Source organism: Mirounga leonina, unplaced genomic scaffold, assembly GCF_011800145.1.
Source record: "Mirounga leonina isolate KUSES-001 unplaced genomic scaffold, KU_Mleo_1.0 Mir_173, whole genome shotgun sequence".
In the NCBI taxonomy this organism is placed as follows: Eukaryota; Metazoa; Chordata; class Mammalia; order Carnivora; family Phocidae; genus Mirounga; species Mirounga leonina.
Window position 1 is genome coordinate 74,464,658 of NW_023270447.1, and position 70,501 is coordinate 74,535,158.

At 51.6% G+C, this 70,501-nt stretch overlaps 1 protein-coding gene and 1 pseudogene across 3 annotated transcripts; one reads left to right on the forward strand and one right to left on the reverse strand.

Moving 5' to 3' along the window:
- Positions 1-10,377: 10,377 nt before the first annotated feature.
- RPS6KA1 (ribosomal protein S6 kinase A1) lies at positions 10,378-48,867 on the reverse strand. Of its 3 annotated transcripts, XM_035019404.1 has the most exons (22): positions 48,747-48,867; positions 42,210-42,254; positions 33,381-33,497; positions 33,035-33,116; positions 31,241-31,321; positions 30,985-31,064; positions 29,589-29,695; positions 28,660-28,697; positions 28,157-28,299; positions 27,679-27,749; positions 27,298-27,386; positions 26,227-26,291; positions 25,894-25,996; positions 24,321-24,451; positions 23,064-23,189; positions 22,748-22,837; positions 22,199-22,357; positions 13,398-13,559; positions 13,096-13,172; positions 12,751-12,868; positions 11,689-11,826; positions 10,378-11,357 (listed from the first exon to the last, which is right to left on the reverse strand). In XM_035019404.1, exons 1-22 carry the CDS (start codon positions 48,807-48,809, stop codon positions 11,235-11,237), a joined length of 2,208 nt encoding a protein of 735 aa, XP_034875295.1. In that variant the 5' UTR covers positions 48,810-48,867; the 3' UTR covers positions 10,378-11,234. The 3 variants fall into 3 exon arrangements, with proteins under 3 accessions (XP_034875295.1, XP_034875296.1, XP_034875294.1); XM_035019405.1 differs by lacking the exons at positions 42,210-42,254; positions 48,747-48,867 and adding an exon at positions 36,253-36,792; XM_035019403.1 differs by lacking the exons at positions 42,210-42,254; positions 48,747-48,867 and adding an exon at positions 34,314-34,664.
- Positions 48,868-69,018: 20,151 nt separating this feature from the next.
- On the forward strand, positions 69,019-70,183 carry LOC118019835 (annotated as a pseudogene).
- The last annotated feature ends 318 nt before the right edge of the window (positions 70,184-70,501 follow it).

Sequence of the window (70,501 nt, forward strand, 5' to 3'; positions counted from 1 at the left end):
AGTGCTTTCCCGCTAAGACTGAGAACAAGACAAAATATTTTTAAATTTAATATTGTGCCAAAGATTCTAGTCAATGCAATAAGCAAGAAAAAGAAATGAAACGCATACAAATCAGAAAGGAATAGATAAAACTATCTTTATTTGCAGAGGACAAGTTGTCTATGTGGAAAATCTTAAGGAATCAACAAAAACAGCTATTAGAACAAATAAGTAAGTTAAGCAAAATAGCAGAGTATGGTCAATATATAAAAACCAATTGGGGGTGCCTGGGTGGTTCAGTCAGTTAAGCGTCTGCCTTTTGGCTCAGGTCATGATCCTGGGGTCCTGGGATCAAACCCCACGTCTGGCTCCCTGCTCAGCGGGAAGCCTGCTTCTCCCTCTCCCTCCACCACTCCCCCTGCTTGTACTCTTTCTCTCAATCTCTCTCTCTCAAATAAATAATAAAAATCTTTTTAAAAAATCAATTGTATTCTTATATATGAGCAACACATGATTGGAAATTGAAATTTAAGAAGGAATGCCATTGACAACATTATTCAAAATATTAAATTCTTTTTTTTTTTTTAAATATTAAATTCTTAAGAATAAAGTCAACAAGAGATATGCAAGACCTGAACACTGACGTCTACAAAATTAAATAAAACCTCAACAGATGGGAGTGCCCGGCTGGCTCAGTCAGTGGAGCGTGTGACTCTTGATCTGGGGTTGTGAGTTCCAGTCCCACATTGAGTGTAGAGTACTTAAAAATAAAATCTTAAAATAAACAAATAAAAATAAAACCTCAAGAGATGAAGATACACTGTGTTCATGAATTGGAAGACTCAATATTGTTAAAATGTTAATTCTCCTCAAATTAAGTTACAGACCTAATGCAATTCCAATAAAAACCTTACAGATCTTTAAAATTCCCAGATTAACCATCACCTGGGTTTAAAATTATGGAAGTAGGAAAGCAGTAAAGATTAGGAGCAAGGAATTCCAGCTTAGTCCTGAATTCAATCCCAAATTCTGTTCCTTCCTAGGTATGGGCCCTTGAGTAAATTATTCAATTTCCCATTGCTTAGGTTTCCTCATCTCTTGAGTGGAGATGATAATTTACCTCATAGTGGTCACTCTGATGACTTGTCACAGTGCTTGGTGCCAAGGGCTCAGTGGTTGCTAGTATAATTTTCATTACAACTATGGGTTTTCCTTAAAAGAAAACATTTGTGACAATTAGATAGGAAAAACAAAACAAAACCAAACCTCCTTGGATAGGAAAATATCAAACAAAATTAGAATTTGAGAAATAAATTGTATTTTATCAAAATTTAAAACTTCTCTTCAAATAAAATGTCAAGTCTCAGATTGGAATATTCACAATACATGTATCTGACAAAGATATTTTACCAGAATATACAAATCCTTTACAATCTATAACTTAATTTTTTTTTTTAAGATTGTATTTATTTGACAGCGAGAGAGACAGCGAGAGAGGGAACACAAGCAGCGGGAGTGGGAGAGGGAGAAGCAGGCTTCCCACGGAGCAGGAAGCCCGATGCGGGGGCTCGATCCCAGGACCCTGGGATCATGACCTGAGCCGAAGGCAGACGCTTAACGACTGAGCCACCCAGGTGCCCTGTATAACTTAATTTTTAAAATAGGACAAAAGGTGGGGTGCCTGGGTGGCTCAGTCGGTTAAGTGTCTGCCTTCACCTTGGGTCATGATCTCAGGGTCCTGGGATCGAGCCCCATGTCGGGCTCCTGGCTCGGTGGGGAGTCTGCTTCTCCCTCTCCTGCTGCCTCTCCCCCTGCTCGTGCTCTCTCTCTCCCTCTCTCTCTGTATCTCTGTGTCTCAAATGTACAAATAAAATCTTAAAAAAATAAAAAATAAAATAGGGCAAAAGTTTTGAACAGACGAAAGAATATTAGGAATAACTAGGAAGCACATGAAAAGATATTCAACATCATTAGTCATTAGAGAAATGCAAATTAAAACCACAAAAGGAAACCTCTTCCCACCCACTAGAATGACTAAAGCTAAAAAGACTAATAATACCAAAGATTGGCAAGGGTATGAAGCAACTGGAACTTTTTTTAAAAAATATTTTATTTATTTATTTGACAGAGAGAGAGAGAGTACAAGCAGGCAGAGTGGCAGGCAGAGGGAGAGGGAGAAGCAGGCTGCCTGCTGAGCAGAGCCTGATGTGGGGCTCGTGGGGCTGGATCCCAGGACCCTGGGACAATGACCTGAACAAAAGGCAGACGCTTAACTGACTGAGCCACCCAGGCATCACGAACTTTCATACATTGCTGGTCAGGGTATAAAATGTATTTTGGAAAATAGTCATTTTTATACAGTTAAACGTACATCTAACCTGGGATGTAGCAATACCACTTCTATATATTTACCCAAGACAAATAAAAACATATGTCCAGACAAAGATCCTACATGAATATTGCTTTTAGTCAAAAGCTGGGGGGAAAAGAAATGGCCATCAACAGATGAATGGATTCGACAAATTATGATATATACACTCAGTGGAATACGACTCAGCAGCAAAAGGGCATGAACCACTGATATATGCAACCACACGGATGAATCTTCAGATTATGTTGGACAAAAGAAGTCAGACACAGAAGAGCACACACTGTTACGATTCCATTTATACCAGTCCTAGAACAGGCAACACTAATTTGTGGTGACAAAAATCAGCATTGTGGCTGTCTGACATCAGGGGAGATTGAGAAAGGAACACAAGGGAATTCTCTGGGTTATGAAACAGTTCTATATCTTGAGAGTGTTATGAGTTTCACCAGTGTATGCATTTGTCAGAAGTCATTCAACTGTACCAAGTGTATGCATTTTTATTGTATGTAAATCAAACCTCAATATGGTTGATAGAAATACACGTGTGGAATTCCCTCTTGGCCTGTCAGCCTGAGTTGGAGTTTAGGAAGGGAAACAGTCCTCGCCCTCTCTGAGTCAGCTCACAAAAGGGCTAGTCACAGTCAATGGCCTGCCACCCACAGGCGGCTCATCAGCACCACCGGGGAGGATGTGTGCCCATTGCCTAAATCTGGCTCCTTCATGGTGACTCCAGGGCCTTCTTATGGAAGCTGATCCCACTCGTCTTGGGACCAGAGGGAACTTTGGCAAGCCGCAGACCTGAGAGGGTCCCTGAACTGAGACACACAGTGGTCGGCTTCGCAGTCAGAGATTTGGGGTTCCAATCCTAACAGTAGGCTTCCTTTAGAAGTATGTGACCTTGGCTAAATGACCTAACCTCTCTGATGCACAGTGCTCCAGAAAAGCGAGGAGGATTTTATCTTTGTATCTTCAGTGCCTGAACATACATGTCTTCTGAATGAACTATGCCCAGAGCTGGGACAGAAAGTCTGTCCTGCACACTTTGAAAGTAAAAGTGCTAGTTATCTGCTCTCCTGGAGACAATAGTTCTTAACATTTTAGGGGATCACAAACCCCTTTCAAAATCTGCTGACAACCTTGTACCCTCTCCTCCAGAAAAATACACATATATATACTGTTTTACATATACATATAATTTCCATATTCCTGGGAAGCCTATGGACCCCGAGTTAAGCTCCTCTGGTTCTGGAGGGTCTCACCTAGCTCTGAAGGTTCTATCAAAGCATTCTCGCAATTTAGCTACCCTTTTTCTCTGCACCTAATCTCTGCCAGAGCCTCTGTTCTTATAACCCTTTGAGGATGGTTTGCAGATGAGGAAAATGAGGCTCAGAGGCCAGTCGACTTGCCCAAGATCACATAGCTAGTCATGGCTGGGGTTGAGTTTTGACTCCAATCTCGTGCCTTCTGATTCCAACCCCTACTCATTCCTCTAAGCAAGAATTTAGCCCCTTCAGGCGCTCTCTGAAGTCCATGTAAAGGGTCTGATAACTCTAAAGTTCTGTCATGACGGCAGGAATGACTTTGACCAAATCCAGCCCTGGTCAGAAGATTTTGAGGTGGGTGAGTGACTCTAGGCCCATTGCGTACAGCCCTCACATCCAGTTCAAAGATGTGTCACATGCCCCTCAATTTCAATTTGGCCCACAGTCTGGGCAGTGGGTGTGGAACAAAAGAAGGGAAGAGAAACAGAGGAAATTATTTATAATAAGTTTCAGACTGAGTCATAAACATGAAGTATAACTCAGAGGCTCTAGGGTAGAAGGGGCAAAGAAAGAGAAGGTCCTTAAGAGAGGGCTCTGCCTGCGGGGCAAAGATGCTCAGATGCATGGACCTCTCTCCAGGCCTTGGATGTGACTCCCTCTACTTAAAAGGGGGTTGGGGAGAGGGAGAGTGAGGGAATTGAGAGTTTGGAGTCTGTGCTCTGGGAGGAGGGAATGGGTAGTCAAAACAGGCTAAGTGGGTTAAGTACTTCATATGTGTCAGGCCCTGGGCTATATGCCTCTGACGCATTACCTCGTTTCACCTTCACCAAGGAGTAGACACCACTATTAACCCCCATTTTAAAAAAGAGAAAATCAAAGCAGAGAAGTTAAATGACATGTACAACCCTGTGCTGGGCCTGGCGACTGCTTAGGATTCTCTCTCTCCCCTCCCCCACCACCCCACCAACCCCTCCCCTCTCTGCTTGAGTGTGCACGAACACGTGCTCTCTCTCTCTAGCAATTAAAAAAAAAAAAGTTTTAAATGACTTGCCCAAGGTCACACAGACAAGTGGTCAAAATTGGATTCTAACCCAGGACTGCTTGTATGTCAAGAAAACAGTTAAAACCAGGATAGCCTAACCTCAGAGTCTGCACTTAACCACAACTCTAGACAGCTTCCTACATCCTGGGTGCTGTTTGCTTGTAACTGAAAAGCTCTGTAGACACTTCACACACACACACCCTCTCTTTTAATGTTCACAATAGCCCTGTTTGACGGTTGAGGGAAACTCAGAGCAGTGCAATGACTTGCCCAAGGTCACACAACAGGTCGGTGTTGGGGCTGGAGTGTGATCACAGGTCTGACTCCACGTCTAGTGCTATTCCCACTACGAACCCACTGCTGCCTTCACAGATGAGCTGGGCAGGAGTCAAGGCAGGAGGGAACAGGTAGGGGGCCCCCTGCATGGGCCTGGGGGCGGAGGCGGGGGGAGGGCCACGAGGCAGCACGGCCTTAGCACCAACCCTTTGCCTGCCGTGGCAGCCACCTTCCCTGCGGGGGAGGGGAGAGCTCCTTTAGATTTCTCCCTACTACTGTTGAGTCATTTCCCCCTTGGGTCCCTTGGAGTTAGTGGGAACCCCCCAAGAAATAGAGGCTGCTCAGAAGACCTCAAAGTGGAGGAACTTTCCAGCTGCGCGGGGACCGCTTTGTGATGTGGTGGAATCTCCGTCATTGGCGGTATTTGAGCAGAACCAGATAACCATCTATGGGCGATTCCTGCAGTGGGTGGAGATTGGCTCTAAGTCTTTTAGAGCCCTTTTGACTGTGAGATTTTTGTGTGTCACTGTGGGGTGAAGTCCAGCCTGTGCATACTATGCGCTTTGGGGCCAAATAGACCTGGGTTCAAAATATGACTCAAGTCACCAACTTGCTGGGGGACTGTGGGCAGGTTTTTTCTCTAAGCCTCATAAGATGGAAATTATAATACCTACACCATGAGGTTGCTTTGAGTACAGGTTTCCTCCAATGTCTGAAAACACGGAGTTCCTACGAAAACTTCTATAAGCCGAAATGACATAAAAAGAAGAAGCAATTAACATTAATTTATATGGAAATTTTTTTTAGCTTTCCCAAGACCCCCAAAATTACCTCTCTTAAGCTTTTCTGATACTTTAGAACCCATCTTGCTAATGGATGCACAGAATAAACGGACATAGAGCACAGATGCTCCGAGACACAGTGCAAAGAGAGTAGCCGGCTCAGTTGGTAAAGCATGCGACTCTTGATCTTGGGGTCCTGAGTTCAAGCCCTGGTTGGGTGTAGAGCTTACTTTAAAAAAAAAAAAAAGGAAAGGAAAGAAAGAAAAGCTGTGGCAGCTTGATGCTGAATGGGGCTCCCCAGGGAGGAGTTTGGCGGGGCTGCTTGGGGTGAGCGCTGCCTCTGTAAGAGCTCACCGCAAGACAGACGCTGAATACTCTTTATTTTCCTTTTTTGCCTTTTTCGCGTAAGTGAAAATCCTCTTTAGATTTCTTTCGGTTAGCAGAAACAGATACTAATGTAGGTCTTTCGTAAAAGCGAAATGGCTTATTGCGTACTTTTGAAAAACGGAGGATAACTGCCTTAGGGATGATGTGTGTATTGTGCTCCGTGTAAAGAAGGAACTTGCCAAATCAGGCCTGCTATTATGGCCATTAAATGAATGGCCAAGTCACAGACTGGCAGGTCCTTTGGTGGCCTTTTATTATAGGGTTGGGTGAGAGAAATCCAAGTGTTAACCAAAGTACCAAATGTTTGGATATCTAACATATGTAGGAAACCAGCCTTTTTTCTGAGGTTGCCTGTCTTAGAAACGATCATGGAAAACATGGTACATAGTGGGTAAAATGCAAGAAATGCTCAGGGACTTTGATGCCTGTGCCATCAATTGAGAATCTGAGTCTCTGATTCGGAGGGGACGTGTAAGACCATTTAAACAGTCCCGGACTGGGGACTTAGAATCTCTTCTAAGATCCGGACAAGGCTCATTAGTTCTGTGTGAGTGCAGCCCAGGTGATGGGGAACTCACTACCTTATGAGACTGTGCATAGGAAACTCCCCGCATTTCCCAGCATATTCTCTGTTGTTTGCCAGCTGGGAAATGTAACTGCCTAACAACTACATCCTCTAATGGAGACCAGACCCCAGTATTATAGAAACGTTTATGACCACACGAGACAGATCTGTGGAACATTTAAGTAGATTTGGGGTATTCTCGGAAGCAGAGAGATGGGACAGCACACTCGTTGAGTGAGTTTCAGAATCACACAGATGTCGTTTTGAGTTCTGCTCTGCCACTCACCCATGTCCTTGGGTAAATCAACCTCCAAGCCTCAGTTTTCTCATGTATGACGTGGAATTAATCATTTCTCCTTCACATGAGGATCAAATGAAGTAAAGCAAGGAAAACACTTGGTGCCCAGCACTTCCACATAGTATTCCTTTATTTATTTATTTTTTAGAGAGGGAGAGAGGGGAGGAGGGGCAGAGAGAGAGAATCTGAGCTCGGAGCCCAAAGTGGGGCTCCATCCCATGACCCATGAGATCGAGACCTGAGTTTAAACCAAGGGTCGGATGCCCAACCAACTCAGCCACACAGGCACCCCGGGAGAGAGAGGATCTTAAGCAGGCTGTGCACTCACACAACCCTGAGATCATGACCTGAGCCGATATCCGAGAGTTGGGATAAGCCACCCAGGCGCCCCTAGTATTTGTTTAACGGATGGGAGCCAATATCTCATGGGAAGGGGTGTCCTACAGGGTAGGAGCTCAGGGATTTTTATTGAGCATTAAAGGGAAAAGTGACTCTAGAATTTAGGGACACATGAATTGACAATTTGTTTCCCCAAGCCAGGTTATTTCTATCAGTGGGTTTTACCCAGGGAGTCAGCACTCAAGAGAAGGAAGTTCTTAGCTGAGATGCTGGCAGCTGGGAACTGTTTCTGGAGTCCATTGAGTTCTTGGGGAGTTGTCTTGACTTTGTGAAAATTAGAACAAGCTTAATGGTACAAGCTGCTCTTTTAACTTCCTAAACATGTTCATATTCACTTGCTTATTGATCTTCAGGTACGCTGTGAGATGGACATGAAATAATGATCCCATTTAGCAAGTAGGGAAACCAAGGCTCAGAGAGGTAAAGTATTTTATGCTTTAGAGTTTAGCTGCTGAGAAAACACCTATGGACTCCCACCCTACCCATCACCAATTCCTGGTTCTTGAATCTTCCCTTTGGTGCCTGGGACAAGACATTAACTGCTCTGGGCAGAGCAACTCTGAGGATGTAGTTTCTATGCTTCCTCTAGTACCACCCACCATCAAGTCCACTGTTCCTGCTTTCTCTTGTGCTGACCCATTCAACAAATGCTAGCTAAGGACTAAAATATTGTGTGCCAGGCCTGGTGCTAGGTGCTTGGGGTACAAAATGAACAAAACATAGTCCATATCCTCAAGTTCAGTCTGGTGTGGGGGAGGGGAGGAAGACATCATCAGCTGTTTCCAAACACTGTGATGTACAAAGAAATGGAACATGAGGATATCTGGGGATCCCAAAGGAAGACTGCCAAAGTCTGTGTGGGGTATGCTGGTTGGCTTCTTGGAAGTGTCATTCAAATTTTCCTAAAGAATGAGTAAAAGTCAACCAGAACACATAGCAGCAGAATCCAAGGGAGGCAGAAGCATGGCAGTTCAGGTTTTGTGAGCAGTATGAGGATAGGTTATGAGAGCTGATGCTTAGCAAGGGCCAGATCACACAGGATACTGTCAGCCTGAGCTCTATCTTGTGTACTGTGAGGAGCCACTCCAGGGCAGATGCTGGGTCAGATTTGTAATTCTAAATGGAGGATGTTGGGAACACAAAAGACTGGAGGGAATTAGTAGGCTGTGGCAAAGAACAAAAATATGAGGACAGGGAGGATGGAGAGGAGGGGATAAATCCCCCAAATATTTTAGGAGACAGAATTGATGGGGCCAGGATGCAGATGGGATGCAGGAAGTGGGGGAAGGGGTCAGGGATGATGCTCAGGATTCCAGCTGGGGTGAAGAGGTCCAGGATGGACAACCTTGGGCAGTGGGCAGGGCAGGACATATTGGTTTCACTGCACAGATGGAGAAATTGAGTCTCAGGGGAGTGGAACATACCCAGGTCAGGGGCTCAGCACTGTGTGTCTCAGTGGGTGTTCAGTGCCACCTTGAAGTGCTAGCATGCTCCGGGGCTCAGTGGCAGTCCCTTTTCTTCTCTGCTCTGTCCCTACAACAGCACTTCTCAAAGTTCAGTGTGCACAAAAACCGTATGCCGATCTTTTTCAAAGGTAGAATCTGACTGAGTAGGTCTGGGGATGGGGCTGAGATTCCGTATCTCTACCAAGTTCCCAGATGCTGCTGCTGCTGGTCTGTGGGCCACACTTGGAAAAGCCCAGCCTCTTGGCTCTATAAACTGCCTCCCAGCTAGTGACTCCAAGATTTATACTTCCAATCCAGACCTCTCTCCAGAACCCCAACTTCTGGTTACAACTCTTAGTTGACACCTCTACTTGGGTATTTAAAAGGTATCTCCCACAGAATTCTCAAACCTGTTCCTCCACATTTCCCTCCGTGTTCAACTGCTCAAGTCAAAAATCTGGAAGATATGTAAGAATCTCCTTTCTCTCTTAGTCTCTCTATCCAAACGGCCAATAAATGCTGTCTACTTTACTTATAAAGCATATCCTGCCTGTTCACTCCCTCCCCATGCCCTCTCCCGCTTTCCTAGTCCAGGCCACCCCATCTCTCATCTGAGCCACTGCAGAGCCACTGATCTGTCACTCTGCTTCCTGCCTCCCCCGTCCCCCCATTAACTCTCTACACATGAGTCAGAGCCATCTTTTAAAAATGTAAATCAAATCATGTCACTCCTCTGCTTAAATTCTTCTAGGAGCTTACATTTTACTTGGAATTAAACCCTAATCCCTTTCCCTGGGCCACAAAGCCCAGCATGACCAGCCCCACCTTCCTTTCCAACCTCATCTCATGCAAACCCCCTGGCTCTGATATCACAACCACTTTGGCTTCTCTTTGGTCCCTCCCTGAGCATGCCCAGGCTGTTTCCTCCTTGGAAACAGTGTTTCCATGCCCACCTCCTTTGCTGCCCACTCTGCCCCACCTCCTAGTCTTGGAGAGCCCCTTATCATTCAATCTCAGCTTCTGGGTCACCTCCCCAAAGAGGCCTTCCTGATCATGCCATCTCCTATCCCAATTTAATTCTGCGAATGTCTTATCCATAGCTGACCTCAGTTTGTTAATTGTCCATTTCCCCTATTAGGAGGAAAGACCCATGGAAACAATGACCTTGTTTTCTACTTGCTTCCCCAGTATCTGGAGCAGGGCCAAGGTGGGTGCTCAGAAAATACTTAGTGTGGACAAAATGTCATTCCCCTCTCTGAGCCTCTGTTTCCCCATCCATAAACAGAGTTGATAATAGACTAGCATTAAACGAGATATACAGGCCCAGGCACAGTGCCTGGCACTTGGTCACTGGGGGCTAATAATACCATGACTCTTATTAATACCATAATGGAATCCCCTGGCAGGAATGTGCAGGAAGGGCCGGTGGGACTCCCACATGCTCCCCAAATGACCTGAGCTCCAAGCAGCTGGGCTCATTGGCCCTGATCCATTTCTTGTTGCTGCCAAAGTCCTCAACACCCAGTAGCAGAGAGGGGAAATTCAGGGATGAAAAGCGGAGGCGAGCGTGCTTCAGCTCAACTGCAAATTTATTAGAAAGGCCGTGGACAGATGAACCCTGAGTAACCAGCTGAGGAAGAAATGAAAAAGAGCCCCTGCCTCTCTCGGCCCACCCCACAGGCCTCTTGCGAACTCTGTCCTGGAGCAGACTCCAACACAAGTCCGCCCAAAAGTGCTTCCTGGATCCTCCTCCTGCGGCTGCCCCATCTCCCTGCGGGGAACCCCCTGGCGGAGCCGGTGTAGATGCTGGTGCCTGAGCTGGGGGCCACGGGGTCCTGGTCCTCTCTTCCAGCAGGAAGAGGTTTAGAGCGACCCCGCCACCCCCCAGCAGAACAGAACGGAAAAGGAGCTGACTGCGAATAGAGCAAGTTCTGCTAAACAGCCGAGGGCTCTGGAAGGTGGTGCCGGACTGCCTTGGAGGTATGTGCAGATGGCTGCAGATGGCTGCAGATGGCCCGTCGTGGGGTGCCCCGGGGTAGGATACCAAAGCTCTAAGGATTCTCAGCCGCAGAGAGCCTTGGTGTGACTCAGTGCCCCTCCTGGGGCTGCACTGGCTATTTCTGCTCCCAGAAAGGCAAATGGATCTTGTAAAAAATCCATGGCGGTTTTTGCCATTTTTTTCCTTAAAAAAAGATGAGTTTGTACAGTGAATTGATTTCAACCAGCAGAGCATGGTTGAGAAAAGTCCATCCTGGGGAAGGAGAAGGCACTTCTCACACCCTCAGTGGGGGTGATCTGGGCTGGCTGCTTCCTGGGCCCCTTGGGGCTCCGCTCCCGCTGGCCCCGTGACTCAGGCCTGCTCCGTCTGGGAAGTATATGCGGCCTCCATCAAGCCAGCACCGCCCTGCGGCCTGGACGCTCTGCCTTCTCACAGGGTGGTGGACGGCAGCTTCCTCACTCGCCGCTGGGCCAGGATCGATGACTCGATGGGCTTCAGCTGAGGGGTGGGCTTGGAGCTGTTGAGTGCAGAGTAGGTAGCTGCCATGGCCCCCTGGGAGAGAAGCGGGGAGGTCAGATCACAACGGCGGGCGGTGCGGGGACACGCACACCCCAGCCGCTCTCAGTGTTCCACACCCGCCCGGCCCCCTGTTAATCCAGCCTTGGCGGTCCTTCATGGTCAGTAGTCCTGCCTCCTCCATCAGACTGGAGGCTTCACAGGTCAGAGCCTGGGTCCCCCAGAGGACCGTGGACACCCTTGCATATTAGATGGGAGCTCCCTGAGGACAGATAGATACGGCATCTGCAGTCTATGCTGCCCAAGTTCTTGCCCTTGGAACCCTGGCCTGGGCCACCAGAGGCCCAGCAGCCCAGAGTGGCCATACCTTCACAAGTTGCAGGTCCTGGTGGGACAGCTGGCTCTGAGGGAGCTTGTCTTTCTGGGTGATCCATGGGTGCTGCAGGACCTGCTTGGCTGTGAGGCGCTGGTGAGGGTCCACATGCAGCATCTTGGACACCAGGTCCTGCGGGCGCGGCGGACAAGACGGTTGGTGGAGTTGGCAGCGGAGCCCACAGCTGTGCCCCACTGATGAGAAGTGGGCGAGCGGCCACCTCCTGCCATCTCCCGCCGTCTCCAGCCTGAACCCTCCCAGTCGCCCCTGTAATCCATCCTCCACATCGCTCCAAGGCCTCCCCAAGCACATGCCCTTCTTTGGGACTTCTTCCTGGAATGTCCTTTCCTTTCTCTTTCACCTTCTAGAAGCCATGCAGGAAGGTGGGGAGAACCTAAGATTGAGATCAGGCAGACTCAGGTTCAAAACTGGCCTCTTCTGCTGATCAAGTGAGTATCCTGGGCAAATTACTTCAACACTCCGAGCCTCAGTTTCCCCTCTGACAAAGAGGGAGAACAACAATATCTGCCTCATAAGGCTGATATGAGGTACTATTTATTAAGGGCTCGACCCGCTGTGTGGCACAGAGGCTCCCATAACTGGAAGCTTGCTAATACTGAGAGCTCAAATGCTCCCTCCTCTGAGAAGGCCTCTCTGCTTGACGTGGTCGGTAGCTCGGCTCCATGCCTCCAGCGCCTGCACCCCTGGAGGAGGACTTGCCTTTCTCTGCTGCCTGGCACCCCTTTCCTTGTATGCAAGCCCCTATCTCTCCCCACACCCAGTTCCCTCAAGGCAAGGGCTGTGATTATGCAGCCTCTGTCCCCCCGCAGGGCGCAGAACATGGGAAGGGCTGTGAATGATCACCAAATTGTCCAAACAAGGTAGGACGGCAGTCTGCCTGGGAACCTTCCACTTGGAGAAATATAGCAACAGCGATTTGTGGAACATTCCACTTGAAGAAACGAGGTTGCAGGTTACCTCTTCATGAACTGCTAAAAAGCCCTGGGATGGGACCCTGCCTCCCCACCCCAAATGAGCGGGGCCTCACAGACTCACCTTGGCTGTCTCTGAAACGGTGTTCCAATTTCCCCCACTCAGGGTGAACTTCCCACTGCCGATCCGGGTCAGGATTTCCTCCGGTGTGTCACTGGGTCCATTGGCAAATGGAGTGTATCTGGAGAAAAGTCCACCGAGTTGGGGTATAGCCTCTGGCCTCCATCCTGGGGCTAGGGGTGGGGGTCGGGAGCTGTTTCTCCCTTCAGGCTGGGTACTCCCCAGGGCGGAGTCTTCCCCTTCCATGTGGGGCTCCCAAAGGCAGGGCTGAGCCTCTCCCCTCAGCCAAGCACCAGCCCCGCCTGTGCACTAGGGCTGGAGGGAGGGCCGGGGAGAGGGGCCGCTCACCCCGCCAGCATGGTGTACAGCAGAATGCCCAGGCTCCAGATGTCGCAGCCTTCATCGTAGCCCTGGCGTTTCAGCACCTGGCAGGAAGGAAGGCAGGGGAGGGTGGTTGGTCTGAGGGGCAGCAGCAGTTGGCCCCATATGCTCGTGAGCTGCTCCCCAAAGGGCAGGACAAGGACCCCAACCATGGGCTGGATCCTCCCTTGGTACCGAAGCCAAGGCCACACAGACTGGAACCCTGGACCCCGTGGGGCCTCTGTAAAAGGGCACAAGGCCTCCTGTGCCAGGCTCCCTGGAGCACTCACCTCGGGGGCCACAAAGTTGGCAGTGTAGCAAGGCGTCATGAGGAGCCCATTCTCAGCCCGCAGCTGCTTGGCAAAGCCAAAGTCGCAGATTCGCAGGCACTCGGGGTTCCCAGACTCGTCCACGTACAGGATGTTGCTGGGCTTGAGGTCCCTATGAACAACCTAGGGGCAGGGGGTCCGGTCAGTTCTCAATGTGGGCAGGCTGCTAGTGGCCCAGGTCAACTGCCAGGGATGAGACAGTTAGGAAGACGGGCCCAGAGAGGGACAGAAGGACCCAGAATCTGAAAGGAAGGGAAGGGGCTGAAATGGGGCCCTTAGGGCTGCTGGTACTGCCGACTTGAATTTCGTGTGGATGTCTGCGAGGCAGCCCTAATTTCACCTGTCCACACCAAACTACTTATTTCTCCCCTCAAGTCTGCTCATCACAGTTTTTCCTGAAGACAACTCCACCGATGCTTCCCATTGCTTGGGTCAAAATCTTGAGTCCTCAATTCCTCTTTTTTTCTTATATTCCTCAATCAAGGCATCAGTAAGCTCTGCTGTCTCTACCACTGAAATATATCCAGAGCCCAACCACTTTTCAACCCCTCTACTGGCAGCACTGATCCCAACCAGGGACGCTATCATCCCTCACCTGCGTTACGGCAACCACCTCCTAACTGGTCTCCCTGCTTCTGCCCTGCCTCCTACAGTCCTAAATACAGCAGCCAGGGCGCCTGGGTGGCTCAGTTGGTTAAGCGTCTGCCTTCGGCTCAGGTCATGATCCCAGGGTCCTGGGATTGAGCCTCGTGTCAGGCTCCCTGCTCAGAGGGGAGCCTGCTTCTCCCTCTCCCTCTGCAGCTCCCCTTGCTTGTGTGCACGCTCTCTCTCTTTCAAATAAATAATCTTTTTTAAAAATACATACATACATACAGCAGCCAGAGGGATCCTGTTAAATTAAGTCAGATCATGTCATCCTGGCTGGAACCCCCCAAAGCTTCCCCTTTTAAGAGGCAGAGTCCTTCCAAAGGCCTACATGGCCCCACCTGATCTTTCCCCTGCCCCTCACCCACATCTCTTGTACTCTGTTGTCCTCTAGCACCCTCCTCCTTGCTCAATCAGCTTCAACCACACCAGCCTCTTTGCACTTCCTTCAACATGCCAAGCACACTTCTGCCTCAGGGCCTTTGCACTGTCAGGAACATTCTTCCCTCAAGCATCTGCCTGGCTCATTCTCTTGTTTCTTTCAGGTCTCAGCTCAAATGTTACCTTATCAGTGGGGACTTCCCTGGACCATTCCATATAAAATAGCAAATACCAACCAGTACTCCTTAGGCTCCTCATCCTGCTTTATTTTTATCCATAGCATTTACCTCCATTTGACATAATATTTACTTGTTTTTCTGAATCCACCCACTGGAATATAAGTTCCATGAGTGTTTTGTTCACTGCTGTATCTCAACAGTTAAAACAGTTCCTAGCACACAGTAGGTATTCAAGGAGCATCTGTCCAATGTCATTCAGGCCTGAAGCAAATGACTCCTCTGGCCCCCCTGTGCTCCTCTGTAATCTGAGGGCTGAACCACTCCACTTTCCATCCTCCCCCCGTCCCTCTGTAGGGTTCTATGTAGAGCCAATCCTCCATTACCTCATTATCGACAACTCTCAGATCGCCAACCCTAGCCCAGAACTTTCCTGAGTCCAGAATCATATAGCTGCTTGCCAGAGATCAACCACTGAATGTTCCACAGACCCTCGAACCCAACACATCCCAGACTAAACTCGGTCTCACCCTCTTGCTCCTCCTCCCATAAGCTAATAGGGTGTTGACAAAAACCTTCAATGGCTCCCTACTACCTGCAAGATAAAGCCCAAAGTCCCCATCCTGGTGTGGGAGGCTCAGTTATCCATTCCAGCCTCACTGTCCACCACAACCCCTCAAGTGTCCTGAGCTCAGGCCAATGGAGGCTCCCTCGACCATAATCATATCTGTCTGTGGAATGGCTGCTCACCTCCAGCACCCCAGCACAGAGCAAATGCTAAGTGAACTCTGTGCAATGAATGAACAAATCCACCTCTAAAACACATAGAGATCTTGCAGGTGAGGTTTTGACTCTCACAGATTAGCTGGCTTTATGAGATGATCCTTTCATAGCCCCAGTTGAGCCCCAAGCCCTCTAGCAGGTGCCTGTGGGGCAGGTAGGTTGGAGGGTAGACATGGCCCTGACAGTCTACCTCCAAGAGGGCACAGTGCCGGATGAGGAGAGGGCTACACCGGCAGGGTGGTCTGGGTGACACCTGCAAACTGTATCCACACTCTTGGGAAGCCCCTTCCTGGGCTGTTGCCTGACCAGCTCCTAGGGCTCTGTCCTTCTGATACAATCATATGGCCCCAAAGACAAGGCCAGACCCCAAGAATGTAGACTCTCTTCCCTGCGGAGGGCCCAGCCAAGCTTTCCAGAGGTCAGGGATGCTCAGCCTGGCTGAGGGTATGAGTGTGATCTTCCTGGTTTCCAAAGTATTCTCCTACCCATGGTCTCACGGGGGCTGCCGTGATGCCTAGGTCAGTGGGCAGGGCAGGGACTGCCGGCTCTATTCTCCAGAGAAGGAAGCCAGGGCTATGAGAAGAGAATGGACTTGCTCATGTAAACAAGAAGCAGAGGTGGGGCTTGAACCCAGCTCTGACCTTAATTCCACAGTCTGCAGTTTGGTGTGACAATGACACTTTTGGGAAACTGGGATACGGAAGTTTTCGCTCTTTATCCTGCCGTCACACAACACAGAGAAACGGCAAACGCCTCCAGGTACTGTGGCTCACTACAGCAGGAAGCCCCCGGCCCGGGAGATTCTGATACCTGTCCCCCGCCCACCCCGGGTGTGTGTGGGGGAAGGGGTAGTGCAGGCTCCCATCCCCCTGCCCTGAAGACCACAACAGGCGGGGCAAGCGAGGAGTGAAGCCAGGCTGAGACGGAGCCAGGCCAACCAGTCTAAGGGGCAGCTGTGACCTACTCTGCTCCAGCTGACAGTCCCCGCGTGGCAACTCAGGCCCAGGTTTCAAAAGGAGCCCAGTTACCTGACTCAACCAAACCCAAAGCAAAGAAACCACCCCACAGCCTGCAGGCCAAACAAAATGTGCATGCAGGTCAAATGCAGCCAGCGAGTAGTAGGCTGCGGCCTCTGGCAGAGCTGTGATTTCAGTCGGGCCAGAGTGCGAATCCTGCCTTTAGCAGCCTGTGTGATCTTGGACGTGTCACTTAAGCTCTCTAGACCTCGGTTTTGGGAAATGGGGCTGGTGATAGTGCTGAGGCCAGAAGGAGCATATGAGTATATGAGTTATGTACCGGGACTATTTAGCGCCGGGCTTGGGAAATGGCAGCTGTGGTCACAGTGACTCCAGCACTCCCCAGGCTGACCCCACCGCCGGGCTGGACCTTAAGCTACAGAGCACGCTTGTTAAGAAGCACTCAAAGGGGCGCCTGGCTGGCTCGGTCGTTTGGGCAGCTGCCTTCAGCTCACGTCATGATCCCAGGGTCCTGGGGTCGAGCCCCGCATCGGGCTCCCTGCTCGGTGGGGAGCCTGCTTCTCCCTCTCCCTCTGCCGCTCCCCCTGCTCATGTGCTCGCGCACGCTCTCTCTCTCTCTCCCTCAAATAAATATTTGAGGGAGAGAGATAGAGAGTGAGAGAGCATGAGCAGGCAGGAGGAGCAGAGGGAGAGGGAGAAGTGGACTCTCTGTTGAGCAAGGAGTCTGATGCGGGGCTCGACCCCAGGACCTTGATCATGACCTGAGCCGAAGGCAGGCGATTAAACGACTAAGCCACCCAGGCACCCCAAATAAATAACATCTTTAAAAAAAGCAGCACATAAGATTAGAGGGACAACAAGGACGGGCAAACTAGAGGACTGGGAAGCCGGATTAGCGAGGAGACTTTTACTTACCCCTGGGCCTCAGCTCCCTCACCTCTACAATGGGCATGATGACAGTCCCCACTTCCAACTGTCTGTCAGAACAGTTAGGTGAGTTGGTATGTAAAGTGCTTAGAACTCTGTCTGGCCTGTGGGAACTGCTGTGTAGAGCCCGCTACCATTAGCAGCCACCTCTGTCGTCCTCCCCGTCACTGGAGGATGTGCATTTAGGCGCCTGGAACACACACACACACACACACACACACACACACACACACTGAAGTTCTTTTATGTAAATCATCTGGGTAAACAGAGAAGCCGAAGTGTGACTCTCTACTGACTTCTCCAACAGGCTGTCCCGGGCTCAGTGGGGCCCTTCTGGTGACAACATGAGGGAAGCTAGGCATAAAAGGACTCCATGTGTTCAACAAAGAACTCTTGCAAAATAAGATGAAAAAGACAGACAACCCAATTTTTAAAAATAAACATAGGACTTGAACAGGCAGTTCATGAAAGAGACTGTCCAAAATGACAATAAACACACAAAGAGGGGCTCAACTTCACTGGTCATCAGGGAAATGCAAATGAAAACAGCAACGAGAAAGCCCTCCCCACCTACCGGAACAGCTAGGATTCGAGCCATGCAATAACCCAAGCCTGGGCAAGGACCAGAACTCCCGCACGCTCTGGAGGGGCTGTAAGCGGGCAAAACAGCTTTGGAGAACTGTTTGGCATCACCTGCTAAAGACGAACATACACACACACACATACACACACACCGCAACCCGGAGGGTCCACTGCTACACACAACGTCACAATACCCATGGGCGGTCACCAAAAGACAAGCGCTAGAATGTCACGGCAGCATTATTTATTTGTCATCATCGAAAACTAATAACAATCCAGAGTCCCTTAACAGCAGAAGGGACCACAGAAGCATTGTCTGTTCATACAGCAGAAGTTACACCGCAATGAGGATGAGGGAGCGACAGCCGCACGACGACATGGAGGACTCGCAGAGCCAGAGGCAACAGGGGAGGTGTTTGTAAAATTCAAAGACAAGCAAAACGAATCGAAGCTGTTAGCAGTTAGCTTAGAATGGTCATCCTTGGGAAGGGGGCAGGGACTGGCAGGGATATGACGGAATTCGGGGAAACCGGAAAAGCTCTGATTTTTTTTTTTTCTTTAAGATTTTATTTATTTATATGACAGAGAGAGACACAGTGAGAGAGGGAACACAAGCAGGGGGAGAGGGAGAAGAAGGCTTCCCGCTGAGCAGGGAGCCCGATGAGGGGCTCGATCCCAGGACCCCGGGATCATGACCTGAGCCGAAGGCAGACGCCCAACGACTGAGCCACCCAGGCGCCCCAAAAGCTTTGATTCTTGATCTGGGTGCTGGTTATGTGGGTGTACTCACTTTCTGAAAATTTACTGACTTGAACGTTGGGATTCATGTTTATGTCATACTTCAATAAAAAGATAACATTAAAACAAATAGAAAGTCCCAGTGGACACTGTTGCTGGTCATCCCCTTCCCATTCCTCTTAGGAGAGTCCCAGCTTCTAAACCACAGATACTGCCAATTCATAATCAGCTCAAAGAATCTCCCTCCAAATACCTCAATGAGAGTTTCCCATTTCCTCATCATCTCCCCTGGTATTTGGAAAGGGCCAGAAACTTTAGAGACCCACAGACTCGCAACGTTGGGAAAGAGACCACTTTCTCCCATAACACTGCCCCCCCCACGTGGTTGTCTGTACTTGGGAGTTTATATGTCCCTAGTAGAGGAGGCAGCTCTCACTCTACAAAGTCCTTCCTTGCTTTGAGCTTGACCCATTGGAAACTCACTGCTTTGGCTCTGTCTTCTAAACCTTCTTGGGGGTAACTTTAACTAGTACTCACTTGAGAACAAAACAGGAAAAGGAAACATTTACTACCTGACCTGACATATTTAAATATTAGTCTATTTGCACTGGCCATTTCAAAAGCCAAAACCACTTCGAACATGACCATTAAAACGGTACATGTGGTAACCAAATTGAAGCTCTGATTCTTTTTTTTTTTTTTAAAGATTTTACTTACTTTTTTTGTCAGAGAGAGAGAGAGCACAAGCAGGGGGAGTGGCAGGCAGAGGGAGAGGGAGAAGCAGGCTCTCCGCCAAGCAAGGAGCCCGATGTGGGACTCGATCCCAGGACCCTGGGATCATGACCTGAGCCGAAGGCAGACGCTTAACCGACTGAGCCACCCAGGCATCCCACTCTGATTCTTTTTTTTTTTTTAAAGATTTTATTTATTTGACAGAGAGACACAGCGAGAGAGGGAATACAAGCAGGGGGAGTGGGAGAGGGAGAAGCAGGCTTCCCGCGGAGCAGGGAGCCCGATGTGGGACTCAATCCCAGGACCCCGGGATTATGACCTGGGCCGAAGGCAGACGCTTAACGACTGAGCCACCCAGGCACCCCTCTGATTCTTTTTTACAAAAGAATCCCCCTCATAAATTAGACAGAATCAGACATTGCCATTTTTGCAAACCCTAATGGAATGACTGATGCAGGCAAAGATCCTGAAAGGATGAAACCATTGCATGAGAGGTTGGTGAGGGTCTTTACAGTACACCGTCGGGCTCACCCACTGCCTGCCACCCATTCACCCATCCCTAGACTGTTACCACCTGAGAGGACCAATGACTAATGGGGGCAAAGTGACGCTGTGCTTGGGGATGTGATGCCGTATGAAGTACACCACACCTCCCATGAAGTGTTTTCTAACTCCTTGCTTCTGAAAAGAAGCTGAAGCAGAATATAATTAAGATTTTAGAAATACAGGCAATAGAGAAACAATTAAAATGATGCCATAGGGCACCTGGGTGGTTCAGTCGGTTAAGCGTCTGCCTTTGGCCCAGGTCATGATCCCAGGGTCCTGGGATCGAGTCCCCAGTTGGGCTCCCTGCTCAGTAGGGTCTGCTTCTCCCTCTGCCCCTCCCCCCTGCTTGTGTTCGCTCTCTCTCAAAAATAAATAAAATCTTAAAAACAAAAGAGAATACTTTTTAAAAAATGATGCCATAAGGAAGCAAACAGACACATTCAGAATGTGGGACATTCCACAGAACTGATCTCTTCAACTAGTCAGCGGCATAAAAAAGGGGAGGTTTTACTATGGAGGTTATGTGGATGTATATATTTAACAAAACTCTTCAGGTTATACACTTAAGCTCTACCATATGCAAAATTTATCTCTGTTTTTGAAAAGAGACTTAAGGGATTTAACAAGTGAAGGAAAGGTGTAAATCTTACAGAGATTGTGATTCCAATATTACTAATGGCAAAAAGATTTTTTGAAAGGACAATAGGGAAATGTATCTATTGACTAGGTACTATGTGAACACAAGTAATTGTTAATTTTGAAAGTTGTTATGAAGGAAAATGTCTTTTTTAGGGTTAGAGACATACAACTAAGATTGTGTGAGGTCTGAGATATGCTTTAAAATACTTTAATTATAGGTATTTATGGGTCAAGTGTCATAATGTCTGTAACTTCCTTTCAAATGCATCTGTAAAAATATATATTTATATGCAGAGATAAGGATATAGAGGTAGAGACAAAGAAACAGAGATAAAGAAAATGTGGCAGACTGTTAAGATTTGGTGAATCTAGAAGAGAAATGGTTTTCATAAGATTCTTTTAACTTTTCTATAGATTTGAATGTTTTCCTCAATAAAAGGTTGGGAGAAATACTTCAGCAACAACAAAAAAAGAAAGAAAGAGAGGGAAGGAAGAAGAGGAAGGAAGGAAAGAAGGAAGGAATGAAAGGGGAAGAAAAAAGAAAAGAAAGAGAGGGAGGGAGAGAGGGTAGAAAGGAGATAAAAATCTCAACAATTCTTTAATCTGGGTGATGGGTATCTGGAGGTTCATTATACTCTTCTCATAGTTTTGTATATATTTAAAAATTTTGACAATAGAAAGTTAATAAAAAAAAAAAAAAAAGCACAGCAATGATCTGGCCCTATTCCTCCCTATGCAGCATTTTCCACGGGGCTGCTGTGGCCCGTGGAGCCTTCCAAGGGCGGTGAGGTGGCAGCTCCTGCTATCCTGAGTTCGCAGATGAGGAAACGGCTCAGAGGTGAGAGGCCTTCCCAACAGTACACGCAGGACTTGGACACAGCCGATCACTGGATTCCAGAACTTGCATTCTTAACCCCCACGCTGTCTGACCGCGAGCACCCCAAAACATCATCTTGTCCAGAGAGAAACTCATGCTAACTCTATTTTCAGCTTCTATACACACCACAGGAAATCTTCCACCTCCATCCCATGCAATGATAAAGGCCAAGTCGTATGGTTTGGACAAATACCTCTTCTCTAGCACCTGTGTCTTTCCAGCAGCATTTCCTCCTGCATCCACTTCCTCTGTCCTAGCAGCCGAACCCACAACCAGATTCAACTCCCTGCTGACCCTGCAGCTTCCTAACTCACAGACCCACACCCGATCTGCAGCTCCTCAACCACGTTCCTCAGTCGGACATTCTGGCTCTATTCTTCTCTGGCTGTGTGACCTTGGGCAAGTCACCTCACATCTCTGAGCCTTGGTCTTCTTACCTGTAAAGTGGGGCCAATAACAGTAGCTACCTCCTAGGTCTGTTGTGAAAATCAGCTGAGATAGCGTAAGGAAAGAACTTAACATGGTGCCTGGCACACAGCAAGTACTGTGTCAACATTCCTTTTCACCATCCGGCCTCATCTCTCCCTCCTTCCCTTCCTTACATCCATCTCCTTACCCACCCACCACCCATCGTCTCCCCTCTGGCTGGCTGCCTGAAGACAGCTCCTGCCTGGGCCAGCCATGGCTCATGCACTCTGCTGATGGTAAGATCCTCAGCAGCCCGTCATCCCCACTGGGTGCCCCCTACCCCGGACTTACCCCCTGGGAGTGCAGGTACTCCACGGTTTTGCTGATGGTGTGCAGGACAAAGCTGGCCTCCCGCTCTGAGAAGAATTTCTGCCGCAAGATCTTGTCTAGCAGCTCCCCACCCCGCATCAGCTCTGTCACCAGGTACACGTGTTTGCCATCATCGTACACCTGTCAGAGACCTCACCGTCAGGGCCCTCCCCTCCATGCCAGGCCTGGGTCCCTTGGTTACCCATTCACCAGGCCAGGAAAGAAGGACATAAGCCTCGGATATGTGTTCTGCTCCGTGCTTCAGTAGCCCCCATGGGGCCACTTCTCTGGGCTTCTGTCCTCCCTAGACAGGAGGATATTGGCCCTGGTCCCCCAAGGGGCAGGAAAGAGGTCAGAGAAGGCCCGAGTCGGAAGTGGAGAGCCTTGGGGCGCAGCCAGACTGGTGGCACAAAGATCCTTCCCTCCCATGAGCAGAGGAAAATCCGAAGTCAAAGGAATGGCAGTTCTGAGACAAATCCCAGAGTTGAGTGCCCCAGGCCCCATCCCGGTCTCAAGGACCCTCCCACTCACATCTTTCAGAGTGATGATGTTGGGGTGCTGCCCATACCGCAGAAGAATCTCAATCTCTTCTGAGGGATCCCGCTTGCTCTTGTCGATGACCTGAGGAAAGGGGGCACATGGGCGACATCAGGGGGACATTCTCCAGAGTTCCTCCCTGCCACAGAGCCCACACTGCAGGGCTTGGAGGTGTGGGGGGGTCTCAGCCGCATTCCTTTCACCCACCCAGAGAGCCTAAGGCACCCACCCTCCCCCGCCAAAGGGCCAGGGCTACATTGGCCTCCCCCCAGCCCAGGAGCCTTGGCTGAGACATGGTCAAGAGGCCCACCTTGACAGCATACTCCGTATTGGTGGCCTTGTGGACACAGCGCTTGCACACGGAGTAGGAGCCCACACCGATCATCTCCTTTACGACATAGCCATCGCTAAAAACCAGGTTTTTCCCGTGGAGTTGCTGCAGGAGACCAACAGGTGGGGCTGACCCTCTGCTCTAGAATGCAGGGGTCGTCCTCCAGCGCCCAAGGCCTTGGCTCAGTGGAGGTGGCACCAGGCAAGAGTTGGAGGCCTGGGGCAGAATCTTGGTCCTGTAACCTCGAGCAAAAATCTCCCTCTGGGCCTCGGTTTTCTACTCTATATGGGCACACGCAGTGGCTCCAGGCTGTGGTCAGACGGGGGTGACGAGAGCAGGCAACAGAGTCACGACACACACATCATGAGGTCTGTGGCTCTGAGAAAGCTGGGCAGGCCTGAGGGACGTAGGAGCCCTGAGCTGGGTCCCGGCGCTGCCACTTCCTGTGAACTTGGGTGAGTTGCCTCCCCCTTCTGGCGTGTCAGAGCCCATGTCGTGAGGTGTCTTAAGGTTCTGAGCCATTAACAATAGCAAATACTTCTGTGGTGCTTAGTGTGGGGCAGGAACTATTCCCAGCACTTTTCAGCAGTGACCACATGCCCTGTGACAGCCCTGGTTCATGCCTGTTGTCTTTACACCCAGTCTGGTGTATTGTTTGTCCTGGACAAAGGTGTCTCAGCTGTATAATAAATTACATGGTCACCTTAACTTTCACACACAACAACCTATGGAGAAGGTTCTATCATCATCCCCATTTACAGCTGAGGGAACTGAGGTGCTGGGAAGGTAAATCTGTCACTCAAGGTCCTTTACCTTAGAAGCTCTGAACCCGGGCAATGAGCTCCGGAGTCTACACTCAGGCCTCTCACTTCTAAGTTTCCCACGGAGCTGGGGAAGTGTGCTCATGGGGGACAAATGTGAGGAAACCTGAGCCCTCTGCCCCCCGTCCCCGTCAGGGACCTGTCAGCCACCCCACAGCACTAGCACCCTGGGCACCCCCTCACATTTATTTATCTAGGCTTTACAACGTCCCCGGCTCTGTGCTCGGAAATTTCTATCCATGTGGCCACCCAAGCAGAGAAACTGGGGCCCAAGGAGGCTGGGAGGTCCAACGGACTACACAGTGACAGTCAGGGTTTGACACTCAGTGACTCCAGAGCCTGTGCCCCCAGCTGTTCTGCCTTGGCGACTCCCGGGTAGGGAAGACAACGGAGAAGCAGTCTCCTGCCCCCTCACCTGTACCACTGAGTGCAGTGGGGCCTGTGTGGCCCGAGGCTTGCCGTCGTCCTCCATCAGGCCAGTGGCCACGAAGCTGAAGCCACGGAACAGTTGATGGGCACCAGCACTGGGGGGGATGCCTGGGGAGTCTGCAGGGGTGGGAGGTAGATGTGACCCTGAGAAGGCGCCCTTGACCATGGGGCTTCCAGGCCTGCCTCAGCAGCTGGCTGTGGAGGGGGCTTGGGTAGGCCCCTCATGCCAGGCCTCAGGCAGCCCATTTGTTCATGTGTCTTTAGACCAGCCCAGCCCTGACACACAAGAAACATAGAAGACCCCCCACACTGGGCGTCTGGCCCAAGCCAAGACACTTCATCTCTTTCTGGAGGCCTACTGCCTCAGGTCTGCCCCTTTGGGTCCATCTTCTGTGCAGCACCAGGAGGGATGGTCCCAACTACAAATCTACCCCCTGCCCGAACCCTTCAAGTGCTCCCCTCGGACCTCAGAAGAAAGCCCAACTCCTCAGCTGGGCAACTGAGGTCCTTGCAATCTTAGCTTCCTCTGTCTCCACTCTGCAGCTCAGCCTCACTGGACTCCCCAGGTCCTTAAAGGAGCCCTTGAGCCCCCGCACATGCTATTCCCTGTAATTGGGTACTCCACGGCTCTTCTGCCCTTCAAGGCTCGGCTGTCACACTCCCCTCTGAGAAACTCTGCCTGAAGCTGCTCCTCCAGCTCCTCACCCCTGTGAAGCTGCACTCGTCACACTGCCCAGTTTTCATGTCTCTCCCCCAAATAGAGTCTGAGCCCTATGAAGGCAGGGCCAGCCCCCGTCCCCCATGGCTGATCACTGGCAACAGCAGGAACCTGGTACATATGGGTCAGATAAGTGAATCAAGATGAGACAAACTATTGGAGAAGTGCTAAGCTCCCTGTCATCAGAGATGTGCAAGCCACAGTGAGAAAAGCACCCCCTCTGCTAAAACCCATCCATCTGGGAATCCTTCCAGAACTAACACTACCCCCCCAATATCTGGCCAAAATATTGGGATTTTTGGGAGGAGATATCGCAAAATATTGGGAGGAGAAGCCCCTCCTTGGCTTCTCGCAGTAACCCCAGGAACTGAGAGGGTCTGTGGCTGAGCCCACGTTCTAGATGAGTACACTGAGGTCCAGTGATCAGAGCAGCCAAAGGCGATTCCCACACTTGCCCCTGACCTGTGGGCGCTGTCACCTCTGCTCTGCCAGACTGTCTCCACCTCATGTTTCTGCTGGGTCGGATTCTTTAGTCCTGACGTGAATGTGAGCCTCATGTGTTCGGTCTTCCCAGCGGGCTGGAAGATGCCCCGGGGAAGGGGGCCCGACTTTTCTACTGTGGCCTTAACCACCCACTCCCCCACCCCCTCACCCAGACACAAAGAGGCCCATAGAGCCCTGGAGTGGGAGAGTCAGGCCGAATGAGATGGGGACAAAGAGTCAGAGACCTATCCTGCGGTCTGCCCACACACCTGGGCCTGACCACCCTACATCCTGAGGGGCCCCCAACTCCCTGCTTCCCTCCTGTACCAGCCCAAGACAAGCCAGACCACAGACGCACCCTTGGGTGTGCGGGACGTGAACTCGGTGTCAAAGTAGAAGGTGTCGTCAGGTTGCGCCACGGCCGGCTTGAAGGGTGGCTTGATCTCACGACGGTACAGCTTCTGCAAGGTGGGGTGGGCACTCCGGTCACCATGGTGCCCCCACAGCCCATCAGGAGCCTCGGGCAGGAGAAGGTAATTGGCCTGGAGTGCAGGCACCCTGGGAGGCCAACCTTGCCTCCAAGGCCATGCCGTCACCCTCTGCTCCACATCCGGGGCCCTTGTTGGTAGAAGCCCCCTCCCGCCACAGGTGAAGCCCTGATGGGGGCTCTGGGGTGGACAGACACACTCACATTCCAGTCAATGGTAGAGTAGAAGGCATGCCGCTTGATTTCCTCTGCCCCATCAGGGCCGGAGCCTGAAAGAGCCCAGATGAGGGGTCTGCCCTTGGACGGTCCAAGCCCCCAGACACCCACCCTGTCTGCTGTGTGACCTCACCATGGTCTGGGACCAGCAACTGCAGCAGTCTACTGGGAGCATGGGGGACAATGGGCTCCCCCTGTCCCAAATCCACCCAGCCATGACCCCAAAGGCCTACTGCCCACTCAGCATTTTCCACTTTCTGGAGATCCTTATGATCAAGCTCCAGTGTACTGATGGAATAAGAAAGGCCCAGAGAGGTCAGGCAACTTGCCCAAGGCCACACAGAACAGAAATTGGCCTTGTCTGAGATCTGCAGAGGCCCCCATCTCCCTCCCAGCCCAGGCCTCCTCCCTATTGCTCTTATCCCATGTCCTTGTCAGCCACCAGGCAGACTCTCACTCCATTCAACCCCAGGGACCCGGACTGGACCTTACAAAGCTGGTCATGGTCCAGAGGAACCCAGGGGCCAAGGAGCCAAGACACAGTGAACATCTTCTACACAACAGGCATGTTCATGCAACTTCATTTAGTCAATAGGGTTCCAGAGCATCATCTCCCATGGAGACGGGGACCCGGGGCTCGGGGAGGTGAAGTCAACTGCCTTGGGTCACTTAGCTCATAAATGGCCCTCATTCAACAAATATTTATGGAGGGACCACTGTGTGGGGGCGGTGAGGACCTGACACGGGGCCGGGATTGGGACCTGAGCCTCCTGACTCTTGAGCTCATGCTCTTTCTGCTGTGCCAGCAGCCTTGGCGAAGGAGCTGTGTGGGGGCCTCTGTCCTTGTCCCCAGGGGGAGTGGGGATGACTCAGTTCCTGCCTTCCCCCTACACACAGGTCACCCCCCCCAAACACCACACATGGAGCCAGAAAGCAGGGTGGCCCGCGGCATTGTCTGCCCACACAAAGGACAACAACGGCCCCTTTCAGCCCCAGATGTGGCTCTGTGGCCTAGGCTGCAGCTGTACCCCGCTCCCCTCCCGAGCTGGGGCTGCTTACCGAGCCGGTTGGCAGGATTCCGCTTGAACAGGGCCCGCAGGAGGCTCTGGGCTTCCGTGCTCAGAAACTGGGGCATGCCCAGCTTCGCCCTAAAATAGCCCCCAGGTCTCATCAGGGCTGAGCCCGCCCCAGAGGCCCTGTCTCCCCTCCCCACTCTGTCCAGGTCGAATTTCCAGCTCAATCCAGACAAACCATCCACTAACTCACCTCCCAAAGACTTCAGGGATTCCCCGCCCAAGCCCAGGAAAGCATAGTGCTTAACCCAGAGGAGGGTCTCATTAATGGGGAAATCTGAGGCAAGAACAGGGTATTATTCTGGCCCCCAAGCTGGGGCCAGCATCGGGGGAAACCCTAAAGTGTCAGGGCAGGGCTGGTGCTTACTTCAGAATCAGCGTCATGGTCTCCTTCCGGTCCTTCCCCTGGAAGGGCAGGGAGCCCGTCAGCATCTCAAACTGCAAAGGACAAGGGTCTGTGAGGCTGTGGTCTCCATCTCCCATGTCCCCCACCTCCTCCCACCCAGGCCAATCAGCTCCATTCCCAGGATTCTTGCTGGACTGTGGCAGGTCCACCTGGATCAAGAATTGTGACTGTCTCTCTTTCCTCTGCCAATCAGAACACCAAAAGCAGTACTAGGGGCTGAGGCTGAGGTGAGGCCCAATCCCAGGCTGGGGGCAGCCCATGTGGGGCCAAGCCTGGAATCCTCCCAAGGAAGGAACCTGCAGCTGGGTGGAGGGTGAGGCAGCTTGGCTGGGAAAATACAGGAGGAAGTCTTAGAGACTATCAACCCCCTCACTGTACAGAGGGGAAAACTGAGGCCCAAAGCATGGGCTGAATGCTTTACCCCTGTCTGGGCACTCACCATCAACACCCCGTAGGACCACCAGTCGGCACTGTGGGTGTGGCCCTGGCGGTTGACGACCTCGGGGGCCATGTACTCCACCGTCCCACAGAAGGAATAGGCCTTTTTCTCATGGTCAATGGCCTCCTTGCTCAGGCCAAAGTCTGTGGCAAGGAGGGCAAGAGGACACGTCTTTAGGAACCCCCCTGCCTTCCTTGCTGCCAACCCCTGCACACCCAATGCCCCTGCCCACAGGCCTGAGGACATCACCCCCATGACACTCGGGAGGAGGCTAAGGCCCAGAGAGGTTAGGTAACTTGCTCAAGGTTACCTAGTGGGGAGCTAGGGTTCACACCCAGGCCATCCCAAGTCTAGGGCCTGGACTTTTGACCACTTCCAAGTGCCTGGCACAGCCTCTCAGGTAGAACGGATCTCCTGGCACTCAGCCCATGCCTATCAAGAGCCCATCCTGCCCTCCCCTGGGACTTGATGGGGGGGGCGGGGAACAGGGGCCCTCTACTCACCAGTGAGTTTGATGTGGCCCTCCTCATCCAGAAGGATGCTGTAATGAAGAGATGGGTTCTGGTGACACCATGGGGGTTGTGGGGGGCTGGGCCTGGCCCAGAGAAGGTGATCCACCCAGATCCATCTGATGAGAGGCAGGTGGAGTAGACGGGTGCTGCCATGCACACATGTTGCCTGCCTTCTTTGCTAATCCTTGAAACAACGGGCTGAGGTAGGGACTATTATGGCCCTATTTTAACAATGGGGAAACTAGGGACACCTGGGTGGCTCAGTCGTTAAGCGTCTGCCTTCGGCTCAGGTCATGATCCCAGAGTCCTGGGATCGAGCCTCGCATCGGGCTCCCTGCTCAGCGGGAAGCCTGCTTCTCCCTCTCCCACTCCCCCTGCTTGTGTTCCCTCTGTCAAATAAATAAAATAAAATAAAACAAAACAACCAATGGGGAAACTAAAGCTCAGGGAAGTTAAGTAACTCCACACGGTCACAGAACTAACAGGTGGTGGAGATAAGATTTGAATTCAGGTCTGCCTAACTCAAAAGCCAGATCTCTTTCCAGCCCAGCACCTGTTCCCCTGGGCTCCCCCAAGTTACCATTTGAGGATATTTTAGCTATTAAGGAAAATTCTAGAGAGGACCATATCAAGGAATGACTTTTAGTGATGGCATCTCAGACATCACACTGGATTAGCAAAAAATGTAGGCAATCACCTGCACGGAGGAGCCTCAGTCTCGTCAATGGCAGAATGGTGATTAGGCAGCCCCCCAAGGTGGGCCTGCTGCCACCACCACCCCACTCCAACCACCTATTCATGGGGCAGCCATAGAGAGGGAGACTTTGTTGGGGAGAGTCACACCCACCCCTCAGGAGAGACCCCAGGGCCTGCCTCTGCACTCCCTAGGGAGGCTGGTATGGAGCGCGGGCTTCACTCACTTTTCAGGCTTGAGGTCTCTGTAAATGATGCCCAGGCTGTGCAGGTGGTCCAGGCCCAAAGCCAGCTCAGCCAGGTAAAACTTCACATCCTCCTCTGTGAACATCACCTACGACAGGCGGGAGGGAGCGTCAGCTGGGAGTGCCTCTTCGTCAGGAGCTAGGGCACTGGGCAATCAGCAGCTTCCTGGTCCTCAGGGCCCACCCTGGGGAGGACCCTTAGACACCCCCAGGCCATACTCTCTTCTCCTTATAAAGGGGGTTGAGTATGAAATGACTAACATACAAGTCACTCATCGTGGCATTGTTTGGAAATAGCAAAAGGGTTGCAAAGAGCCCAAGCGTTGAGCAGAAGACTGAAATGAACTCCCCGGCATGATGGAGTGCTATGTAGCCCTAAACACACAAGGAATCTCTCCATGTGCTGATATGGATCGATCTCTAAGATACACTGTCTTGAGCAAGGCAAGATACAGAACGGTATATACAGGGTAGTGCTTTTTCTGTAAGAAAATGGGGGTTGGAATTCAGAACATGTATCAGAATGGTTTGTATTACTAAAGAAACATGGGGTGCTTAAACAAGAAATCAATAAAAATGTTTACCTATGGGGGTAGAGGGACTGGGGTGGGAGGAAGACTTCTCAATGAGATTTTTCTTTTCAATCATGTAAACGTATTACCTATTCAAACATTAAAATAACATTTAAAAATTTTTTTTAAAGTTTGTTTCTCTTCTGAAGGTTGACTTGTATTAATGGTCCCATTTTTATATCTGGCTCAAATTCTTTTACGTCAGTTAAAATCCTTTTGGTTAGGGGCGTCTGGGTGGCTCAGTCAGTCGGGCGTCTGCCTTCAGCTGGGCTCGTGGTCTCGGGGTCCTGGGATTGAGCCCCACGTCAGGCTCCCTGATCAGTGGGGAGTCTGCTTCTCCCTCTCCCTCAGCCTCTGTCCCTCCCACTCATGCTTGCTCTTTCTCTCAAATAAATAAATAAAATCTTAAAAAAAAAAAATCCTTTTGGTTAACACATAGGACATAATGTTAAAATATCCAGATTTCTGGGAGGATTTGCGCTTCTTCCCATCCTCAAAGCTTTGCCCGGGGCAGCCTTGGAAGAATGGAGGTGGAGAGGTGAAAGACCCCTTAGCTCCTGGGAATCAGGGTGGCGTCAGACGCAGGCCCTGATCCTCCTCACCCATCCTGGGAGAAACTCTGAGGCTTGGCCAGGGTGTACACTCTGTCCCAGGGTGGGTTCCTAGGTCAGGGTCTGCTAGGCAGGCCTGGGTGGTCCCAGGTCCAAGCCACACTGGTCACGTTCTTCACAGAGCTCTGGGATGAGAGGCCTCGTTGTCTCTCCAGTTCCATCCCGGGGCCCTATGGCAGTGGGGTGTCAGCTCACCTCTTTAGAGAGCCGTGTGAAGAGGTCCCCGCCACGCAGGAAGTCCAGAATAAGATAGAGCTTTCCCTCAGTCTGGAAGGCTGGGGAGAGGGGAAAAGGCAATGGTGGAGCCAGCTGGGCCCTGGGCCCTGCCCCTCTACCCTAAGCTCCCTTGGCCTGCTGGGGGTGGGGGCAACATAGGGGGAAGGCAGCAGGTCACCGGCAGGGCAAAGCCTGGCAGGCAGAGTGGGAACTCAAGTAGGGTCTGTGATCTCACCATAGTGCAGCTTCACCACAAACGGGTGGTTTACATCAGCGAGGATGTCTCTCTCCATCTTGGTCCGAACGCGGTCACGCACTGGCCAGAAGAGAAAGGCAGTCACGGAGAATCTAGCCCCCCCAAAACGGTCATCCCCAAGCCCTGGCTAAGAAGGGCTGCTCTCTTTTCCAAGAGTTCCTCACACCTCATGGCTGTGCCCAGGGCTGGGCCCTAGGCGCCCTGCCCATCCCTCGTGCCCCATCAAAGGCCATTCAATCCAGTCCGTCTGAGCAACCTGTTCTGTCCTCTGCATACCCTTAGCTTTTGCCCCCGAGGCTCCCCCAGAATGCTTTTACCAGCCCCCTCCCCACCTGGCACAAAAATCCCTAATGCCGGTCTGGGGGATGGAGAGTATAGTCACCTGGGAGCTAGTTAGGCAGATTCTTTCCCTAGGCCTAAAATTCAAACTCATGGGTCTAAGCGGCCACCCTCACATCCTTTTTTTTTTTTTAAGAATAAAAGTCCCTAGGCATTCTGATCACCAGCAGGTTCTTCTTTGACTCAGCTCAGGCCTCACCTCCTCCAGGAAGTCTTCCTTAAACTGCTAAGCTGAATTAGGGCCCTCTCTCCGACAGTGCTCGTGCTTGCCCCTTCAGAGTACTTTTCACCCTCTCTGTTAATTTTTTCTTTTCCCTCACCAGAGGCGGCATGGACCATGCTGGAGTTGGACTATTCCAGCCACTGTTTCCCGAATATACCTTACATTTTTACACTTCTGCTCAGGCAAACAGCTTCTCCTTCCTGGGGTGCCCTTCCTCTACTATTTTTAGCCTAGAGAACTCCTAACTCCTCCTTCAAGGCACAGCTCAAGCGGCCCCTCCTTACGTGAGCCCACCCTCTGTGGGCGCCCCGCTCACAGCCCCAGCTGCTCCACACGGCAGGCATGGCTCGGCCACTGCTGCCCTGGCCTGGGAGACCTTCACAGCAGTGCCCAAGTCCTCCATCCTCCCCCTCCATGGCTCCCATCATCCCTCCTGGGGAATGACTTCTGCCCCTACCAGGTTGGCCTGAGGGCATCAAAGCTACAGCACCCCACAAACAACCCTTCATGGGCCACAGGACCCCTGAAGTCTGCAAGGCCGACACTTCTGATCCTCCCCGCCTCACCACAGCCAGGGCCCACTCCCCCTGGTCAGTGGCTGCACTGGTCCCCAGACTGCGCCAAGGGCCACGGCCCAGCCCGAAGTCCACTACCAACCACTGTCATGCCCTTTGTGAGCCTGGGAATTCTAGACCTGGCCTTGGGCTCCCTTCTGAACCTCCCTGCGATCCATCTCTGGGGCCCTGCCTCCACTCCCCCTCTCCTACCCTCCCTAGCTGCCTCCCTGGACTCCCTGCCCCTTTCCTCACACCTTTCTCCACGCTGAGAGGGTCTCCCTCAGACTTTCCAAGCACCGTGAAGCAACTCTGCCCAACTAACCTCAATATCAGGCATGAGAAGGCCCCTGCCACAAGCACCCTGCACTCACCCCTTGCCTTCCTTCCAGACATTCACCTTCAGCTATGGTAATTGGTGCTTGGCTTGGGGGGAGAGGGGAAGGCTGAGGTTAATCCCCAGAAGTCTTTTCTTTGAAATGGACCCTGTCTCTGCCATGAGGTAGGAGGGGTGAAGGGGGAGGCTAAGGACAGGCCTGTTTCTCTACCTTCAGACCAGGTGCTCCTCCATCAGACCCAACACTCTGGAGAACCGGGCTGTCTCCCTCAATCCTGTGCCCAGCCTGGGCTCTGCACGGGGAGGTGACCTTCACTCACCTTTTAGCGTTGCCTTCTTTAGTACCTTCATGGCATACAGGTGCCCACTATCAGGTCGGGTGACCTTCCGCACGAGGAAGACCTGAGAAGGCAATGGGAAAATGGCAGAGGAGAAGCTGCAGAGGGGGCCGAGCCTGTTCGCTCCCATCCTCCAGGTCCCAGGCTGACCTCTAACTTCCCTGAGCCCCAGGTTGACCTTTTGCCCTCCCTGGGTACCAAGGTGACCTCCTGTCCTCCCCTCAGACCCACCAACCCTTGCCCTCGGATCCTGAACCCCAAGGCGACCCTTCATCCCCACCTCTGACACGACCAGTGCTGCCCTCCCAGCTGTGGGCTCAGGACTCACTTTGCCAAAGGATCCCTGGCCCAGAACCTTGAGCAGCTCAAAATGGGATGGGTCGGCCTTCTCAGAGCCAGCCTTGACGTGGTGCGTGATGGAGATCTCCTTGAGGATGCCCTCATCCTGATGGAGGGACAGAGCTGGTGAGCATGGTGGGGCCCATCCAGGCAGGCAGGAGACATGGTCCCCAGCCAAGCCCACTCCCCCTGGAGACAGGGCCCTGCTGGCCACACCAGACAGCTACACTGATGGGGCCAGCCTCCTGGTTCATCAATCCCAAGAGGGCCTTAAGGGCCAGGGAGGGTCAAACTACCAAGGTGCCGAGTCAGGTGAGGCACGGCTCCCACTGCTCCTGCTCTTCTGGCCCAGTGAGGCCCAAAGGGATGCCCAGGCCCGGCGCAGGTCCTGCCTGTGGGACTCCCCTCCCCCCACTGCAAAGGTTTTCGTTTTGCCACAATAGGAAGTAGAGTTTGTTCTCATACCGGGGAGGCAGAGCCAGGCTTTTGTTCCTGGTCAGAGTGGATGATAGGATCCTTCTGGCCAAAAGGGCAGGGCTCAGATGCACAGGGACCCAAGAGTCAGCAGAGACTACCCCCACCAACCCGGTAAGTGACAGTCTGGGGTGGACAGGAGCTAAGGCCAGAGACTCCATGATCCACCCTTTGAAACTTCCTTCATAGGAGTCTACCCCAAAAGCCCCTTGCCAGGCCCTAGCTGTTCTGGGACCCTTCTGTCCTCCCTCCAATCGGCTGCTATTGCCCTGGAGCCCTGAAGCGCCTCCCCACTTCCCCAGGAAGCAAGTCTGGGCAGGGTCCAGTCGTCCGGCAGGCCCAGGCCGGGGCCAGGACAGCTGAGAGCCAACCGAGGCCAAGTTCGCTGCCCAGGCACCTGCTCCAAGGGCCACAGCCAGGCCAGGACCAGACATCTGGGCACACTCACCGAGTCCCGCCTGGGGCCAGAGCCAGGGCCAGGGGCAGGCAGAGAGGTCTGGCTGGTCCTGGGCCGCTGCTTCCTGGGTAGCCAGGGGAGCAGGGCCCAGAGCCGCAGGCGGGGCGGCTTGGGATCCTGCTCCATTCGGCCGGCAGGGCCGAGGCACCATGGCAGGAGCACGCAGCGTCCGGGGCTGCCTCGGAGGTGGCCGGGCCCAAGGCGGATGTGCAGGGTGAGGGCGGGGGCTGGGCCCAGCTCAGGGCCGCCAATCACTCGGGGCCTGTGGTTTCCCAGCTCCAGGCCTACAATCTTACCACGTTCCCTTCCTCTCTTCCCCCCCCTCCCCATTGCCTGAGGGCTGCCCTCTGGCCCTTTCCCCCCTCATCCTCCCCCAGGGTCTGCAAAGGGAAAGCCCTACGCCAGCGCAGCTGCTGAGGGGCAACAGGTACCCAACGGGCAAAGACAGGCGTCTAACGTGTAGAGGTGGATAAAGAGACACCCAACAGGCAGAGGCAGGCATCCACAGGTAAAGACAGATGAAGGTGGGCATCTATCAGGCAGAGGTGGGAGAGTACACAGGCCCACCAGGCAGGGATGGAGCTAGGGGAGCTCCACACCCAGCAAGGGGAGCTAGGAAGAACACACACCCAACAAGCAGAGACAGATGGGGACATGTACCCAACAAAGCAGAGGCAGGAGGGGACCCATACCTAACAGGCAGAGGCAAGCCGGCGTTGGTGGTATAGTGGTGAGCATAGCTGCCTTCCTAACAGGCAGAGGTGCATGGGACATATATCCAACAGGCAGCAACAGAAGGGGACATGAACTCAACAGGCAGAGACAGACGGGGACCCAACAGGCAGAAGCAGATGGGGGCTGGCATCCAACAGGTGGAGACAGATGGGGACACATACTCAACCAGGGAGAGACAGAAGGGGACACAACCCAACAGGCACCCAACATGTGACATGTACCCAACAAGTGAGGACAGGCACTCATCAGGTGGAGACAGAGAAAGGAACCCGACAAGAGAGGCAGATGGGCCGCAGAAAGAGAAAGCCAGTCAGTGAGGCCCAAGGAGACTGACAGAGACCTGGGCCTGACACACAGAAAGCCAGACCCAGGACTCAAGGGCAGAGCTCCGGGTTCTTGCTGGCCTGCCAGGGGCTGGGGGAAGAGGTGAGGGGACATCACCTGCAAACACCCCGCATCTGGGGGAAGAGTCTGGTATTTGTGGCAGGCACACCTCTGAGGTTTCATCCCTGCCAGGGCCTGCAGAAGGCCCAGGACCGTGACAGTGGGCTGAGAGGAACATCTCCTGAATGCAATCTGATGGCTTTGACTCTGATCCAAATTTCCCAAATCTGTTATCCCCATTGCAGATACAGGAAACCGAGGCCCAGAGGCCAGTGACTCACCCAGGCTGAAAGTGGACCAGCGGCAGAGCCGGCCTACACTCAAATCCTTCCCCTAGTTACTGCCTGGCTTGGGGTCAGCAGGCCTCCAGTGCCAGGAAAGGGTGAGCAGGTAAGTCAGCCAGAGCCCTGCCCCGCCTCACCCCCTCCTTCAATACTGGGATCAGCGCAGGGACTTCCCATTCTAGGTCTAGGGCCTGACAGACACAGCCCTATCTTCAGGGGGCCTTGAACAGCCACAAAATCTGCAACCATCAGAAGCTGCAGGCTCTGCAGGCCCCTGAGTATAACCCTGGGCGGGACAGGCAGAAATCCTGGCTCAGAGAGGGGCTGAGGTGAACCAAGGCCACACAGCAACCCTCACCCACCCCCGCCCTGAGGTTTTAGACTCCGCTCGCCTGCCTCTGAGAACACTCCCTGGGGACAGAAGCAGTCACCCAGAAACCCCAGGGGACAGAGCCACTCCCAAACCCATTCCTTGCCCAGGGCCATGGTGACAGATATTGCTGGAGGCAGACCAACCCTCTGCTCACCTTTCTGGGACAGGGGAGTGAGTCTCTCTCACCCCTGGGGAAATCTGCCGGGGTCTGCATGGTGGGGCTCAAGCTGGTGGCCAAAGGGCCCCGTTACTCCTCTACTTCTGCTTTTTCAGCCTTCCCGGCCCAGAAGGCAGGGTCCCTGACCCCCTCCTTCTCACTTCCCCCTCTGCAGGGAGGAGGGACAGAAGATGGGTCAGGCTCCCCTGCCGAGGAGGGGACACTGTAGACCCCACACCCGTCACTCCGCGGGGGGGCCCGGGGATACAGCCCTCCTCCTCTCCTCTGATCCTAAGGAGGGGAGACTAGAAGACAGACAAAAGTCACAAGATAACAAGGCAATGACACAAGGGGCATCCCAGCACCTGCCAACATCTCCTTGAGGGAGTGCGGGGCAGCCGTCAGCAAGGCCGGTCTCTGAGTGCCCCAGGCCAGGGCACAGAAGCTCCTTCCCTGGCAAGTGACCTTCCTATGGCTGGGCCCACCCAAAATGGCAACCCTCTGAGCAGGCACCCCGCAGCCGGCCCCGCCTGGGATGGGCAAGGGAGCCACGGGGCCTAGCAAGGACCTCACAGAAGTGTGAGAGGAGAAGAAGGTAGCGGTGGAGCAGGGGCTGACCAGGCCCAGCCCCCTTCCACGTGGCCTGGCCGCATCAGTCCCACCAGTAGCCCCACAGGAACTGGCACGCCCACAAGTACACACAGGCCGATGATCGGAAACCATTTCCACAGACATGTGGAAACACACACCCCCACGTACACACGGACTTCCCCTTCCAGCCCTCAGAGGGCCTCCAGCGACAGTCTGGGGAGGGCCTGCTGGCGGTTGTGAAAGGGGCCGCCTTAGACCGCTCACTGCACCCAGCTCCTGCAGGCAGGGCTGTGGAGGCCGGGACAGCCCGGGGAGCCCCAAAGCTCTCTGTTCCGGAGCCAGTGGGGCCCCCCACCAATCCTCAAATCCCAAAGCAAAGGACGACTCTGTGGCTAGCAGGGTGCAAGAAGGGGCAACAGGAAGGAACCGGTCTCAGACCTGCCTTTGCTGGAGGGTCTGTGCTGGGACTATGAGGCCTCTGGTGGCTGGAGCGGGGGAGGACAGCCACCAGACCACAGCCCTTGGTCCCTGCCCCATTCCCCACCATATACTTCCTCTTACTTACTTCCCCCCACAGGGCAGCTGGGAGAGAACCCCAGAGCCCCCCAGCCTGATCCCTGGTCCCTAGGGTCCTTCCACCAGCTGCAGCCCAAACCCAGCTGCCAATCCCCGCGGTAACGGACACCAACAGCCCCTTCCCCAATTGGCAGTATTTGCAGGGCCTCCTGGGCCTGCCCCTTCCGGTGGGACAGATCGCTCCTGATGGGGCAGGTGAGGAGAGGTCCCAGGCGTCCCTGCTGCACTAGGCCAGGACTGGGGCCATGAGTGACAACCAGAACTGTGCCCCTTATAAACACAGCATATATTGCACAAGGCCGTTCTTTCCTTCAACCTCCACTGGTGTGGCTTCTGCCAGGCCCTGTGTCTTAGCTTCGAGAGAGATCCTGCACTTCAGAGACACGAAAACCAGACTTGGACAGAAAGTGACTTGCCCAAGGCCACATGGCTAGAAAGGGGGACAGCTCAGAGCAAAATCAAAGAGTGTTTGCTTCCAAAGCCTACACTCAAGCGTTTCATTATCGCCCTCCATGCAAGCCCGTTTCCCCTTTGGACATCCGTCACAGCTACCGGCCCCCTGCTCTGTCCCCAAGCCCCAAGCCTGACACTAGGAGGCGCACATGTTAAGACTCAGGCCTTGTTCTCGGGCAGCTCCTGAAAATACAGGATGACAAAACACAAGTGGCTACAAATCTACAATCGCGTATTATGGGTGCCCAGAGGCAGGAACTATCTACCCGGGGTGAGGTCCCAAAGGACCTTCCAGAGAGGGTGCAGTCCAGCTAAACCCTGAGGATGAACAGGAGTTGGCCAGGCAGAAAGGAGGAAAAGAAAGACACTCTATGCAGAGAGAGACCTGCATGAAGCAGAGGCTGAGGCCAGGAGTGCAGGGTAGGAAGTTAAGAGCCGTCCACTCACTAGCTGAGCGCTCCCAAGCAAATTTCCCTCCCCGTCTGAGCCTCAGTTTCCCCCTCTGTAAAACAGAGCTCACAACTAAATATTCCACCCTTGGAAGGTTGTTGCTACAAGTACAACGGGCCACAGAGACAACGGGATGTTGTAAACAGGACTCCTCCCTGGATTGGGTGGGCAGTCTTACTGCTGCAGTCTCCTCTGGGCAAGCTGAGGGGACACAGCCCAGCCGCATGGTCCCGGGGCCTGGGAGGGTAGGCTAGCCTACCCCGGCCAGTCCAAGGGAAGTTCCCCCCAACACCTGAGGCTTCCTAGGCTCCCCGAAGTCCGCAGTCACATCCTGCTTGTGCTCCAGCCAGAGGAGCAGGAGGGATCCGGGATGGATCAGGGTTTCATAAACAGGAAGAGAGGAGGGGAGGGGGGAGACGCCCAGCTCTCAAAATAGACCTGCAGGCGCTTCAAAGGGGTCCAGCTCCGGAGATAGCCAGGGGAGGGGGCCGGCGGTGCCCAGTCTACCCTCATGGAGGGAGGGAGGGCAAGCAGAGCCCCAGTCCGCCTGAGGACCCCAGGCGTGCCAGGGTGCCAAAGGGATCCGGGAAGCTCTTGCCCTGGACTGCTGTCCGGGCTATGGCTGCTAAAACCCAAATCCCCCTTTCGGCCTAAAATGAATAAAGTAAGCAAACATTAAACACCACACTTTGGGGGCGCCCGGCTGGCTCAGTCGGTGGAGCAGGCGACTCTTGGTCTCGGGGGTTGTGAGTTCAAGCTCCCCACTGGGTGTAGAGATGACTTAAAAATAAAATCCTTAAAAAAACAACAACAACAAAACAAAACACAGCAAACTTTGTGGGACTGTTTAATTTATACATATCACACTCCTCCTCCGGGTGGCCCTGAGGGGTGGACCCTGTTCTTCTATAGGAAAAGCATCTAAACCTCAGAGCATTACAGTACCCGCCCAAGTCCTACAGCAAATGAGAAAGGGGCAGGGTCCTAAACTCAGAACGCCTGACTCCCAAGGCCCCCCCCACCGCCTCTTCTCCACCTGGAAGGCCCACTTCTCTCTGGAGCTGCCAAATCCTGCCTTCGGAGGCCCAGCCAAATGCCAGTTCTGCGGGGAAGGTGGCCTGCAGCCTTACTCCCCTGCCACACAGAACCGTAACCATCCATCCGGCCCCTGCTCAGCCCCAAGAGCAGGTGCCCCTGGCTGGTTCCCCAGGACATGCTCCTCTTACCATCTCACTGGGAGAAATGTGGGCACCAGGAAAGGGGTACATTTCTCTGCCCGATATGGGGCCTGGCGCAGAATGGAGGTTCTCTGTGCCCACAGTCATGCTCCCCACCATCACAGCACCCACAACCACACAGCTTGCCTGTCTCCCCCGCCTAAGAGCAACCTGAGGCTGGGGGTACTGACTTCATTTTAGGGCCTCCCAGCGCTCCAGCATGGTGCACCGAACATCTGTCTGATGAAGCAAAGGAGAAACTGGCCTGCTCCCAGCTCCTTCCACCACACAAAGTGATGAGGGCCTGACCACAGGCTGAGCGCCCCCTGGTGTGCCAAGCCCAGAAGTAGGCCCTGGAGATACTGTGAGGTTCTGGGGGCAACAGAAAAGACAGATGAGCAGGTGTCTAGAAATGGTGGAACCCAGAGTCACAGGGACTCAATACTCTCCCTCTTCAGCATGCAGTGTTCTCTGGGCTGGGAGAAGTATGGGCTCTGTGGTCAAGCAAGACCTGACTCCATTGCTCACCAGCTATGTGACTTTGGGCCTCAATTTTCCTCTACATCAGGGGTGTTGTGAAAACTAAATGCAAAGCTCCTGGGGTGGGGCCAGGTATGGGTTAAGCTCTTTCTCTTCCTTAACGTGGCATTCAAGGCTCTCCTTGCCTATCCATCTCCAGCCTTGTCTCCCTTCCCATCCCAGGGTCTTCTGCTCGAGAGCAGGGGCCATAGGCTTGAGATCAAATGTAGGTTACCCACCCGAGTAAGCGCCTGCCCTCTCCCAACAAGCCCCTCTAGCTCCTGAGGTAGCTTACCACCTGCCCCCACAAAGCTGCAAGCTCCTCTGCAACCCCCAGAACTTGAGCCCCAAGATCTGAACATTCTGGCTGTTCCTTGAATCCCTTCGTTTTGTGACGAGGCAACTAGAAGCAGCTACTTTGTGGAAGGAGATTCTCCAGACAAGGGACCTGGTCTCTGCCACTTGGTCTGGCCGCTGTTGGCCACGGTGGCCACAGTAACCAGCAGAGGAGGGGTAGCAGCCTACTTATCTCACCTGCCCTACCCCAGGCAGCTCAGCTCCCTTCTCTTAGGAGGCTGAGACAAGGCAAACATCGGGACCAGCCCCAGGTCTATTTTAAAGGTCAAGCTTGGGCGCCTGGGTGGCTCAGTTGGTTGAGCGACTGCCTTCGGCTCAGGTCATAATCCTGGAGTCCCAGGATCGAGTCCCGCATCGGGCTCCCTGCTCGGCAGGGAGTCTGCTTCTCCCTCTGACCCTCCCGACCCTCCCCCCTCTCATGCTCTCTCTCTGTCTCTCTCTCTCAAATAAATAAATAAAATCTTAAAAAAAATAAAAAATAAAAAAAAATAAAGGTCAAGCTTATGGCAAGTCTGGTGCCCAGGCTGACCCAGGTCTAGAGGGTGTGGCCCCTGGAGGGCATGGAAGTGGAGCAAGACACTGGGGTACCCGCGCGGCTGGTGCTCAAGTCACCGTGCGCTAGGCAGTTACTACCCCATCTGTCCTTGCCACCACTCCCGTGACTCAGGTACCGTTGTTCCCAGTTTACAGATGAGGAAACTGAGACTCAAAAGCAAGAACACCTCTGGCCAAATAGTGAGGGTGGAGCCAGGACGTGAACGCAGGTCCGCCACCTACTGTCAGAACCCACGCTCCGTCCTTCCTCGGCTGCTTCCCGAGCCCCCCACAGCCAGCAGCTCTGGGGCCTGACAGCTCCTGAAAACTGGGTGTGCTCTTTCCCAACAGAGAGATGAGAAAGCCCAGGCCCAGAAGGAACAAGGGATCCACCCAAGGTCACACAACTGCCACCCAGCCCCTGGTGCTTTTGTCCACACATAAAACCAGAGACAGGGACTGATGGGCTAAAGGGAGGCGCCCGGGGGAAGCAAAGACAGTAGGGGGGAGGGAAGCACCCAGGGCTGGGAGGTGGGAACCCAGAGAAACGGCCAGGGTGCCACATGCCGAGCACTGGGCCATGGTTAGACTTGGGGGGCCACCAGGTGCCCTCCCTTCATGTACCAGCACCATATACCCAGAAGATTCTAGGCCCTCATCATGCCCAGCTGACCTGAGCCTCTCCCATCACCCCTTCAGCCCTTTCCTTACAGCCAGCCCAGCTGCCATGGGGAAATAAACCAAGGAAGTGGCCTGGGTGAGGAGGAGCCAGAGTTCTAGCCTGGATTCTGCTCCTGACCCTCTCTGGGCCTCAGTCCCCTCACCTGAGAAATAGGAAGGTTGAGGGGCGCTTGGCTGGCTCGGTGGGTAGAGTGTGAGACTCCTGATCTCAGGGATATAAGTTCAAGCCCCATGCTGGGTGTGAGATTACTTAATAAAATCTTTAGGGGCGCCCCGGTGGCTCAGCCAGTTAAGTGGCTGACTTCGGCTCCGGTTGTGATCTCAGGGTCCTGTGATCGAGCCCCGCATCAGCGCGCACATCTCTCTCTCTCAAATAAATAAATAAAATCTTTTAAAAATAACTAAATAAAACAAAATCTTAAAAAAGAAAGAAAGAAATAGGAAAGTTGGAGCAAGTGATCTCTGTGCACAGGGTCACCTCGAGGATTCGGTGGGACCAGAGAGGGGGTGGGCCTCCCTCCTCCTCCACAACCATGCAAACGGTCCCCTGCTCAGGGTGCTTGCCTTAGTCCTCACCTTGGACGGCTGCAGTCCAGCTTCTTCCCCTGAGGCCTGTCCATTCTGGAAAAGAGAAGGGAGATTGGGGAATTTAACCAGAACTTACGAGGGTGGGAGAGTGCAAAAACAGACCCACCAGAACGCCCCCTGCCCCCACCCCATGAGGCTTCCCCCAGATAGCTAGGGAGGCCATGTAGGCCAGGGCCCTCTACCTCCACTTTCACTGGGGGGCGCAGGTGTCAGGCCTCCCACAGCAGCCCCTCGCCAGCATGTCCCACTCCTCCCTCCCTCGCGCCCTCTGCCTAGCAAACCCCTCATCTTTGAAGACTGAGCTCATATGTCACCTCCTCCCAGAGAGAAGGAAAGGGCATGTGTGGCTCCCAGCTCTGCTGGAGATAAACTGTGACTCTGTGCAAAAGAACCAACTGCAAAGAGGCCTCAGTCTCCTGATCTGTAACATGGGGCTAGTTACTCCACCTCCCAGAATTACTGCAGGGATATAAGGAGACCAAGTTTGTGCAAGTGTCCAGCCTGGAACTGGTGGCTGCCCTGTCCTTGCCCCATTCTGGGACTCCTCCCCGGCCCCTGCCAGGCAGAACCACGGCCGCCACACTGCGCCCCTGCATTCCTTCCCTGCGCCACTGGCCACACAGCAGGGACTATGTACACAGAGTACCCTTCCTAGTAGAGGGGGGGACAGAGATTAGGCCTTGGCACTAACAGCTGCTCTCTTCCAAGCCCCTGCCACATGCCAGGCACTGGGCTCGATGCCTCACACCTGTGGCACCATTAAATCCTCCTGACCTGGGAGGTAGGTCCTGACCCCATCTGGCAGACGAAGAAACTGAGGTTCAGAGGAGCATAGTGAGGGCGCACCTGAGGTCACATGACTGGTAAGTGGGGATTCAAAATCCGGTCTCCGACACCCAGGAGGTGCCCAAAAAAAAGGTCTGCTGAAGAGCAGCCCACACCTCAGCATGGGAACTACCTGTAGAGAGGCGGCCACTGGGGCCCATTTCTAGGCAGTCCTGCTTCTTCCAGCCCCTGGACTTCGCCCTCAGGGGTATACCAACCCCAGCCCATCCCTTTCCTGCGTGATAGGAGGTGAGTAACCAGGCCTGGGGAAGCAAGGAAGGAGCCGTCCCCGCCCCTCCTGGCACAGCAAGAGTGTGGTGGGGCAGCCGGAGGCTCCCACCGGTAGTGAGACCCAGCCTAGGGCAGGCCAGGACTTTGGAGCCAGGGGCTGGGTCCACAGGGCCGCTGTGGCTTTGCCTGGCAGAAGCAGGCACAGCTGTGCTCTGCCCGTTACATAATCTCCCTGTCCCTGGAGCAGCTCCTCCCTGCTGCTTGCAGAACATCCTGCCCCCTGAGCCCCTTTAATGCCCCTAATCATCCCCAGGGGCCGCTTTCTGCAGGCCCCTCCACATGCACACACACATACATTCTGTCATCTCTCAGCAACCTGGGGGAGGGCTGGGTTGATCAGGGCCGGGGAGTCGGGAGTGGGGGCCATGATGCATTTATGTATTGAGTTCACCCAGCATTCTAGACTCTTGCTATAATTCCCTCAAATGGTCATAACGGCCTTCTTGCATACCAGCCCCCCTCCCTGCCCTCCTCATTCCAAACCCCCATCCTTCCTCAAACTCAACTGGGATCCTTGCAGTGAGCAATCAACTCTCTAGCTCACACTCTCCTGATTGAGAACCTTCAATGGACCAGGCCTCAAACCCTGCCATGGCTTCCACTGCCTGCGGAATAAAGTCCCAGCTCAGTCCCCAACTGCCCAACACAGGTGATTAAGTATGTGGGTTCTAGAACCTGACCTTCTGGGTTCAGATTCTGGCTTCTACCACTGCATGACCCTGAGGTTACTTCATTTCTCAGGGCTTCAGTTTCCTCATCTGTGAAATGGGAGATGAAAGTAATGTATCTCATTGGGTGGCTACAAGAAGCAAACAAAATAGCACCTATAAATACCTAGCCCTAGCACATAACCAGTCCACAAACAATAGCCATTATTATTACTGGGTCTTATTCTTGAGCTTTAACCGAATGACCTGGGACCCTGGGCAGACCAGCTTGTTCCATATCCCCAAGCATCTGTATGGTGGCTCCTTCTACCAAGAAAACCCTTCCTGCCTTGTCACTTTGGCAAATGCCTGGCCTTCTTTCAGCACTCACTCCCAGTGTCCTCTCCTCTGTTCACAAAGCCTCAAGTCCTTTCCTCCCTCCTCTGGGCCCCAATGGCACCGAGCAAACCATAGGTTAACTTAGGAAGAAGCCATGGCTTGTCCGTCACCATTTCCCTAGCACCCAGCTCAGGGTCGGGCACATAGTTGGTCACATGAAAGCTCAGCTCAGCAGAGAGAACAAGAAGACCAGAGCAGCTACTAGGACTCCTATTTTTCAGACGAGGCTCGGAGTTAAGGGACTTACCTGAGGTCCCTCAGCCAGCAGGTGATGGACATGGGGCCATAACCCAAAGTCACATGGCTGCAAGCCTAAATCCCCAGTGAGGGAGGGGAGGAGGGCTCGGATGCACCCAGAGGTGTGGGCTTACTGAGCAATAATATCTGGACGATTCAGGGGACCCCACAGGTCTTGTTTGGCTGCCTCCGGTCCTAGGGTCTCTGGCCTGGGTACCATCCTCATGAAACCCTTTGCCTGTAAGAGCTGATGCACGACGTTTCTAGAAGGGGATGGGCAGCCCTGGAGAAAGGACTGGGAGCACAGAGACCACAGGCGAGCATCCCCCTTAGAGCCAGGGTCCTGGGAAGACAGGGTCCATGTGCCCCTCTGGCCTGACTGCACAGGCAGGTGGAAAGAACACAGTTCTGCAGCCACAAAGACAGAGCCGCTAATCCCAGCTCTGCCGGCCACTCGCTCTGACCTTGGGTCTGTCACATCACTCCTCTGACCCTCGGTTGCCTCATCTGTGTCATGAGGCCAGGTCTGTCTTGTTCACAGCTGCCCTGTTGCTTGGCATAGTACTTGTCACATGATAAGTACTCAATAAATATTTGCTGAATGAATGAATAAATGAATGAATGAAAGGGGACAATGATGCTGACCTTGCAGAATCCCAAGTCAAAGACCTTGTCTAAAAAGTCTGGTACAGGGGCGCCTGAGTGGCTCAGTCGTTAAGCGTCTGCCTTCGGCTCAGGTCATGATCCCAGGATCCTGGGATCGAGTCCCACATCAGGCTCCCTGCTCGGCGGGAAGCCTGCTTCTCCCTCTCCCACTCCCCCTGCTTGTGTTCCCTCTCTCGCTGTCTCTCTCTCTGTCAAATAAATAAATAAATAAAATCTCTAAAAAAAAATTAAGATAAAATAAAATAAGAAGTCTGGTACAGGAAGGGCCCTCTGGCCTCTCCCACTCTCCCCGCTCTTCTTCAGAGAGCACCGCTCCTAGGACAGCTGCCTAGGGCCCCCAGACCACTGTGCCCCATCCCCAGAGGTCAGAGATGGATTCCAAAAGGCATTCTTCCTTCCCGCCCAAGCAGCTCTGTCTTGAGAAGCAGGGCTCAGGGCAGCGTCTGGAGAAGCCAGGCAGCAGATGGACAAAGACAGCACGTGCCCCACGGGCAGGAAGCAGCCCCAGGAGCTGGGGTCAGAGCCCAGCACTGGCAGCCCTGCACACTGTTAGAGGCTGGGGGCCAGGTGCCAGGGCTGGCTGGCACCACCGGCCCTTCGAAAAGGCTGGACAGAGGCCCTGTGGGACAAGCAGACTCAGCCAACATCCGGAGCTGCCTCTCCTGGAGTACCTTCCACCTGGGCCAGTTTGATCCCAGCCCTTTCCCATCCTTGAGCCCTACCCCCCAACTTGTTGGAAGACAGTGGGAGATCTGGACTCCCATCCTGACTCTGACAGTAATTCATACGCCAGTTCTCCTCTCTGAGTTCAGCTGTTTCATCCGAAACTGGTGGTAATAATCCCTTTTTTTTTTTTTTTAAGAAGAGGCTCCTCACCTAACATGGGGCTTGAATTCACAACCCTGAGATCAAGAGTTGCATGCTCTACTGACTGAGCCAGCCAGGCGCCCCAATAATCCCTACTTTGAGAAGCTGTTTGGAGAATTATTTTATTTTAAGGAGGTAACAGTGGTGAAGCAGGGCCGGGGGCACACAGTGAAGCTCTGTACATGGCAGGGCTGGGCCCCCTGAGAAGGTTCCTGCTTCCAGCAGGGCCAGGGAAGGCCCAGGCAGAATCCTCACCCACACCGCCACCTGGGCCAGGCCCTGCCTCCCAGCAGCCCATTTTCGGCAGTGTCATGAGGAGGGCAGAGCTGTCCAGGTCCCAGGCCTCTGCCAAATGCCCCCAGCAGCCCCTTGCCTGCCTCCTTCCCAGCCAGGAGCCCGTGACAGCTCCTGTACCTGAGGGTCAGGCTACTATATCGCTTACATATCACCTGGGCTAAGAACAGCAAGGCCCTGTTCTCCACTGAGAGCAGCCCAACTGGCGCCCTGGCTGCCCCATGGCTCCTATTACCCAAACAATAACACCCAGTCGCCTGGCACGCCCATGGAGTGGGGGAGGGGGAGAAAAGGCAGCACTGCCCAGGGCCCTGCACCTCTCAGGCCCAGGAAGCATTAAGCTAGGACTCAGCACTGGCCACTGGAGGAACAGAGGTGCAGAGAGGCTAAGGGCCGGCTGAGGGTCACACAGTGTTTCCAAGCTGAAGCTCTGAGAAATCACAATGTCCCCAGTCCTAGGAAATACACTAATCTCCTCTCACGGAACTCAGATGCAGTTGTACTCAAAACTGAGTTGAGTTTCCTTTTTTTTTTTTTTTTTTAGATTTTATTTATTTGAGAGAGAGAGAGCATGAGAGGGAGGAGGGTCAGAGGGGGAAGCAGACTCCCCGCTGAGCAGGGAGCCCGATGTGGGACTCGATCCCGGGACTCCAGGATCATGACCTGAGCTGAAGGCAGTTGCTTAACCAACTGAGCCATCCAGGCGCCCCCTGAGTTGAGTTTCCTATTCAAACCTGGTCCCCTGCCCCAGGATTCCCCAAAGGGAAGCAGGAAGTAGTGCCCTGCACTGGGAATCAAGCTCCTGGGTGTCTGCCCTTCCTATGAGTATAACCCAAGGTGAGTCCCTGGGTTAAGTTCTTCCCAGCCTACCTTCCTCTAGGGAGGCCTAAGTCACAGGGGCATGCCAGGGCAAAGGAATCCACCTTTGAGCGCCCCCCCAACCAGGCCCTTATGCCCCAGGCCTCTCAGGGGGGGCTACTGCAGAGGGCAGTGTTCCTCACCTCAGAGAGTGAGTCAGCGAGAGAGAACCTCCGAGAGTCATGCAGGGCTTGTAAAAACCCCATGGCAGGGATCCCAGAGCAATTTACTCCAAATTGCACCTTCAGGTTGGTTACCTAATCCTGCCGCGCCCACCCTCCAATAGCCAGTGTCAGCTATGACCATCCCTTTAAAGGGGTAGCACACCCTGGGTGCTGGGGACCTAGGGTCCTCACTCTAATCACAACCTGTGGCCCTGAGAGGCAGGGTACTTGGTGGGTACTTGGTGGTTGCCCCAGGTAAGAGGAGGCAGAGGAGGGGAGCTAGGCAGGGGCTAGGGACCAAAGCCAGGAGAAAATCACCTTGGCTCCCGGGCTCACTGAGGTCTTCACACCCTCCCAGTATACCCCCCACATCCCCTCTGGAAATGGAGTTTCACCTGCCTCCTTCCCAGCATGAGGCCAAGGGAAAAGTTTTCTTAATCTGCTGGTTCAGGGCCTTGACCTTGACCCTGGGTGTCAAAGGGCTCAGGAAGAGCTGGCCTTCTGCATCCTAGGGCTTGGCACCACAGAATCTTCAGAGGAGGGCCGGAGCTGCCTCTGGGAGAGGCTGGGTGACAGAGGCTAAGTGCCCCAGGGGCCCAGCCCTTCCTCTGGGAGGGCTCACAAGAAAGAAGGCAGGCACCAAGGTCCTCCCTGTCTCCGGGAATAATCTGCACAAGGTCTAAGGGCTTTTCCCCACTGTCTTCTCCACAGCCTGGGGTGGGGGACACAGGTATCCTCTGGCCCTAGCCTTGGGGCAAAGAAAACCAAGAGCTTCAGCCCTAGACAGGTGGTGTCACCCCATATTCCACAACTGCCAAGGGTCAAGAGGGGTAACCCTGCTAGGGTCAGCAGCGGAGAAGCGGGGAGCTCTCGGGGTAGGGCGCTGGGAGGCATCAAGGAGACGTGGGGTTCCCATGACGCTTGTCTCCTGGCACCTCAGCCCTGCCCGTCTGCGCTGATAGAGGAAGCTCCGACAGCTCCCGGTACAGGTCCTAGTTGTGTGGGGTGAGGAGGGCCAGATCTCAGGGCCCCGCGGGATCCCCTCTCCGGGCTAAGGGGGTTCTGGGCGCTTGGCGGAACTGTCCCTCGCGCACACACACACATACACACACACCCGGGGCATGGGGGGGGTGGAGCCGAAGAAGGGCAAGAGATCGGAGTGCACTCGCGCCCTCGAGGGCGCCCTCCAGGCTGCAGCGGCGCCACGAGCCGCCCCGCCCCCGTGGGGACCCAGGCTCGCCGGCCGCCGGCGCCCGTCCCCCGCCCCGCTCACTCACCTCCGGGTCCAGCGGCACCAGCTCCATGAGCGGCCAGGGCTCCTTGAGCTGGGCGAGCGGCATCGCGCCGCCGCCGGGCCGCCCGCTCTCCTCCGGCGGCCCGTGCCGCGCCGCCTCCCGGGTCCCGGGGTCCCCGGCTCTGCGCCCCCGCGCCCTCCCCGCCCCACGCGAGACCCCCGCGCTCGGGCTGGGCCGTCCGCCGCCGCTGCCGCCGCGGCACTCGCACTTCGGCTCCCTCCGTCACCCGGCGCCGCCGCGCCCATTGGCTACCTGCGCGAGGGGCGGGACCGCCTAAGCCCCGCCCCAGCCCCCGCGGCACGGCTTTCCCGGAGCGGACCCCCGCCCCCGGCGCGCGGGAGGGCTGGCCCCGCCTCCGCCGCGAGCCCCTGGCGGGTGCTCTGCCCTGCTTGGAAGAGGCCTTCCCGGCTCCTCCCTCCCAAACCTGGTCCTCCCTGTGCGGACCACGCCGGGGTTGTCGCTTTCCCCTCATCAGCTCGTGTGGAATCACGCCCCAGATACTCCTTCTTCCTCCTGCGGGAGGGAGCCCCTGTTCACCTAGCCCTCGTCCGGCCGCCTCACCCCCCGCCCCCAGGCAAGCACTCACACCGAATATCCCGGGCCTGACCCAGGCAGAGGCTTGAAAGGAACCTGGGCCCCACGCCCCTCAGGCCCTCACCTCCCGAAGCCCTAGAGATCCCCGGGGATCTTAGCGCCCCAGCTCCAGGTACGTTCCTATTCTTCTGTTGCGACCATCCGTACCTACAGCGCCCCCAGAGTGATTTCTTAATACACATTTTTTGGTAATCTGTCCTTGAGGGGGCCCCATTCAACCATGCCTCCCCAGAATCTCTCCAACTTCAGGCCCAGCCCTGGGTTGATTTATGTTTGTGACTCCCAGGGTTGAGGGACACTTGGGCTGCCCGTGGAGTAAAAGGCCAGGGAAAAGAGATTCAGCCTCCATCTAAAGAGGTGTTAGGGGTCCAGGTGTGGTGAGATTTATTCACAGGTGGAGGAGTGGAGGGATGGGGTTGCAGGTTTCATGGGTGGGGAAGAATGGCCAGTTATTTGCAAAGCTGTTCTAAGGCAGGGGTATGGTTGGAGTGCCTGGGTGGCGCAGGGGGTTAAGCATGGGACGCGGTTTTGGCTCAGGTTGTGATCTCAGAGTTGTGACATTGAGTCCTGCCTCGGGTAAGACTCCCACGCCCCTCTTTATACCCCTCCCCCACTCTCTAAAATGAATAAATAAATCTTAAGGCAGGGGGGATGGAGAGGATTTTTTATCAAAAACCTTCTGTGAACCAGCTCCATCAACCTGTGATTTCTTTGAATTCCTACCACCACCTAGTTTACAAATCAAAGAACAGCCTCACAAGGATGAGATGATTTATCCAAGGTCACACAGCTGGTCAAGAACAGATTAGGACTTTTAAGAAATCAAAGTGTATGAGGATTTCTCCTAAATTTAGATGCTCCCCTTATTCCACAACTTTCCTAGGGTAGCAAGTGAATTGAGTTTTCAGTGGAAAAGACTGGAATCCAACAAAAAAAATTTTAAAGATTTATTTATTTATTTATTTATGGGGGGTAGGCAGAGGGAGAGAGACTCAAGCAGACTCACCGCTTTAGCTCAGAGCCCTCCTCAGGGCTTGATCCCACAACCCTGAGATCATGACCTGAGCCAAACCAAGAATATGATGTTTAACCCACTGAGCCACCCAGGCGCCCCCCAACAAAATTTTTTTGAAGCAGGCTCTGTGCACAGCATGGGGCTCAAACTCACAACCCCAAAATCAAGACTTGTATGCTCTATGGACTGAGCCAGCCGGGTGCTCCAGAACCCAACAAATCTTAGCTCTATTACCTCCTTAACATTGGAAAATTAACTTGCTTTCTATCTCTAAACCACAGTTTCTTTATCTGTGAAGAATTAGAATCCAAATCTTTTAGGTATATACTGAGCGCAATATTCATTTTATTTGATTATTTTTTAAAGATTTATTTATTTATTTGAGAGAGAGTGTGAGCAGGGGGAGGGGCACAGGGAGAGGGAGAGAATCCCCAAGCAGACTCCCCGCTGAGCACAGAGCCCAATGCAGGGCTTGATCCCAGGACCCGGAGGACCATGATCAGAGCCGAAATCAAGAATCGGCCGTGCAACCGACTGAGCCACCTGGGTGCCCCTACATTCATTTTAATTCAATAAACATTTATGCCTGTATATTACATGACAGGCCCTCTTCCTGAGCATATATCGTATACCGGGACTGTGTCTAAATCCTGAGGATAGAGCAATGAACAAAACCAAGTCCCTGCTCTCACGGAGTTTACGTTCAGTCTGGTGTGATTACATAGATAATTACAGCCAATGAACACCCAGTCCTTACTATGGACCAGCACTGTTCTAAGCACTTTGCCTGTATAAACTCATTTAATCCTCACAACATTATGAGGTAGGTGCTCTTACTATCTCCAGTGAACAGATGAGGAAACTGAGGACAGAGAAAGTAAGCATCCCATTCTCTGGGTCTCTCTGAGTTACACAGCTTGGAAAATGGTCGAGCTGAGAGACCACCCTGGCAATGTGGTCAGACTCTGTTCTCTTGTTCACTCACTCTCCACCACCCTGATGAGAATGGGTGGGGTCTACACCAGAAGCAGCTCAGACCAGAGGGGGCAGCCATTATTAACATTCGTGTTAGTATGGGCCAGTTCAGTTGCCTGGAACCAGTTTGCAGTGTCCCGGCCCCTGCTTCTCAGGGCTAGCATTGTAATATGTGGACTTACTTGCACTAAAAAACTGTTGCTGTCTATCTGAAATTCAAATTTAACTGGGCATCCTGTATTTTGATTTGCTAAATCTAGTGATCCTACTTTGGATATAGAAGAGATGGCACACAGGTGCCAAATATCTGACTGCAAGCTGGACTGAAGTGAGACAGGAAGAGACCCCAGAGCATTAGGGCAAAAGACTGGGTGAGGGAGGTGGGGTAGATGGTCAGGAGTAGAGGAAGTGAGAGGAAAACAGGAGTAATTTTGTCTTCAGTCTGCCCCTTTCCTGGGGCCCCTGGCCCTCTTCCTTTCCCTTCTTATAGGAAAAGGTTCCCTATCAAGTGCATCATCTCCACTTAAGGACTAAGTAGTGACTGTGCTTTCCTATGAATAAGCTTCCCTTCCTATGTCCCCTCTCCCAAAGGTATTGGAAGGACAGTGGTGGGTCATGCTGGAAAAAGGAAGCCCAGAGGACACCAGGGCCCAGCCCCAGCAGCTTGGGCCGGTCAGCTTGCCTATCTACGTTGTAGTGACAGCCGTCACTCAACAGAGAGCTATGGAGACCAAACCATCGCCTACACGGCAGTGACCCTGCTATAGGATCAGCTTACAATTTTCCCCCTTTCCCTCTAGACTCCAGCCACACTGACTTTCCTTTGGTTCTGCCACAGGGCCTTTGAACATGCCGCTCCTCGTACTTGAAACTGTCTGCCCTCTTCCTCAAACCAGCTTATCTCCACAATCACTTCCTCCAGGACATCTTCCTTTACCCCCTGGTTATACAAACTCATAGCAATGGATACTTCTCACGATTGTACCTTTCTGTGTGTTTATGTGATTATTTGATTTTTTTTTTTAAGATTTTATTTATTTATTTGAGACAGAGAGAATGAGAGACAGAGAGCATGAGAGGGAGGAGGGTCAGAGGGAGAAGCAGACTCCCCGCTGAGCAGGGAGCCCGATGCGGGACTCGATCCCAGGACTCCAGGATCACGACCTGAGCCGAAGGCAGTCGCTTAACCAACTGAGCCACCCAGGCGCCCTATGTGATTATTTGATTAACACCTGGCTCTTCAATTAGACAGTAAGCTCTGAGGGGGTAGGGGTCGCATCTTGGTTCTTCATTGTCTTCCTGGCACCTGACATACTGCCTGGCACCTAGTAGGTGCTTAAAGAGGCTAAGTGATATTCCAGCATCATCTAGGTATGAAATGGTAAATTCAGGACTCAGACCCGGGCAGTCTAACCCCATGCTCTGAAATTCTGTGCTCTGAGTAGTGGATAAATGTTAGCTAATAATAATAATAATAATAATAATAATAATAATAATAATAATAATGGGGTTAGAACAGGCTGTTCTGGGCAGTCACTTGAGGTGTTTGTTAAATGAATGACTCATGAAAGGGCTTTGCTGGACACAAGTGAGGTTATTATTTTGTATCCTGTTGAAGAGATTTTTCTGGCATGGAGCAGGGGGGCTGAACTGACAGGGGCTGAGGGCTGGGTTTTGGGTCTCTCTAATGCAGCCTGGGCATGTGCTTGTTGTAATGTTCAAGAGCACAGGGCATTGCCTCAGGGAGAGGGTCTGTCATTACTCTTTCTTAGCCTTTCAGTAGAAGAGGGTCTCCTGGCAGCAGGTGGAACACAATGAGAGGGATCATCGTAATGGCAGTCCAGTCGTCTTTCACAAGTGATTACAAAAGGACAGAGCTTGGTAAGTATTTAAATAATAATCACCAACTATGGAGGCTTATTGAGAGAATACAATATGGCCTGCTTGGAGCTCTTTACAAACAAGAGCTCATCAAATCTTCCCAACACCACCATGAGATAGAAATCATTGTCCCCATTTTTCAGATGAGAAAACTGAGGCTCATAAAGGGCCAAGATAGCCCGTGGTCAGACAGCTGGTAAGGAGTGCAGCTGGGCTGAGAACCCCGTTCTCTCAGACTCAAAGCCAGTACTCTTAATCACTTCACTACATGGCAAGCCCAGAAGGGGAGCGCCGGGGTACACAAGGTACAGACAGTGGGTAGTAAACAGGTGAGGGGGTGGAGTCTCTCCTCTGCTCCATCCAGGTCTGGGGGATTGGGGTGGCATCACTGCCCTGCTTGAAACCCTCCTGTGGCTCCTCCATCACATTTCAAACAAAATCCACAGATTTTGCTGGGCCTGCAAAGCCCCACAGGACCCGGCTCCCTGCTGCCCGGGACATCTCCTCTCCTATCATCCACTCACTGCCTTCCTGCCAGCAGGCATCCTTCCTGCTCATTGACACGCCAGGTGGCTCCCACCTCAGGCTTTCACTCCTGCTGTCCCCTCCACGTGGAACATTCTTTTTCCGGCTCTCTGAGTTCACTCCCTCACTTCATTCACACCTCTGCTCAAATGTCACCTCTTCAGAGAGAACTGGCCCTATCTAAAATAGCTCCCCATCAGTGACATCACCTACATGTTATCTTGTTTTCAGGGCACACCTCTCCACCAGCAATCATACTGCCTATTTACCTATTTGCTATTGTTTGTTTTTCCCAGTAGAATAAAGTTCCACGAGGCAGGACTTGTCTGTTTTGTTTACCCTTGTATCCCTGGATACATCTGGCATATGGCAAACCCTCAAACATACTGATGAATGGAGTCACACCAACCTGGGCTCTAATCCAGGCTCTGCCACCTCCTAGCTTTGTGACTCGGAGCATTTAGTTAACCTCAGTTTCTGCATCTCTAAACTAGGGGTGTCTGCATTAAGTTAGACCGGGCAATAAAATACCTGTGTGGTGCCTGGCACATGGTAGGTGCTCAAGAGAAATGGCAAGTAACAACCGTAGCCCTTCTCCCCTAAATCTTCCCCCTGCAAAGGAGGGGAGGGCAGGAGGCTGGGACTTGGAGAGTTCACTGGATGCGTTCTCCATTGGTGTGAGATGAAGATGTGAGAAGAGGCTTCGGTTTAAAGGCACTGCCATGACTGTGGTCATGAGGCTGGTAAAGAATGAGGCCAGAGATGGAGTCATCAGAAAGGATGAGGAGGAACAGGAGTGTGCAGGTGGGACAGTCCCAGGACTGCTGGAGAACTGGCCAGAGGGCTCCCCCACTGCCCTGGAGCCTGGGGGTGAGGCAGAAGCTTGCTGCTATTAGTTGGGGAGGATGGAAAAGGAATTAGAGTTTGAGGGACAAAAGAGGAAGCAGTTGGTCGTCAGTAGATATTATTGGGCACCTGCTATGTGCCAGGCACTGCTGTGGCCACTGAGGATAGAGCAGAGGAGTAGACAGAGAGCGTCTCTGCCCTCTAGGACAGGGGTGGGTGAATTATGGCCCATGGGCCAAATCTGTACACCTGTGAGCTAAGAATGGTCTTTACATCTTTAACTGATTGAAAAAATCAAAAGAAGAATATTTCCTGACACGTGAAAATTATATGAAATTCAAATTTCAGTATCCACAAATAAAGTTTTATTGGCACACGGCCATGCTCCGTTTACGTGTGGTCTAGAGCTGCTTAGCACCACAACAACAGAGTCGGAGTAGTTGCAACACAAACCATATGGCCTGGAAAGCCTGAAATGGTTTTTTTCTTAGGGAAAAAAAAGGTTTGTCAACCCCTGCTCTAGGAACTTCCATTCTCTTTGGATAGACAGTTAAAGAAGCAGGTAAGCGAGTTTCAGGATGCATCTGAAGACGCATCAGCATTTCCTCATACCCAGCTTCTGCCTCCGCCACCTACCCCTGGAAGGGAAGTGCTCCATCCAGCTGGGCTACATTAGAGCCCAGAGGACTGGGGTCATTGTCATCAGCTCCCCGCCTCTGGGCCAAGAGGAGCTAGCCTTTTCCTGAAAGGAAAGAGTCATACTCAGTGATTTGCGAAGTCTAGCACCCACTGGATCCCCTGTCCCCTCTCCCAGATCTTCAATGCAAGAACAACTAGATAACCTCAGAGGAACATCCCCTTTGTCACCAAGGCCTGCCACCTACATGCAGTGCCTCCCTCTTTATAAAAAGTCTTCTCCCACACTACCTCATGGAGCCCTGACAGGGATAAGGCATGGGTTGGGGTTATTGTTCCCATTTCACAGACAAGGAAACTGAGACTTAGAGAAATTACCTGAATTACCCAGGGTTACGCAGCTTGAAACAGCTTGCAGATCCAGAATTAGAAAGTAGTGGAGTGTCAGCTTTGAAAGGGCCTTTGGGATTGTCAGCGAGCCATCGAAAACTGGTGGCCTGGGGCTGAGGTGAATCAGGTGAGGGTGGTGGCAGATCCTCCCTGTGCGAGACATAAGGCGTGCATTGTCTGTGGAGAGGTTAAAAACATGAATGCAACTGGGTAGGTCCGCTTTTTACTATCCCCATGCCCTGGCACTTCCAAACAATGTCGGTGATAAAATCCTCCCTCCTGAAGAGATCTTTTTGTTGGTCTGAGTTCTAAATAATTGCTGTGATTATTAAGAGTTTTAAGAATGTAATATATCTGCAGGCTCCAAATTAGTACATTTATATTACCTAACCTTTAATAAATAATATATGCTACGTGGAAGCTAATTTGGAGAGCTCCCCGGGTACACAATTGGCCCCCAACATATGGCTTCAGTTTGAGAGTTCATAGCAGGTCAGAATCATTGGAGCTCACTTCGGGAGTGTTCAGGTCCCCGTATCCCTGTATTTAAGCATATTTGAAATCAACAATGATGGTACAGTGACTGTAAAAAATGAAGGAGCAAAACTTGAGTTACTGCAACTCTCTCATTCTCTGTGCAGATCATTCTCTGAACCCTGCCCTGTTGCCTCTTTTGGAGGCACTTTTTCTTGCATATGTGTGTGCATGTTCCTTTTTGTTAAAAAAACACACACACACACAAAAAAAAACTTTAAAAAATATTGGTCCATTTCTTTTTTCCCTTTTGTGTTGTAATTTTTATTTTTTTTAATTTTGGTTGGTCTGACTGTGTATATGAAGTCAATAAAAGGAAATTTTTGCTGTGTTTTCTGGCCATTATTATTTGTTTTATTTCACAATTATCATTAATGATAATTCTGTCATGTTGTGGTTAAAAAATGATCCATGCTGGGTGTTAAATACACACTAGATTCACCCTTGACCTGAAGACAGAGGAAGACCCACAGACAACGGCATTATTTTCTCAATCATGATCATCATTATTATTTTATTGAACACCTACTTGGTGCCATGCCCTGTTCTAAGGTTTGACATGTATCATCTCTCTTTTTTTTTTCGACATTCAACAAATATTTATTAATATCCTACCCTGTGTGAGCACCATTGTAGGTGCTGGGAATATGGCAGTGAACAAAGTCAAATGTTTTTTCTCTATTACCCTTGAACCACTGGGCCTGGAGGTGTTTCCTTGTGTGTCATCTCACTTTAAAAATGAAGACAGGCTCCCACAGGGCTGGAATTAGGGTAAAGTGAGTGAGACCAAGTCATGCAGTGCAAGTTCAGATCCTGTCTTTACTTAAAATATTAGTAGTTTGTTCATCATAAATATTATAAATATTTATTGCATTAGTTTTGACTTCTTTTTAAGGATTTATTTATTTGAGAGAGAGAGAGAAAGAGAGTGGGGGGAGGGGCAAAGGGAGAGAATTCCCCAAGCAGACTCCCCATTGAGTACAGAGCCTGACTTAGGGCTCTATCTTATGACCCATGAGATCATGACCTGAGCCAAAACCAAGGGTTGGCTGCCAAATTGACTGAACCACCCAGGGACCCCTACTTTTGGCTTTTTATTTATTTTTAAAATTTTTATTTTATTTTTTAAAGATTTTATTTGTTAGAGAGAGAGAGGGAGAGGGAGAAGCAGAATCCCCTCTGAGTGTGGAGCCCGACACGGGGCTTGATCCCAGGACCCTGTGATCATGACCTGAGCCGAAGTCAGATGCTTAACTGACTGACCCACCCAGGTGTCCCTACTTGATTGTTGAGTTTTTTGGTGCCCCCTTAAATCTTACACCCAAGATGATTCCTCATTAACCTCACCCTAGTCCTATCTTTGCTCATCTAACCCTCATAGCAATCTTGTGAAGCAAGTGCAATAATTATCCCCATTTTACAGATAAGAAAAGTGAGGCACAGAGAGGCTAAATGGTTTGTTCAAGGACACACAGTTATTAAGTAGTAGAGCTGGCACACAAACATCTCTTACTTTAGAGCCCATGCTCTTAACACTACTTTACGTTTGTTTGGTCCACACAGGTTGCTGAATAACCCAAATAACTTGCCATTGCTTTAATTTAAATTAAAAATACAGCTAGCTAGCTTGCTTGCTTGCTTGCTTGCTTCCTTCCTTCCTTTCTTTCTTTCACAGGCTCCATGCCCAGCTCATGACCTGAAATCAAGACCCCGAGATCAAGACCTGAGCGGAGATCAAGAGTTGGACGCCTAACCAATTTACCACCCAGGAGCCCCTCCAGCTTCTTTAAAAGTCTGGCAACCTGGGCTCACATTCCTGTTTTGTAAGCATCAGCAGGATGAGTGGCAGCCCTTCTTAAATCAGGCAAGCTCATTAGGTAGCCACAGCCCCCACCACCCTCTATTGTCTCAACTCGTCCCGCTTTACTCTCTTGTTGCCTGCCTGCTCCTGGGGGCATCTGGATTTGGATCCCTTATGTGGCCATTTCACAAATGGAGGAATCCAGGCTCCAGAAAGGAAGAGGCTTATCCAGCGCACCTAGCACCTCTGTGACAAAGCTGGGCTCCAAGCCAGGCCCCACAGAGCCCCTCAGTCACAGGAGACAATTGTGAGTGACTTTACTTTTAAGGGAAGCTCAGAGAGGGAGCTCCTAGACTCAGATCCAGCTAACACTCATTCCCTGAGCTCCCAAAGGCTGGCACTGAGATGGGCACGCCCATGTCCACACGAACAACTCCCAGCAACTCTGACAGGTCGCCCTTGACAACCTCCACCTTACAGGTGAGAAACTATGGCTCAGGAGGTCAAGTGACTTTCCCAGGAACTCACTGCAAGTTTGTGGCAAAGCTGCCTAACTTCAGTTTACTAGCTCTTGACATAAGACCAGAGGAATCTACCTCCTGCTCCCTCCCTGCAACCCCCTCTCTCACTCTTGCTGGGGTTTTCTGGGGCTGAGGCTGTAGTCACCCCTGAGTAAAGTTACTCTCTTCCAGGAGGATATTGACACAGAGCAGCCTGAGAAGCAAGACTGAGTTGTCAAAATACCTGCTAGGGACGCCTGGATGGCACAGTTGGCTAAGTGTCCGACTCTTGGTTTCGGCTCAGGTCCTGATCTCAGGGTCGTGAGATGGAACCCATGTTGGGCTCCATGCTCAGCAGAGAGTCAGCTTGAGATTCTCTCCCTCTCCCTGCGCTCCTGCCACTCGGGCTCATTCTCTCTCTCTCTCATTCTCTCTAAAAAATAAATAAATCTTGCGGTGCTGGGTACCTGCTTTATGTCAGGCATGTGTTAGATGCTTTTCACAAGGCTTATATTCCCTTCTTTTAAAAAAAAAAGATTTTTTAATTTACTTATTTGACAGAGAGAGACACAGTGAGAGAGGGAACACAAGCAGGGGGAGTAGGAGAGGGAGAAGCAGGCTTCCCGCAGAGCAAGGAGCCCGACGCGGGGCTCGATCCCAGGACCCTGGGATCATGACCTGAGCTGAAGGCTGATGCTTTTTTTTTTTTTTTAAAGATTTTATTTATTTATTTGACAGAGAGAGACACAGCGAGAGAGGGAACACAAGCAGTGGGAGTGGGAGAGGGAGAAGCAGGCTTCCCACGGAGCAGGGAGCCCGATGTGGGGCTCGATCCCAGGACTCTGGGATCATGATCTGAGCCGAAGGCAGACGCTTAACGACTGAGCCACCCAGGCGCCCCTGAAGGCTGATGCTTAACAACTAGCCATCCAGGCGCCCCTTATATTCCCTTCTTTGTGTTTATCTGCATCCTCTAAATTTTCCACAATGAATACATTTTACTTCTGGTACTAGGAATTGCTTGATCATGGCCTTGAAATGAGTCTACTAAAGATTTGGGGAAGTTGGGGATCAGTATGCCCAATTGGCAATTAAGGAAACTGAGGCTGAGGGATTGCCCAAGGTCACACAGGCAGTAAGTGATGGAGTCAGGATGCTTTCTGAGTCTAAGGCCAGTGCTCCTTCCACTCCACTGCTCTGCCTGCCTTCTCTTCACATCTTGTTCCACAAAAGAATTCACGCAAATTATAAACCTACATAAGAGAAATCAAGCATTTATCCTATTATATTTCAGGAGGATCAAATAATGAATGAGGAAAAGTTCTTTATGTAAGAATTTCAGGTAATGAATGCAAAAAAGAATGACAGAATGAGAAAACTACCTTTCAGGACGCCTGACTGAGTCAGTTGATAGAGTGTGTGACTCTAGATCACTGGGTCATGAGTTCGAGCACCACATTGGTTGTAGAGATTACTTAAAAATAAATAAAAACTTGGGGTTCCTGGGTGGTACAGGTGGTTGGGTGTCTGATTCTTTGTTTGGGCTCAGGTTGTGGTCTCCAGGAATGAGATCCACCCTACGCGTCATGCTCAGTGGGGAGTTTGCTTAAGACTCTTTCTCCCTCTCCTTCTGCCCCTCCACCACCCTCTCTAAGGTGAATAAATAAATCTTTTAAAATAAATAAATAAAATATTTTAAAAAGAGAAAAATTTTTTATAACAGCTAAGGAAATGATGGATCATAGGTGGATGCTAAAACTAATAGATAAAAACATTGATGAGGAATTTCATAATGAGGAGAGCAGGCCAAGAGCCCTGACCGACAGATCAATCAATAAAAATGTTTCAACTAAATATGTGCCTCCAGATGTGACTTAAAAATAAGTACACAAATAAGTTATTCTTGCCAAAATCATTAAACCTAATCTAATCAAGCCGCTAGATCTAACTTTCAGTTTACTGAAATACAAATGACAGAAGAACAAGTTAAACTACACCATTAGGAAGCAATCAGCCCAAACTTCTGCGACTTGGGAAATCTCTCAGGACAACGCTCTGGTTTCTTTTACAAATAAATAGCATGAAAAAAAAAAAAAAGGAAAGAAAGGTGGAACTGTTACAGACTAAAAGTTACTTAAGAGACATATCAACAAATGAAATGTGTGAACCTCATTTGAATCCTGATTGGAACAAACCAACTATTAAAGAAATTTGAACATGAACTAGGCATTGAGTGATTTTAGGGAATTTTTATTAATTTTGTTAGGTATGATAGTTATGTTTGAAACAGACCTATCTGTTAAAGATATATGCTGAAATAATTTGGATGAAATGATATGATGTCTGGGATTTGCTTTATAATACTCCAGAGAGAGGAAAAAGTGGGGAGGTAATTAAAACAAGATTGGCAAAACATTGATAATTATTGAAGATAGATGATAGGAACATGACAATTTATTTTATTTTTAATTTTTTTTATTTGACAGAGAGAGAAACAGTAAGAGAGGGAACCCAAGCAGGGGGAGTGGGAAAGGGAGAAGCAGGCTTCCCGCCAAGCAGGGAGCCCGATGCAAGGCTTGATCCTAGGACCCCAGGATCATGACCTGAGCTGAAGGCAGACGCTTAAAGACTGAGCCACCCAGGCACCCCGGAACATGACAACTTATTATATTGTCTCTACTTTTTGCATGTTTGAAGTATTCCATAATAGAGAGGTTTGGGGTTTTGTTTTTAAAGCTTTTATTTATTTATTTATTTATTTATTTATTTATTTATTTATTTATTTATTTATTTATTTATTTATTTGAAGGAGAGAGAGGGAGCACAATTGGGAGAGGGGGAAGGGCAGAAGGAGGGGGAGAAGCAGACTCCCCGATGAGCAGGACCCTGAGATCATAACCTGAGCCCAAGGCAGATGCTTAACTGACTGAGTCACCCAGGCGCCCCAATAGAGTGGTTTTTTTAAGGCTTAAGGTCAATAATTAAGAAAATTGGGACAAAGAGAAAATACAGATGAAGAAATAGAAAAGTTCTGAGCTTTTTAGCAGCCAAAGCAAAGAGGGAAATAAGAGTCATGCTAGCCAAGTGTTGAGAAAGGCAATCTCATGCTTATAGTCATTTGATCCCCACTCATAAGAATGCACCCCAGGGGGCGCCTGGGTGGCTCAGTCGTTGGGCATCTGCCTTCAGCTCAGGTTATGATCCCAGGGTCCTGGGATCGAGCCCCACGTCGGGCTCCCTGCTCCGCGGGAAGCCTGCTTCTCCCTCTCCCACTCCCCCTGCTTGTGTTCCCTCTCTCGCTGTGTCTCTCTCTGTCAAATAAATAAATAAAATCTTTAAAAAAAAAAAAAAAAGAATGCACCCAGGGCCTGGAACACTTCCTAACCAAGAGACAAAGAGCCCACACAGCTTGTGCTGGGTTTATCACCTTGTGTGGTATTATCTTTCCTTGTCTTAAGTGCAATGAGTATTCTTTTGTTTCTTCTTCGAGCATGTGCATCATATGGCATCTGGCCAACCCCACTGCTCTATCTGTTCTCTGGAAGGGGACAAGGTCTTTCCACCACGGAATGAGAAGAGTGAACATACAGGCAAATTGCCCTGCGTCCACCACTGGGAGAGATCTGCTGGCCATCAGGGACCAATGCCCAAGGTTGAAGGTGATCTCACTCCGTCTCTTCTCTATGTGAGTAAAGCATCGTTCCACCCAATGCTTGACTGCATGTGTTTTCTTTGGCGACTCAAATACCAAGACAAGATGGGTTAGAAGGGTTTAGAGTTCTCCCCTGGGATTTGTAGCAGGTGCACAGTACTCTACTCTCTTGGGATTGATAACTGGTGCACGGTACTTCACTTGAACCAAGAGATATAGAAAACCACCAAACCCACACAGTCTCTTATTAATTTATTTAAATTTTGTTACTTAACATATAGTGCAATATTGGTTTCTGGAGTAGAATTCAGTGACTCATTACTTATATACAAAACCCACTGCTCATCCTAACAAGTGCCCTCCTAAATATCCAACACCAATCTAGCCCATCCCCTACCCACCTCTCCCCATCAACCCTCAGTTTGTTCTCTATCGTTAAGAGTCTCTTATGGTGGGATGCCTGGATGGCTCAGTCCGTTAAGCATCTGCCTTCGGCTCAGGTCATGATCCCAGGGTCCTGGGATCTAGTCCCACATCGGGCTCCTTGCTCGGTGGGGAGCCTGCTTCTCCCTCTCCTGCCACTCCCCCTGCCTGTGCTCTCTCTCTCTCTGACAAATAAATAAAAATAGTTAAAAACAGTCTCTTACCGTTTGTTTCCCTCTTTTTCCCTCCTTCCCATATGTTCATCTGTTTTCCTTCTTAAATTTCACAAATGAGTGAGATCATACGGTATTTGTCTTTCTCTGACTTATTTCACTCAGCATAATACACTCTAGCTCCACCCACATCATTGCAAATAGCAAGATTTCATTCTTTTTGATGGCTGAGTAATATTCCATTGTACATACATACCACCTCTTCTTTATCCATTTTCGTCAGTTAGTGGACATTTGGGCTCTTTCCATAGTTTGACTATTGTTGATAATGCTGCTATAAACTTCAGGGTGCATGTACCCCTTGGATCTGTATTTTTGTATCCTTTGGGTAAATACCTAGTAGTACAATTGATGGACTGCACAGTTTCTTATAATCAAAGAGATTCCACTGGTGGCAAAATTGCCACTTAATATGAACTACCAGGTCAGGATGCCTGGGTGGCTCAGTCGGTTAAGTGTCTTACTTAGCTCTGGTTATGATCTTGGGGCCCTGGGATTGAGCCCCATGTCGGGCTCCAGAATCGGCTTGTCCCTCTCCCTCTGGCCCTCCCCCTGCTCATGCTCTCTCACTCTCTCAAATAAATGAATACAATTTAAAAAAAATATATGAACTACCAGGTCACCAGTAAGGGGGCCCGTCACCTGTGCTTACCTGGGCTATGAGGGACTTGCAAAGGGGTGGGCCTTAGAGGATGAGGGAAATGGAGAAAGACAGGGGAGAGGCAGGACATTCCAAGTGGAGGGCACCCAGGGAGCAAGGGCAGGAAGGCTATCTCGTTTATGTAAAGAAAAAATATATATGTGTGTATACATACACATATATATATCCCACAAAATGTATGTGAACCAAAATAAAGCTGGGCTTTTTTGCTCCCTCCTCACCCAAAAGAAATCGATCTGACTCTGAAAAGCACTGTCAGAAAACAAGTCTTTTTTTTTAAAAGATTTTATTTATTTATTTGAGAGAGAGAGCACGGCTGCGCAGGAGAGCAGGGGGAGGGGCAGAGAGAGAGGGAGAGGGACTCTCAAGCAGACTCCCCACTGAGAGGGGAGCCTGAAGCAGGGCTTGATCCCAAGACCCTGAGATCATGATCTGAGCTGAAACTATGAGTCACCTGCTCAACTGACTGAGCCACCCAGGCGCCCCAGAAAACAAAAGTCTTTACCAAAGGTCTCTGGAGGACACTGCAAAGGGATTACACAGCACGTCTCAAAATCTGCAAAATCTCTCTTCCTCAAAGTTCCATGCTATCAGAGTAGCTCCCCAAACCTCTTCTTTTTCTTTTTTCCAAATTCCTGGCCACCCAAATTCTGCCAGCTCACTCCCCTCTCATCTCTCAGTATCAGCTTTTCCTGAGTGGGACTGGGAGTAAATTTCTCCAGGTCGCTCCACTCCTTTGCTTAGGTCTGTTCCTCTCTCTCTACCTTCCTTACAAAGACTCCTTAGAACTGTCTGGGAAGGAGGAAAAGCCATGAATATTTATATGTGAGTATTTTTGTCCTGTTGCATAGAAAAAAAAAGATTAGAAGGAAATACACCCAGATGTTAACAGTAAGAGACCAGCAGAGCTTTGGAATCAGGTGAAGTTGGGCCCAGGTCCTGGCTCTGGCACTTTCTAATTGTGTAACCTTGGGCAAGCCTCACAGGGGATATTTCTCTAACCCTCAGATTGCTATTCCATAAATTACTTAGCATGTATCTGGCATATAGTAATTTTTCTGTAAAGTGTAGCTTACAAAATAAAGGCATTACCACAGGGGCGCCTGGGTGGCTCAGTTGGTTAAGTGACTGCCTTCAGCTCAGGTCATGATCCTGGAGTCCCGGGATCGAGTCCCGCATCGGGCTCCCCGCTCAGCGGGGGGTCTGCTTCTCCCTCTGACCCGCTTCCCTCTCGTGCTCTCTGTCTCTCATTCTCTCTCTCAAATAAATAAATAAAATCTTTAAAAAAATAAAATAAAATAAAAATAAAGGCGTTACCGCTACCTGGTAGGAATATGGTGAACTTCATTTTGTCTTTATCACTATTTTTTGCCTTTATCAGTATTTTATTTGAAAATTTTTACATTGAGGCGTACCTGGGAGGCTCAGTCCGTTGAGCCGGCAGACTCTTCGTTTCAGTGGCTTAAGCGACCGAGCCCCCCAGGCACCCCTAAATAAAATCTTTTAAAAATTAAAAAATAAAAATTTTTACAATGAGCACACATTGTAATTTAAAATAAAACACCATAAAGATTATTATAAACACAGGCATAAACTGTTTATCAGTAGAGGACTGAATGAATTATGGGGTACGCATATTCTGAAATACTACAAACTCGTTAAAAATGTCAGTATAATGACATGGAAAAAATGTCCACAGAATAGCAAATTGCAAAACGGTATGTGTAGCATGACCCCTTTATGTATATTTTTACACACGTTAAGGATGTAAATGCACAGAAAAGGTCTAAGGATACTCAACACCTTAGCTATCTCAGCAGTGAGGATGAGAGTTTTTCATTTTTTTTAATTCGTATTTTGTAAGGTTTAACTTTTTAATAAGACGCATGAATTACTTTTATATAAAAGAAAACATCAGGGCGCCCGGGTGGCTCAGTCAGTTAAGCGTCTGCCTTCGGCTGAGGTCGTGATCCCGGGGTCCTGGGATCGAGCCCCTAATCGGGCTCCCCGCTCCGCAGGAAGCCTGCTTCTCCCTCTCCCACTCCCCCTGCTTGTGTTCCCTCTCTCGCTGGGTCTGTGTCAAATAATAAATAAAATCTTAAAATATATATATATTTAAGGGACATTTAAGGGGGGAAAATGGTCAGGGTTTCCCGGAGTGTTTCTCGGGCCCAACAACAGAGCATGGCAGAAAGCCAAGGACTCCAAGACTATCCGCTCCGCAATCCTATCGCTGTGCAGTCCGCTCCAGCAAGCTACTGGGTGGGGAGGGAGGGGTTAACAGTCGCACCCCGTCTTCAGTCCTCAAAGTCCACCCCAGCCAAAGTCCTCTTTTGCAAAGGCTGCAACAGAAAGGAGCTAGTTGAGGTTGCTCCCTCCTCCCTCCCACCGCGGACCGCTCAATACCTCCGCTACGGAGAGTAAGATTTGCGGGAGCCGTGAAGAAGGCAAGGGGAAGAGAAGGCCCTGGGGCCTGGAGATCTTTCTAGATGTGGCTTGTGGCCCCGAAGACTTCCGTCCTCCCCCAATCTTTTTGAAATTTAAAAAGAGGAAGGATGCTGGAGGGACAGCATGGCCTCCCTGGGTTCTCAGGGTAGGGTCCGCCCCTTAGCGAGGGAGCCGCTAAGTCCTCAAACACTTGGGGGACAAGCCTGAGCAGTTCCTGGAATGCAGGGGAAATGAGGGCGATGACACACCGGAGGGCCCCTAGCAGCGGTCTCTATAAAGCCGCCGCCTCCAGATCTAGCCCCTAGATTGAGTCCCAGGATATCCTGGCTGGTTCCAAGAACCCGGCCCGGAAAATGGGCGGGGTTCCTGCCCGCTCCACGCCCCCCGACCCCGGCCCTTCTGCCCTGTGGGCTCCAAATCCCAGGCCAGCCCCAAGGCCAGCCCATTCAGCCCATTTACTCGGCCCCGCGCTCCCTCAAATCCCCCCTACCCGGTGCCCGCCCAGCCCCAGGCGGACCTCTGCCCAGCCCCCCAGGCCTGCGCCTTCCCCTCAACCCCGCGTCTCATTTCCGCATAGTTCCCGCTCCCGGCACCCCGCGCGCGCCTCGCGGACTCCGTGGCCCGCGGGAACCCAAGCCCGCGGACCCCGCCCCGAGACCACGCCCCCCACAAGGCCCCGCCCCTGCACTGCCCGCGCGTGCTCCGTCCGGTTCTCTGGGCCTGCAAGGGTGTCCCTGTCCCTATCTGCCCCTAGGGCCCCCATTCGGAAGGTTGTCTAGGAGGGCGTTCTGAGAAGCTCGGGGAAGATGCAGGCCCGGAGGCGGAAGCAGAGGATGGGAAGGCCCGGGGTCAGGCCAGTGAGGGCCTCAGAGATCGAGCCACGCCCACCTCCTTTCCTCCAGCGGGCGCAGCTGGGCCCCGCGGGCTCGGAGCCCGAGTCGGAGCAAGGGTTGTCCCGGTCCCCGCCAGGTGCGCTGCGCGGGATGGCAACGAGGCGGGGCGGCCCGCGGAGCGCTGGTCCGGCTGGAGGGCGAGTCACGTGAGCTGGGGATGTCCGACCCAGGATCTGGAATCCAGGGCAAACGGGAGGTATTGAGGTGAGCTCCGGCCCAGCGGCTCTCTCCCCATGGATGCCACGCCCTGTGCTGGCAGGGGTGGGGAGCAGGGCCCAGGAGGCCCAACTGATGGGGCGCTGCCTCTCCAGCGCCTCCCGGGTATGGGGAGCTCGGCTCTGCGTCGCCACCGTGTGGCCGCAGGAAGCAGGGCCTGCCTAGCACCCGGGGACTCCTCAGGGCTGGGGAAACGGACCTGGGCGACCAAGGGGCGGGCCGCCGTCGGGGAGACCGGCTTTCGAGATCCCGCCCCTCCCGAACCGGGTTCTGGAAATGGGGTTGAGGTCGCCCTGACAGTCCTTCTTTCGGCCACTGTGAATCCTGCTCAGGACTGCGTGGGACGTGGGTGTGGACACCCCGCATCCGCCCCCATCATGCTCACCTAGTAGCTTGTGTGGATGAGAACGATCCTTCCCAAAGGAAGCCCCCAGTAACCAACCAGCTTTTCCGAAGCTCCTGCTATGTGAAGGACACACAAAAATGAATGATTAAAATAAGTAGAGAAAGTCTTTTCAAATTCGTGGCTCCCTATTCTCATGAAAATAACAGGTAACATTTAAGGAGGGCTTACTGTATGCTGTGCATTTACGGAGTACTTTTATTTTATTTTATTTTTTTTAAAGATTTTATTTATTTATTTGACAGAGAGAGACACAGCGAAAGAGGGAACACAAGTAGGGGGAGTGGGAGAGGGAGAAGCAGGCTTCCCGCGGAGCAGGGAGCCCGATGCGGGGCTCGATCCCAGGACCCTGGGATCATGACCTGAGCCGAAGGCAGACGCTTAACCGACTGAGCCACCCAGGCGCCCCTACGGAGTACTTTTATATGCATGACGACGCTGACTTCTCACCACAGCCGTCTAAGGGTAGGCTATTTAACAGATGGGGAATTTGAAGTTCAGAGAGGTCAAATAACTTGTCCAAAGTCACACAGCTAGCTAACGATTGGATTTCTGAGCCTTGGCTTTTTAATTATTATTATTATTTTTAAAAGAACAGTTTTAGTTCACAGAAAATTGACCGAAAGGTGCAGAGCGTCTGTATAAGCACCCCACATACATGCACACCCACTGTCAACATCCCACACCACAGTGGTGCGTTTGTTAAAATTAATGAACCCACACTGACGCATTATTATCACCCAAAGTCCAAACTTTACTTTTGATAAACCTTGGCTTTTAACCACTGTGCCAATCTCCTGCCCTAATTGAAGACCACTTTGCTGAGGGGGGATTCAACTGGGACTTTGAATTATCTGTAAGAATTTCCAAAGCAGGGGTAGGAAGGGCATTCCAGGCAGGAGAGCTATGTATATAAAGATGTGGAGGGATTCTCATGGTACTTGGTGAGTTTGGCTTGAGCAGGAGGTCCCAACTTTTATTTTATTTTATTTTTAAAGATTTATTTATTTGAGGGGCGCCTGGGTGGCTCAGTTGGTTGAGCGACTGCCTTCGGCTCAGGTCATGATCCTGGAGTCCCGGGATCGAGTCCCGCATCGGGCTCCCTGCTCGGCAGGGAGTCTGCTTCTCCCTCTGACCCTCCTCCCTCTCATGCTCTCTGTCTCTCATTCTCTCTCTCTCAAATAAATAAATAAAATCTTAAAAAAAAAAAAAAGATTTATTTATTTGAGAGAGAGAGAACGCCGGCAAGGGCGAGCAGGGGGAGGGGCAGAGGGAGAGAGAGAACCCTCAAGCCAACTCCCCACCAGTGGGAGCCAGAGAATGGAACTGGAGCCAGGTCTCCATCTCTGGATCCTGAGATCATGACCTGACCTGAAATCAAGAGTAGGCAGCTTAACGGACTGAGCCACCCAGGTGCCCCACAAGGTCCCAAATTTTAGTCAATGGAGTATCAACCTCATGAAGTTAGTCCTAAGCAATAATGGCCATAGAGTCATGGGTTTAATATGCACATTTTATTTATTTATTTTTGAATGCCAACTGAAATAAATACGTAACTTTAAACAAAACTTGTTTATTTTTTAAGTAATCTCTACACCCAACATGGGGCTCAAACTCAACCCTAAGAGTCCCATGCTCTGTGGACTGAGCCAGCCAGGTGCCCCTAAAATTGTAACTATTTAAAACATATTTGACCATGGGGAGGCTGATGGTTCCTGCAAGTGTGGAGGGCGAAGTGACCTCCTCAGGAGTGAGGGGCTGCCACGACCATGGGACACGAGTCTGGGAATCTGACACGGATGTGGCATGCGATCACCTACAGCTTGTCGCCCTCTGAGCGACACATCTTCTGGCGCTGCTTCAGCCAGGGCATCCCCAACATGCTGCTCCGCTCGCGAGCGTGCATTCTTCACATTGTGCCATTTGTAGTGTTTTAGCTGGTCTACACATGGGGGACCCAGGAGTTTGAGAAATCCAACAGGAAGAATTCAGCTGCCCATGAAAATGATAAATGAGCCACTCATCTGGATAATGGTTTCCTGCATAGGAAGGACCCTTCTCTGGGAGAAAAGTCTACATTATAGTATTTTTTAAAAGCTTTTATTTATTTATTTGGAAGAGAGAGCAGAGAGAGAGAGCACACAGGTGGGAGGAAGGGCAGAGGCAGAAGGAGAAGAAGGCAGGGAGCCTGATGTGGGGCTCCATCCCAGGACTCTGGGATCATGACCTGAGCTGATGGCAGATGCTTAACTGACTGAGCCACCCAGGTGCCCCTACATTATAGTATCTTGAAGGCGTAATAAACTTCTTATGGACTGAAAAAAAATTGTGCTCACACATCATTAAAATTATCCCTAGGACCCCCAGTGCTAGTCATACCCCATTCTGTAAAACGACCATAGGAGATTACTGGAGAAGCCCTGGGGAGGTAGGATGAGGTCACTTTTTGTTGAGCAAGGGTCCACATGTCCCAAGTAAGGGGCTTGCGGCTTTTCGTAATTCTTTCTGAGTCTCAGACCTACCAGCATATCTGATCTTATCTTTCTTGGCTGGCTCCTCATTCTCTTCTGCATAAAGAGTAAATGCCTGGAAGGACCTTTGTGGCTCAGTCACTTGAGCATCCGAATCTTGATTTCTGCTCAGGTCTTGATCTCAGAGTCATGAGATTGAGCCCCATGCCAGGCTCCATTCTCAGCGGGAGTCTGCTGGAGATTCTCTCTCCCTCTCCCTCTGCTGCCCCTCTACAAGGTCCTTTGGGATCCTGGGATAGTCCCACAATAGCCCCATTAGGCTGATGAAGAGAGGGAAACAGGAGATAGGGAGATTCTTTTTTTTTTTTTTTAAAGCAATGTATTTTTTTTTTAAAGATGTTATTTATTTATTTGACAGAGACGCAGAGAGAGAGGGAACCACAAGCAGGGGGAGTGGGAGAGGGAGAAGCAGGCATCCTGCTGAGCAGGGAGCCTGATGCAGGGCTCTATCCCAGGACCCCGGGATCATGACCTGAGTGGAAGGCAGACGCTTAACGACTGAGCCACCCAGGCACCCCGAGATTCTTTTTTTAAATGAAAGTTATACATATACATGATTTAAAGAAATAATGAGTATTAT

Excerpts from the sequence above, each read along its gene's own strand:
- RPS6KA1 (XM_035019403.1), bottom strand. The coding sequence starts at position 34,652 with ATGGGGAGGGGGGGGAAGAGAGGAAGGGAACGTGGTAAGATTGTAGGC. Across the intron at positions 26,292-27,297 it reads GAATCCTGCCAACCGGCTCG|GCTCCGGCCCTGATGGGGCA; the intron begins GTAAGCAGCCCC and ends GGGCTCTTTCAG. Across the intron at positions 23,190-24,320 it reads CACTGCACTCAGTGGTACAG|CAACTCCACGGGAAAAACCT; the intron begins GTGAGGGGGCAG and ends GGTCTCCTGCAG.